Here is a 72089-nt window from a genome sequence, read left to right as displayed (position 1 = left end):
TTAGTTGGGGTGAGTCGGTCGATTTAGTTCGATTATTACATATAGTTCAGTTTGGTTCGGTTCATAATTTTTGATTAGTTCAATTCAATTATAACCGATTGCACACTCCTAATTTTAACTCTTTCGTATAGTTGTCTCTAACTCAACATGGAGCATATTACTCTTACTTTGCTTCTAAAAAATAAATAATAAAACCATTTTCTTAAACTTTATAATATCATTTGTTAATTATATTTTTTTTTAAACTTATTTTACATATCAATTGTTATAGAAAGGAAATTTACATTATTAATTAATTAGCAAATAATATTGATATTGCATTATTCTATTTTATCACTTTGAATTTATTTTTAGATATCTATTTGTATATAAATGAAAAATAATATATTAACTAATGAAGATCAATTCTGCAAAAATTAGAAGGGAAATGGGTATATATGTTAAATTCCAAAGAATAAAGAAAATAATGTTCCAAAGATGGCTCACTAGAAGTTAAAACTAAAAAAATCTTTCAGGAAATCTGTTTTATAGTGAACTACGACTTACAGTTGAGCTTTTCTTCTTGGGGCAAACAAAATCTGGAAGATTTTCCTTTTGTGGAGAAAAATAGTCAACTAAAAGTGTTGATTTAGTCGATCATCTAATGAAATAAAGTAGTGTGTCATGGTTGACAAAATTCATTTGTTTTGGTCAACTAGTATTTTAGACAAATCATCTACATCCTAGTCAACTAAAAGTGTTGAAAAATAGTTCCTTCAAATTAGTTGATCAATCATAAAGCAATGATTCAATGATGTTACTTATGGTTGACCAATGCTGATAGCTTTATCCACTAACCTGATGTCTCAAATAATAAGGCAACCGAAGAGGGGGTGAATTGTGTTTCTTGAAAATATTTTATTTTGTTTAAATGGTAAGTGTAAATTATGTATGTATTGAGTAGAATATAAAAAGGAAACTGTCAAGTATAAACAATTAAGAATTCAGCTTGAGGAAATAGAGAAATGAGCTTTCACAAAATATTGCGAGATTAAAATGTATAATAAAGATGAATAATTAAAAATGAAACAGTCAAATAAAGAGGATACGGTATTTATAGTGATTCATCTTTGTCTACGTTCACTATCTTAACTCCTCATCAATGATTTTTAAATTTGCTATTAGAGTGATTTTTTGAAAAGACAAACACTATCCTCTATATAATCATTTTTTAGTGATTTTATACGTTTTACATAGAGTCAAACACTAAAATTACGTTTTTTTTGCTATTTTCAAGTCATTTTTAGTTTTCAATTTTCTAAAATAATGAAAACATTTTCTCTTTGTTGTTTTTAAAAATGTATTTTTGAAAATAAAAAAAAATATAAAGAAAACTCAAAACAACAAAAAATTGTTTTGAGTGTTTTCATTCAAAACAAACTCTAAACTCAAAACACATTTATTTATTCTTATTTTATTATTGTAATAGAAAAAAATATTACAAAATTCATTAACTTTAAAATGTATATTTTTTTAATAATATATTAACATTAAATATTTCTAATTTACTAAATAATCAAATTTATTGAATAAAATATCATTGAAAAATTATTTTCAAAATTTCAAAGAGAACGCGTTTTCTAATTTTCTATTTTGAAAAATAATTTTTCAAAATGACAAAAAGAACGCATTTTCAATTTTCTAAAAATAGTTTATTAAAACAGAAAATTGAAAATGAATTTAAAACTCAAAACTTAAAATTGAAATGCAAAGAAAACGCAGCCTAACCTTCTTTGTGCTTTTTCATAGGCTCAAGCACTATCCTTTACAATTCTTTTTAAAAGAATGAATCAATAACCCACATACAACACTTTTTAATGCTCAACTAATAACCTTACAAGATAGGAAATAAAATACAAAATGGATAGAAAACTCTCAATACTAGGGTTCAATAAAAATAAGAGAACACACTAGGTTTTCTCACTTAAACTAAAAATAAATAAGATTGAAGACTTTCTCTGTAAATGAGAATGAATGATGAGAATCACTAATTTGGTATACTCTTTGTATTTCAATTTTGAGTTTTGAATTCATTTTCAATTTTGTATTTTGAGTGTCTGTTTTGATATTTTTAAAAACACGTTCTTTTTATCATTCTGAAAAACTGTTTCTCAAAACAGAAAACTAAAAAACGCGTTTGCTTTGAAATTTTGAAAAATTGTTTCTTTTTTGTTATTATGATATTTTATTCAATGAATTTAATTATTAAATAATAAAATTAACTCTTTTTAATGAAATTCTACTATTAAAATAAAATAATAAATTTAATTAATAAATTACTAACATACATCTTAACAATAATTTATATTAAATTATACACTTAATAATATAATATATGTTATCTTATATTTTTAATTATAATATAGATATACTACATTTTTTAAATTTTAAATAAATATATAATTTTATTTTCAAAATTTAATAATAAATTTTTTAATTCTTTTTTTTTCTCCTCTTTTATTTTTTTCCTTTTCTTTTTTTTCTTCCTTTTCATTTTCTTTTTTTCTCTTTTCTTCTTCTCCGGCACCAGCTCTATCACCGGCAATCACCGCCAGCCAGAGATTCACACGATTAGAGCCTACTATTAGAATCTTCAAGTCAATGGGGTTAACATACACAAAAATGGGTCAAACTTAACGATTAGATTTACGTAGATCTAATATTTAATTTTCAGCCACAAACTCAAAACAGCACTGCCAGTTGCCACCGGCCACTGTGGCCGGTGTTTTCTGGCAATGAAAGGCAACCACCAGACACCCAAGGACTTATCGACCAACATACCCAAAAACCATCAAGATCCAACAGCCAAATCTCCTTAAATCTAATGAGAAGGGGTAGTCAGAGAAAAGATGAGAAAGAATAGAACCAACAAGATCGAATGGTGGGGGGTGGTCGACGACGACTTTCAATAGTAGCGGGTGAGGTCAACAGTGGCTCGTGGCGGTGACAAAGATGGCAAAGGAGGTCAATGGCTACTCGTGGCTGTGACAGAGATGGCGAGGGGCAGTCGAGAGAAGAGATGAGGCATGAAAAAAGATCGATGGACGAGGGGAATGGACGATCGACAGCGACTTTCGACAGTGGCGGGAGAGGTTGATGGGGCTCATGGTAGTGACGAAGATGGCGAGTGCGATGTTTGATCGAGGCTTGAGAGATAGGGGGGAGATATGCGAGATTGGAGGGGTAGGGGTGGGGGGGAGAGGTTGCGTGCATTTTTCGTATTTTTGTGTTTTGAGTGTATTTTCAATGAAAACACCCAAAACAACAAATGTTGTTTTGGGTTTCCTTTACAAATTTTTTTTCTTATTTTTGAAAATGAATTTTTGAAAACAAAAAAGAGAATGCGCTTTCAGTGTTTTGAAAAAACTGAAAACTCAAAACGGGTTGAAAACAATAAAGAAAACATGCCCTAATCCTTTTGTTCTTTTTCAACTCTTTTCTTGCTCTTATTCTTCCTCTCATCCACCTTTTCATGCAATTGATGTGGATATATATATATATATAAGCTTTTAGCACTTTAAGCTACAGACACAACTTACTTTCCTGTGGATGATCATAGAGAAAACATTCTATTTTTGCAAATAAAACATATTAGAACATGTAATCTCCAAGAAATCAAATATATATTTGTTAGTTCTATATAATGGAAAATATATCCCAACAGGGGTGAATTGGGATTTAGGTAAATTTTCGATAATTTAAAGACTTATAGCATGCAAGACACTATGTTTCGAAACATGAGGAAGTATGTTTCGAAATAAACCTTTCTGTTAAGTATGTTTCGAAACATAAGTAAGCATGTTTCAAAACCAAACTTTCTGTCAAGTATGTTTTGAAACCTACTATGATACGTTCCGAAACTTTCTTCTCTGTTTTGTTTATTTTGAAACTTTTAGCTTTTGAAAACAATTCTTTTGAAAGCATGAACAATGAGAATAAGCAAGTAAAATAGTAAAGCAAATTGCACACGAGATTTATAGTGGTTCGGCACCTGCCTACTCCACTGCCTTCAAACTTACCCACTTGAAGGATTTTCAAACACAGTCACTTTCACTAGCGATCAATGACACCAAGGGTTTTACCACGGTTCACCCTAAAACTTTACACAATGAGTTTTTACGGGTTCAACTCAAACCTTACAACAAGATAAATGAAACACTTATCTTTTACAACCCAAAAATTTGAATGTAATGAATTACCTTACCAAATAGTTGCTACAAACCTATTGGTATGGAGTGATGAGAGCTTGAAAGGATGAGAGCTTTGGTTTCAGTTTGCTTCTCATTTTTCCACCACAATACACACCAAGGATTAATTGAAAAGATCTTCTTTGAGAGCTTGTTAAAAGAGTTTCATTTGCTTATGCTTGTGTATGTATCAATATCTCTTGTAGATGAGTATAATTGTGTATGCTTGTAAGAGGTTCTTCTTATCTTCAAAGAACTGATATATATACCAAGAAATAGAATTTTGGCTAATTATATCCGTTAGAGACAAGATGATAAAGTAGGTTTTGAAACACACATTGTAGGTTTCGAAACAACACATTTTTACACTGAGGTTTTGAAACATACATATTTGTTTTGAAACATCCAGCCTTTACAGGTGGTTATGCACCAAGAGACAGAATGAGTGGGAGACAAATGCTTTTAAAACAAAATGAGTTTATTTTATTCTCTACTTACAACATATTTGAAATTAAAACATTGGGGTCTGGAGATTAAGTCAAAATGTGACTTTTAAAATAGCTTTTGAATTAAAGTGCAAAAGCATGTCAATTTTTTCAAATATCCTGCTGATAGAATTTGATGTTTCGAAACATGCTATGAAGGTTTCGAAACATACTTCAAAAACATATTTCAAAATATGTTAAACAAAGTTTTTAAATGCTCTGCTGACAGAGGCTAACAAAGATGATAGAGGTTTAGAAACATATGCTTAGTTTTCAAACAGGTTTTGAAATACAGCATATAAACTTAGCTAACATTTAAACCTTATCAAAAGACATTTCGAAACATGTATAGAAACATGGCAGAATGATGTTTTGAAACATGGAAAGTTAGTTTCAAAACATGATGCATGAATTTTGGATTTTTCAAACATTTGAACATTTGCGCCAAAACACTAATCATGCTTGTTTTGAAATATGAAAAACTTATTTCAAAATATGAGATTTTCATAAAGATTTTTCATTCTAAGATTGGTTTTTCATCAAACACATTTTCTCATATATCAAAAAATATGATACAACAATATTAAAAGGAAAATGTATCAAAAATTTAGTCTGAAAGCATTAAATGCTATTTCAAACTGCATTAAATGTGACCCAATAGCTATAAACGACTATAAATTTCAAATCTAAAGTTTGTGAGCCATTGTATTCGAGTATTGTTCAATATTAGTAGAGTAATATTTACTATTAATTGAATACAAAGTATAATGCTCAAGTACAGACTTAAGACCTCTTTTAAATCAAACCACATTAGTCAAGTCTGACTCTTTATTAATCAATTTCATTTTGAATGGATCTCTATTGATATACAAAGAGTCAACTCTTTTAATAGTTTAAATAAGAGTCTGAACTTAAGAGTCGAGTAATAATTTATATAAATGGAGTACAAAATGAAAAGTTTTATGCTTCTTGACAAGAAGTCAACTACTTTTAGTAATTAGTCGAGTAATGTTTTGAGAAAACAAACTAGAAGTCGACTAATATATTACATTAATCAAGTACACTTTGCCTATCTCTTAATTCTTTACATATTACTCAAGTAATGTAAAGCATTACTCAACTAACTTTTTCTTGATGCTTTGAAACCTTAATTTTTTAATGTAATTACTCAACTAAGAAGCTTTGATACTCAAATAAGTTTTCAACCTTTATGATTTCTTGATAAAATATTTTAAGTACACCTCAATACATGATTAAGAATTTGCTTGAGTTACTCAAATGACATTTTTGCTTAGACAAATACTTGTGTAAGATTTTAAGATATATTTTAAACCTTTTTCAAGTTACTCGAGTAATAGAAGAGCATTACTCAATTAACACTTTCTTCAAGCTTTTAAACCTAAAGATTTAATGAAATTACTCGAGTAATAATATCTAATAATTGAGTAATGAGTTAAGATCAAGTTTAACTTATGTTTTACTCAATTGAGACATGTTTGAACACTTAGGATTTTATTTCAAATCATTCAACATCTGTCCTAAAACATGTTCTAACACTGTCTAAGTCAATTTTACTTTCAAGCTTATGGATACTTGGAATAAATCTAGAGTAACCTTTGAGATTTTATTTAAACACTTAAACAATATTTTGTTAAGTATCAAGATCAATCTAATGAGGGGTTGGTTAAGTATCAAGATCAATCCAATGAGGGGTTGTGCTACATATTCAACATAACTCTAACAAGAAAAACCTTACAATGCTTTTAGACAAAAATGGTTAACCAATTCTTGTGAAATGTTTAACCACTCCTAGAAACAAAAAATTCCATAAGGCGTCTACATTGATTTAGTCGACTAGTTCAAGAAAACTGGTCAACCAAATCCTCCCAATCTTAAACTAAACACCCATTTTCTTTTAATCCATATCCTTTCAAGATCTGACCCATATCTAAGCCTAACACCAAATTTCTTCTTCCCTTAAACATATGTTTTTCCATCGTTCACATCAAAACCCCTAGTCAACTAGTTTGCATCCTTTCATCCATATTCTCTCCATTATCTCTATCATGGCCTTCCCTCATCCATCCATCCTCTTTACTATTTTACATCATGTTTTCATTCCATTTCTCTATCTCATTACATTATCAAATAATTGCACTTAATTGATGTGGTGAAACCTATTTAAATGTTGAATTATGTGAAATAGCCAAGAATCTTAGTATATGAGCACAAATTGAAGGTGTGTGAATGTTATTTGTTATAACATTGCTTATGGTTGTGTTGCATTGCATTGTGTTACTATATTTGTAATACCCAGTATTTAATATCAAGAGTATTTTCGAAAATTACAGGGTCAAAATGGAATTTATAATAGTTTCGGGCCAAGTTGCAATATCCAAAACATAAACGAAAGGCAAGGGTCAATGTCAAAGCAAGTCAATGAAAGAAAGATTGCCCAAATAAGCGATATTTGACAAAACCAATAGATTCGCGAAGGTTTGAGGTTAAAAAACACGCGATTTGGGGCATTCAGGCAAAAATACAGATTCTGTAAACTACTCGAGGGAGGTCGAAATGATGAATTTTCTAGAAATTCTTGAGGGAGATGAATAAATTGGAACTTGAGAGTAGTAAATAAATTAACAGAAGGTCTAGGGGTATCAAGGATTGGGAGAAAATGTAATTGGAAATTTCTAGGAGGCTAAAGTGCAAAATTCAAAAATGCCAAGGTGTGAACCCGACCGGCTGCACATGGCCACCGGCAGCCACCTCTGAGGCGTTGAGAAGGTCACTTGGAGGCTCAAGGATAGCCTCCAGGTGATGATGAAGCAAGTGGAACTTGCTATTGGCCGAAAAAAGCAATGAGGTGACTGATTTTAATGGCAGAGGTGACACCGATTTGGCCGAGATTTTTGAAGGCTATATCACATGATTTAGGGCTGTTTGATTGCTTTGGAGGCTAGATTTGGGGCTTAAGGGATAAGAGCAACCGAGATTTTGTGGGAATTTGAGTCGAGAACGAGTATGAAAGGAGGTTGATGGCCGAGGGTTTTGAAGCACAATCGGATGAAATTTCTCTTATTTTGGCAAGAATCGAGCAAAGAGGTTAGAGGGATTTTGTTCTTTGAGTTGTAAGGAACGTTTCTAGAGAATTTCGAGGGGTTTCATATACGTTTGATAAGCTTTCAGTGAGTTGGCCAAAAAATTAAGGGCCGCCGGACCAAGACCTGCAACTGGGTTTTAAACCCTCATCTGCTGACTTTTTTCGATGTGTGAAGGGTCCATTGAGGTCACCTCAACAAGCTTTTCAAGACCTCATAGTTGTTTTGATCAAAGGAGGTCACCGGGAACCTACCATCGTCGAAGAAGACAACCAGCACCAGCTGCACGTGGGCTTCACTCACCGAGGACTTGGGTGGGGCGTGAGGTAGGGTTTTCTTTTGAAATTAATTTTGTAATTTTGTTAAAATTATTTTAGGAATTTTCATGGAAAAATATTTGGTGAAATTTGATGTTAGGTATTTTTTATGAATTTTCGAAGGAAAGAAAGGTTTAGAAATGGAGAAAAATAGAGAAAATTGAGAAAAAAAAATAGAAATATTGATTTCTAAGGTCTTAATGGTAAATAGGAGACGATTGGGTTCTTGGTATGAAGGATTATACATTTTTCGAGACACAACATGTTTTTCGAGGCAAAAATTGGTCTTTTCCAAACAAAGGTGAGTGATTTGATTCTAGTCTTACCTTTGTTTGAAAGTATCTTGGTGTGCGTTTAGTGGGTTCAAGTGAGCAGTTTTACCCTCCGAGCTTAGGTTGCATGTGACTGAACCAGTTCAAGCGAACGATTATTCCCTCTAGAACTTGGAATGCTATGCATAGGAGTTTTACTTATATACTTTTGACATCTTATGCATATTGAACATGTAGTATATTGCATCAACTATTTTTACTTATAAATGAGTCGGTGCATGGCGTGTGATTTCCATATCATCGGGGTATTGATTTTCGTGTCGTTGTTACGTCCATAGGGGGCGGGATGGGGTCTTCTTGAGAATGGGGCAAGGTTAATCCAGGTGAACGAGTGACACGGTAGGGCACTCGAGGATTAAGTATGTCGCAGTAAGGTCAACCCCAGAAGTGTGTGGAATGGATTTTCCACGGGAGGTTGAGTATACCAAGGAGATTTCTTAAGTTAGAAGTGTTACATGTCGTTGTTGTTTGTATATGCCATGCTCGTATGTCTTTCATGCATTCAGTAAATTGTTTCATGCCATCACTTAGATGTTTTATCATCTAACCTGGCTTATGCCCCTAGAACATTCAACTTTCCAGTCAAGGACTGTTGTGAGGGCGAGGACATGGCCAACTGAGGGCCTATGTTGTTTAGTATGATAGTTGTTGTATCATCTTGAGGTGATAGTAACTATTTTGGTATATGTATGAACGGTTATATGATGGTGATGTTATCATTTGGTAGACTGTATTACGTATTTTGTTGTGGAAATATTATGTAAGAACCACGGTGTTTTGATGTTAATGTATCCGCTGCATTATAATATGTCTCGTTTAGTTTTTAAGATTATTGGTCTTGATTAGTTAAACGGGCAAGGCTGGGGTTCTCAGGATTCTATCTGCTTGTGAAGACTGTTCTTGAAATCACCGCGGGTGCCGGCCATTGTATGTGTCAGGTGTTTTATCTATATGTGAAGATTGTTCTTATGGCACCACGCGTGATGGACTTGATAAAAAAAAAAGATTCCCGGAGATTCTCTTATAGTGACGTGCTCGTGTAAGGCGAGGTGTTAAAATATTGTTTCGCATTATGATGTTGGGTCATGGGTTGCATTCATTGGGGGGTCATGCTTTGTATGTGTTGAGAGCATAAGCATTGGCATGACACAATCGACCTGTTGAGTGCTGACTTGTGTATGTTAGGCGAGCATATGCATTAAAGCATTCGTGCATGTAAATTCTTACGTGGGCGTAGCATGGCCTGATGCTTGGCTTATGGGGGCCTTACCATCACGTTAATATTTCAAAAGCCATTGCATTCCTTATGTGTTACATTGCATGGCGGTGTGTCGTGTAATTATACCGCATGGTGGTAGTGGTGGTGGAAATTGGTTTGTGATTGTGCAGTGTAAGACTATAGGTTAGAGTCCTACTGCATCTGTATCCCGTGACGTGTAAGATTGTGGGTTAAAGTCCCATTGCATTTGTACCCCGTGACGTGTAAGATTGGGTTAGAGTCTCACTGCATCTGTACCCCGTGACGTGTAAAACTGAGTTAGAGTTCCCCAACGTCTGTTATTGTGTAGTGTAAGACTATAGGTTAGAGTCCCACTACATTTGTACCCCATGACATGTAAGACTATGGGTTGGAATCCCACTGCATTTATACCCCATGACGTGTAAGACTGTGGGTTAGAGTCCCCCTAGCATTTGTCATTATGATGTGTAAGATTGTGGGTTTGAATCCTATAGCAGTTTGTGATCTTAATGTGATTGTGAGTGCTTCAGCACGTGATGATGATAGATGTGGATATAATACTGATGGATGTGATATGAGAGCCTTGGGCTCATGTTATTGATTTGGTAACCTATCCTTGGCTGCTTGTAAGTTTGTATTCAGGGTCTTTGGTTCCAATGTATGCATTTTATATAGGCCCTAATGACCATATGTGTGCATCTATACATTTATGTTATGGCTGGGTAATTGTTATATAACCATATGGAATGGATTGTGTGTCATTTATGTATATATGATGCATGTGATTAAAGGGGCCTTGGGTGCCAATATGTTACGCATGCACACGAATCCAATTGATGTCTTAGGGGATTGAAAATGTGTTTTGATAAAATGTAAGAAATTGTATTTATTTGAGGATGTTGTTATCAAGTGTAGAAGGCATGAATCCAATTGATGTCTAAATGTCGAGCAGTGATTTTTCCTTGGTTCTGAGTTATTCATACATTCATATATCGATCTATTGACGTTTTCCTTTGTTATATACTTGTTGAGCCTTGTGGTCACCCTTGCTTCTTTTATCATTCTAGGAAAGGGAAAAATAGTTATTTGGGACAAGTCTCAGTTAGATATGTATAGAGATGTTTCGACCAAAAGATCCATGGGTATAGTGTTGAGGGCATGAGTAGAGTACTTCAGTATGTACTTAAAGTCTTGGTGCCCTTTTTTTTTTTTAAATATATGGGTGGTAAGTCCGAGATGATGATATAAAGAATGTTACAATATTTATTTTGGCTCCTATTGATAGTGAACAAATATGGAAATAAAAATATTTTTTTTAAAAAAATAAGTGATTTTTTGTATCTGTATCCATTTTGAATAGATTTTCTCTCAAACTTTCTATGCTAGCGAAAAAATTTGAGAGCGAGTTTTGATAGGATGCACCTCCATTTCTTGGGAAAGAGCACTACCCCTTGCACATGTGTCCTTGTCCCCTTGATGCAAATAGCCAATATCTCTTCAATTTCAAGAAAGATAAAAAATTGGGAAAGGGAAGGCGTCGAGGGGTGGGGGGGAATAAGACAAGCCTAGTGGAATAAACCAAGAGAAACACAAACACAAGCAAGACAATACCTAGCAATAGTGAACGCTCCCTTCATTCATCATTTTCTCGCATGACATATTTACTACTGCTACATTTTGCGTTCCATGAAAGCCTCATATAATTTAAACATCAAAGGGTATGCATGAAAAAATTCTCGCGTGCATCTGATTGCTTTCTGTCTTGCAGACCTGCTTTCGAGGTGAAAAATCTCTCGTTGCATTAGAATATCCCTCATCTCTCTGGTTCCTCCACAACTCTCCTAACCAACAGATCAAAACCCTTTTCGAGCCAGTGGACAAATTTGTCTCGGACGACTTTCTTTCCCCTCAAGTTTGGTGGACAAGGTAAGAAGACCGAGAAACACCTCTTTTTCTTCCAACTATTCGCTAGCTTTCTCCCAAAACAAATAAATATTAATTATTGTATTTTAACAATATTTTTAAATTACAAAATAATATATCTATAAAGGGATGGATGGATAACTATTGAGAGACCCATCCCTGCTACTCTATTTTAACCTAATAAATATTTTAAATACCTCATTTATACTCTTTTTATTAATATTTTTTAAAACCCAAATTCTTTTCGTCAGGAAAAATTTTAAGCGAATGCCCATAAGTCAGGGTGTATATAGCAGCGGCTTCGGCAGCGGCTTTCGATCACTCTGACAACCTGGTCTGTCTTTCAGGCCCAACATTAAGGGCCATCTCCTGTCCTCTTGAGCTCTTTGCAATCTGCAAAAGCAAAGATGACATGTGCTGTCGACCTACTTGAAGTAACTTGATCAAGAAGAGGGATTGAAAAGATCTAGCATTAGCATTTCGTCTCCCTAAATGATGTAATAGAAACAATTTTATTTTTAGATATTGATAATTGATGGGCCCTACTGGGCTTGGCCAGTTCCCAGCTTTTTGTTCCCTACTTTAAAATCTAATATTCTTTCAATTTTTATTAAATAAATAATTATTAGAGGTGAGAAAAAAAAAATCAAACTGTTCAAATCAATCTTATCAAATTGTTTTAAACCATCAAACGCAATTTTACATAATTAATAATTGGTTATGGTTTGACAATTTTAAAAATTAAGTAATTTGGTTTAGGTTCTATGGTTTTGTAAATGAGGAAACCAACCTACCCCAATAAAATAAAGTTTTTATGGTTTTGATTTTCTATTTAATTATAAAACTATAAATTTTGATTGATTCTCAAATAAAATGACAAAATCACAATATAAAATTATGGCTATATGTGATTTTTTCAAATACTAACTATTAGAAATAAATTTCAAACTTTTAAAAATTGGAAAGCTTTTGTATATTAGCATATTTCTTACAATGATTATTTTTTTTATTTCTTCATGTACATTAATAGTTAATTATTTTATTTCTCCATATTTATCCATGACATATGATGATGATCTTTAAGACTGACCACCATGCGTCGCCTCACTAAATGGACATTAGGAGTAAAAGCTTTAGACTTGGCTATGACTAATCTCGGGAACGTAGCTTGCAAGGGAACAAAGTGATAGGCTTAAAATCTCCCAAGGTAGATTCTAACACTCAAGTCAGTAGAGTAAATGCATGTAGCAAAAAATGCAAGAGTTAGAGACTCATCGTAACTAGTGAGGGCCCATGCTTTTTATAAGTAAGATTGTTATAAGGTACTCGGGATAAAGCCCAAGGTGGTCAGGCATGGCTCCTAGAGACCTCGATCAAGTTGGAATGAGTCGCATGGTCCGGTCCGAATTTTTCGAACTCTATTCCTAATTGCTCTGCAAGTATTGCCACGTGTCCTTTAACTATTCGTAAAAGATTGTTCCTGATTACACATTGTGGGTTTGCCGCGTGCTAGTCTCTTGGGCAATCTACGTGGCGAGCGAGATGACTAGCATGCATGGGGTATTTTAGTAATTTGGATAATATCACATCCCTTACCTCCCACTCCTTGAGCTGAGTTGAGAATCATATTGAGTCAATGAGTAGCCTAATTTTTTAGATCATTTGAATGTGGACTTCTCTAAAATGTAAATGAGTATGTTAAATGTAAATTTTATACTTAAAGAGCACCATTTATTATATTAGAATTATAAGGAGTATTTGGTTGGAGGGCTTGGGCCCCTCTATATAAGCCCAAGACCTCACCCCCTCAATTATCGCTTCACTTAGTAATCAAATTTTCAACTTTTGAAATTAATCTTTCTTTCTCTTCTTTCTTTTTCCTTTCCTCTTCCTATATTTTTTTTCTTTTTCTCATACATCTTCCTGGCCGAGCTTGACCATGACTGAGATCATCAACATACATACATATATATTAATTACCGTTATGTTATGTTATGTTTCTAACCATTCAAATCATCTAAATTGCTAGAATCATGCTTTGGAGAATAGTTAAATGATATACAAAGAAAGATGTTTTTATAAATCCTTTAGAAATGAATGCTATTAGTTTTGAAACATAAAATGCTACGACACGTTTGGTTATAAAATTAGAATTAAAAAATAAAAAATTTATTTATGCAACTCAACAAACCCTAAAGTTATTATTCATAAGAATGTTGATATATTCTCTAAAAATTAAGGCCAAAATAAGGGTGAGTGAGTGAGATGACCACTCTATGGGACTATTTGGTATTCTTTATTCATAAGAATATTAATATTATGTCCGAAAATTTGAGAAAAAAGAAGGGCGAGCGAGCGAGTGAAAATTTTATTTTGCAAAACTATTTAGTATTATTACGAAAAGTTGTGTTTTTATAGCACATATGATTTTTCTAAAATAGTAAATTAAGTTATTTTTAAGCAAAAACAAGGGACCTTTGATTTTACAAAAGAACACAATAATTTTTAATAGTTCTTGCAATTATTAATAACCTATTTACTTTTATAATCACGATCTCCCTTCATAATTATAGACTTTCTAAAATAACTATTTAATATTTTATTTATTTTACAAATCTATAATATAATAATAATAAAAAAATATTGACCAAATATTTTTTATTTTTTTAATATTAATAATCACATTCCACACTTAATTATCAAATATTACTTTATCAACATTATTTTCACAACATAATAACCCCCAAACAAGCCCTACCTCTAATGAAATGAACGATTTGACTTGAAAAAAACTACCCCTTTCCCAGTCAATGAAATAGTACCATATCACCCCACCAAAATAAAATGGTCTTCCCCAAACTCAACTCCATTGGAACCCAAATTGATAGAAAACATCATTCTATCCATAATTATTCATTCCCCATCAATTGCCTGTGGGACTCACACATCTCCATGCAAAGGGGACAAAATCTGATTAACTAGGGTTGCACCTTGCAAAGGGCCCCTCCTGTTCTTATGTGGGTCTCTAATTTAAGTACTTGTTTGGATGCGGTAAAACCAAAAATCAAAACCAATCCCGGAACTTTGCCCAGCTTAAGTAATAATTGTGGTAATCTCAATGTCTGTTGCTTAATTCACTCATCAAACTTGTGCGCGCACCTGTATGTCTGTATGTCTCTATATATTATGTATATATATATATATAAATACTATTTAACGTAGAATTTGTATATGTAGTTTATCGTATTGTACGTATATTTTATAACTTTCATTATTACAAATATTTTTGTAATCTTGTCTTGGTTAAATGAATGTACAATATATTAAAATTGAGTGATTATTGGTGAAAATATTATATATATAAATAAGGCGTTTTTAGAAAAACATTGCCGATCATTGTTCATGACTAATATAGATGATCAAAATTGACTATCGAAGTCTCACTCGCCACTGACCCACGTGTCTAAAAAAAATGGATTTTATGATTGAATCTTAATAAATCTTTTGATTTAAAAAAATTAATATTCTTGCAAACTATATATATTTGCTAGACAAGTAAGGCATGTACATATCAAAAAATAAAAACTTTTAAATGAAAATTCATTTTGTGTGCTTAATAGTTATAGTATGGTTTTTACTTTTTTAAACAAAATGTTAAAATAAAATAAGATTGATTGTAATGATAAATAAGGAGTTAATAAGTTAATTATAATTAAATATAATGAATTTAAATCTTGTTAATATAATATATTTTATAAGACAAAAATTACATAAAATATTTTAAAAAAAACTATACTTATAAGTAATGCCAAATTATTTATTTACTTAAAAATAATATTATAGATATCAAATCCCTACTCTCTCCGCAATGCAATGGCATTAAGCATCGTGAAAGCAATTGGACGGACACTGGACAGGGCCCTACAAGAAGGTCGTGGCTTGCTTCTTGTGGGTATTTTGGCACATGAGAAGGGTGGAATAATGAAGGTCAACGAGACTTAAGGGCATGCTCGGTTTTGCGGTGCCCTAAAGTACATTTACTTTTTATTAAAATGTTTTTAAAAAGTGGTATTTGGTTAAACTTTTTATTAATTAGTACAATAACTTATTATGAAACGTATTATATATATATTTTTAAAAAGACAACTACTTTGAGTTTATAAATAATTTAGCATAAACTAACATGCTATTGTCTTATCATCCCCCAAAAAAGAACTAAAGTAATATTGTATTATTTAGTCAATTTTCAAATTTATAACCTATTGTTAAAAATTCTTAATCAAACATTCATTACCTACTTTAATATTAATAAACACAATATCACACTTAATTATTATATATTACTCTTTACAATATCGCGATTGGACTCAGACCCACCCTCTCACAGTTGTTCTCTTCGGATAATTGTTATGTTACTCACGTTGAATAATATAACATCTCTACGGACAATTATTATGTTACTCATGTTAAGTAAGATAATATCTCTGCTCTTTACACAATATAACAAAGAACGACAATAAAATTAAAAGAATTAACCATTAGTTGGGGTCAGTCTCTAAAATGAAACATGAATGGCTCTATGCTTAATTAGATAGTCGGACTCTTCTGTTATTGGCTATGGGAGTAGCCTTATGATTTCATATTTTTACCATAAAATGCCAATTTAGGCTTAATTCTAAAATACTAAAGCTTTGACAACGTTAGCCGGAGCAAGTGTCCCAGCTTGTCCCGCCATGAATTTATTACACTCGACATGGTTCGGCGCCTAAAGCCCATTTATAACACAAAAACTCATGAATTGAGGGCTACCAAACAAACACACAAATAATTAATCTTTACGAACCTAATCCCATACATTGGCTTGGCTTGGCCTGGCCTGGCCTGGCCTGTCAAATAACTTTATTAATTGGTCAAATCCAACCTTTTGATTTGTCTTAATCTCTGTTAACTTCTCTAATATTTGAGGTGTGTGGGTTCGTAAAGCCTCACATCCGATAATGATTGATGCTAATCAATTTCTACTCCAAATGCAAGCAACATGGAAAGAGAGACAGTGAGAAAGATGGCTTTAGAGAGAGGGGTGTGAAATGAGAGACCCACTTAAGAGTTAAAACATAAAGAAACATGAGAAAAGGGAGACAGACAACATGACTGGTTCGATATCAAATGTTTGCAAGCAAAAGAGACAACATGTGGCATCTTCCCTTCTTATTTCTCTCTTTAAAGCTTCTTTCTATGTTCGGACCTCTTTTGCTGCTTGGGTTCCTACGCTTTTGACTGCTTGCTCTCTGCTTCTTCTTAGTTTTGTCTTTTTTTTTTTTCCTATGAATAATGATATTTAGCCCTTTAATAATATTCCATAAATCAAATTCCACTTGTAATAATACTTATCATAAAAGAGTTGTTTGGACCCCAAAAAAATTTAATAATGACTATGATTTCTCATTATGGGGACCAAAAGAACAGAAGAAATATTAAAGAATGACATGTTTAGGCCTATTTTGTTATAATTTCTTTTTTATGTTTAGGCTTATATTTTTTTGTATTTAATTTTTATTTTGAAAAATAAAAACTTAACATGTTAAACTCTTCATTTTTATTTTTCTTGCTCTATCCCTACTATTAATGGCGACTTAATTACTGAAAAATCTATCAGACACTCAATAACTAGTTATAAGGATGCATGATACTAATAAATAGTTTGATTAAGTAGTTTTGTCGATGACTGAGAGTTGGTTTGGATCATAGTTGTAGATAACTCCCACCTGAATCTTTACTATTTTATTTTTTCTTAAGGGTAAGAGAGAAGAAGAATATGAAGATATTTTTTTTTAAAATTAAAAATGAGTAATAAACAATATTAGCATTATTTATTTAAAAATAGGTAAAATAAAAAAAACAAAAGTCTAATCAATTTGATTTTGTCAGGTTTAAAGTGTTTATTTTTATTTTTATAAAATAGAAACCAAATATTGTATTTGATAATGTTATTATTTTTTTCCAAAATTTTGAAAATAAAAAATGAAAATGATATTTGATAAAAAAATGTTGTGTAGTTTATTAAATAATTAAATATATACAAAATTATTTTATATTAACAAAAATATCCATCTCAACCAAAAATAGTTGAGGAGTAGTTGGGAGTTTAAGTTAAGGAAGTTGTTAGAATTAAGATTGATGAATTGAAAAATTAATTTTTAAATAAAATAAAAAAATATGATTATAAAAATGTCATTTATCTTTTTTAAAAAATAAAAAATATGCATTTTTTTTATAAAAAATGAGTTCCAAAAAAGTGGAGACAACACTGATATTAATGAATCGACCAATTGAGGTTGAGCAAGTAAAATATTCACTCTACCTTTCTTATAAAAATAAATAAGTATTTATCTTTCTCTTATTATTTTTAATAGACATGATATAGTGATAAAGTGCTTGAAACTTTACATGGAGTATTGGAATTCGAATCGTGCGACGACTTAAAAAGTATAATTATCACCGAAAGATAACATTTAACTGGAAGACAATAGTAAAATTCAAAGACTAGTCCCACATAGACTACGTCAAATATGCAATTTTGATTATATATAAATTGTGATCACATCTGAATTTACTCGACATGTGCATAAGAGGGAAGGTCACCTGCATTTGAAAATTAATTGAGCAAAACTCGAACACTTCATATGAATCTAAAAAAAATAATAATTAATATACCTTATTCATCGCGACATATAAGAAAAGTGATATTTATTACTAATTTTTGAATTATTTGTAACTCGATTTATAGATTGAGTAATTCTGTTAACATTTCTAGTATTAATGTGTTTTTTTTTTCTAACACTATAACGAGTGGTCTCTACCTTAGATTAAGGAGAAATGTAATGTTAGGTAATTGAGAACTAATGTGAGAATAACAGTATATTTTCAATAAATCAAATGAGATATAATAGTTTTTATAATATATGATTATAAACAAAAAATCATCGCTTTGTCTTTGTGCTCGTCTTGAAATTAATAATTAATTAAATAAATAAAATATAATTATATAAAAATAATGACTTTTACTAAAATATAGTATGCCTAGAAAGGCCTTAACTGTTTTCTTCTATAGGATTTTCATTCGTGTCTCTAACCGATTTTCTTTCCAAGTAAGTCATTCATTGCTCGAAGGAGTCATCTATCCCTCAAGTGAATCACCCATCGCTCAGATAAACCAAACGTGAATCATTTATTGATGATTTCTCATCTATAAAACCATTGTTGTAATTGAACAATAATAAATAAATTTTATAATATATGATTATAAACAAAAAATCATCCCTTCCTGTTTGTACTCGTCTCAAAATTAATAATTAATTAATTAAATAAAATATAATTATATAAAAATAAAGACTTTTACTAAAAGGTAACATGCCTAAAAAAGTCTTAACTGATTTTCTTTTATGAGAATTTGATTTAAGTATCGGAAGGTTCGCGAGAAAATTCTCATCTGTGCTCTAATCTAATTTCTTTTCAAGCAAGTCACTCATCGCTCAAATGAGTCATCCATTTCCTGAGTGAGTCACCCATCTCTCGAATAAGCCACACGCGAATCATCCATCAACGATTTCTTATCTATAAAATCATTATTATAACTGAACAACAAAATTAAATAATTAAATAATTAAAATCACCCTTTAGTGTTTATACCCAGTCTTAAAATCAATAATTAAATAATTAAATAAAATATAATTAGATAAAAATAAAGACCTTTACTAAAAGTAGCATGCCTAGAAAGGCCTTTATTAAAAAATTACTCCAACAAGATGTGTAGGAGCCTAATGGCGTCTTACGAATTGAGATCACAAAAACAAGGGAAGATAATGATATTTAATTTTACAAAATAATCTGAATTAATAATTTTACAAACAAATTTGAATTATTTTATAAAATTAAATATTATTAGTTTGTTCATTATTATACATAAATAAATAAAAAAGTGGATCCAAAGCACAAGCGCAAGCAAGGCCCGCCCCAGGGGCTGAATCTCCGTCCCGTTCCGAGAGTTGGTTCGAATTACATTCCCAGACAGCCGACAGAGAGCTCACAGCGGCCGAAAAGAAAGAAGAATATCCATACTACTCATCTCTCTCTCTCCCTCGCAGATATATGTACATATATATTTCAATTTTTCACTATAAAATATTTAAAAGCACTCTGCAAAAGCATCTGTGCCGTTACCGTACTCCTCACTTATTGCTTACCCCCCCCCCCCCCCCCTCTCTACAAATCCCATTCCTGTTTGGCGTTTGATCCCAAAGCAAGGAAAAGCAAAGCTTAGCTCCTTACTACCGCACTTCACTCTCTCTCTCTCTAGGATTGGGGCATTACTGAAAGAGTTCTATTCATTATATCATGTGAAACCCTAGCTAGGCCTACGTTAGGGTTTTGCGAGATTCGGTTTTGACTCGAATCGATGGGCAACTGCTGCAGATCTCCTGCGGCCGTCGCCAGGGAGGATGTGAAGTCGTCCAACTTCTCCGGCCACGGCGACGGCCGGAAGGACCGCTCTGGCACTGGTGCTGGCGCTGGGAAGAAGGCGATCACTGTGCTGGCGGACGTCTCCAAGGAGAACATTGAGGAGAAGTATATGGTGGATAGGGAGCTAGGTCGGGGGGAGTTCGGGGTTACTTACTTGTGTATTGACCGGGGAACCAGGGAGTTGCTGGCCTGCAAGTCGATTTCGAAGCGGAAGCTCCGGACGGCGGTGGATGTGGAGGATGTGCGCAGGGAGGTGGCGATCATGAAGCACTTGCCGAAGAACTCGAGCATCGTGAGCTTGAAGGAGGCCTGCGAGGACGATAATGCGGTGCATTTGGTGATGGAGCTGTGCGAGGGCGGCGAGCTGTTCGATCGGATTGTTGCGCGTGGGCATTACACGGAGAGGGCCGCGGCGGCAGTTACGAGGACGATTGTGGAGGTTGTGCAGCTCTGTCACAAACATGGAGTCATCCACAGGGATTTGAAGCCGGAGAACTTTTTGTTTGCTAATAAGAAGGAGAATTCGCCATTAAAGGCCATTGATTTTGGCTTGTCAATCTTCTTTAAGCCCGGTAAGTGTTAAACTGTTCCCTTTTATCTTTAGATAATTACTAGGGGGCTATTCTTTATTTGGCTAGAAGTTAAGATTGCTCCTATTTAACTTCTTTAATCAGGTCCTAAGGATGAGGTAAGTTACAGCTATTATATTGGCGTTCAGCATTTTGAATTTTATGCATCCTACATCTCTAGTTGGCTTTTCTTTGCAATTAAGGTTTGTCAGTGAAGGCCTCAGCTAGTTTGATTATCAGTAGTGATTTTTTTGGCATAGATCATGTAGAGGAAGCTACCATTGTGATTATCTATTACTGTATGAAGTGATTTTTTTTAGTGCATAATTAAAAGAGAGAAACCTCCTGAGAGTATTTGGCTATTGCAAACCTGCATGAGGATCACACTTAATTATTGAGGGAAAAATTGAGCATGCTAACACTTTCTGTATGATTCTCTCTTTAGGCCTTATAATAGGTGTAAGTTAGTCCATGAAAAGAAAGGGCCCATTATTTTACCGTGGTTAAGTAAATGATGGATGAATTAAGTCATGGTCTCTTTAAACTATTCATAGCTGGATCTGTGATTGTATGTCAAAGTATTTCGGACGCTGCCCAAATTATCCATTGTTTCTGGAGCAGAAGCTGCTGCCAAGCAAAATAAGTACCATAATTAGAATTCTGAGCATTCTAAGAAGTTTAAGTTGACTTTGATGAGATAACTCCTATTGATTTTTTATGATCTGACTTAATTTTCATTGTTTAGTTTAAACCACCTAGTAGTGGGATTAAGGCTTATGTTTGTCGTCGTTTGACTCTTAAAAGATTCCATGTATGTTCCTCTTTATATGCTCCTATGAGGGTTGACTTTTCAGAACATTGGTGAGTAGAGCTTCAAGTGAGTACATGAGCTTGGTAGTACCTTGGTTCTTGTGTGGTTTGGGCTCAACTTGAGATTGTGTAGCTTGAAAAGGTTCTCTTAGTTCCTTAGCAAAGGTTTCAAGCTGTTCATAAAGTCGACATATAAGCTTCATTTGACATTCGAAAAAGCTTGAGGAAGAGGTGGTTTTGATTTGGTGAAGTTCAGACTCTGTGGCAGTAAAAACTTTTATGCCACCTTACTCTTGTGAAACATGAAGCCAATAAAACTTGCAAGAGTAATAATAAGGATAAAACATGGTTTACACAATCAAATGGCTAACATATAATTTTCCAACTCACCAAGTTATTGCTTTGACCAAATTTTTTTTTTCATGCCCTGCCCCAATGGGACTCGTTCCTGTGATCCTTCTATGTGAAATTGCAAGGGAGCCTGACCTCTAGCCCATTAGTCTCCCAATTTTTCTTTAAATTTTATGACATCTCATATAAGTCAGACCCATATTAATTCCTCTGAGGACCCATTTTATTTAATGTGTTTGGTTAATTAATCTGCTTTGCTTACTTTTAGGACAATAATGCTTATCTTCCATTCACCAGACTAGACTGTTGATAATTCAAACACCTGGTTGATAGTTTACTCACAAACCCCTAGCACCCTCACTTCTGACTGTTTATGCTTTTTAACCTGATGTGTGCTGACAATAGCACATGACTTGTTGAAAGTTTACCTGCTATATTCTACAGTTTGTTGTCTGCTTACTGTCATTTGCTGACAGTTCTAGAATCTCTAGTTTTCTAGCACTTTTTGTTTCCTTTTCTTGTTTCTGTAGGTTTTTACTGTATGTGCAGGCCATTGATTCCTATCCGTTGCTCTAGGACTGTTTCCATATATCTTACGACCACCGTATGTTTTCCATATCATCTGGCACAAGCACACATATAACCCCAAGTGTATATAAATTAAACCCATAGCTTCTCAAATACAGTATGACATGATCTATCAACACAATATTTATCATGCTCAAATAGACACACCATGACGGGCCCAAGCTACAATATATGTGCACTAGTCAAGTATAATCAATGTGTCACTAGGGATACAAAGGTGTATGCTCATACATCCCAGAACATACATGTGGATTACAGTGGATGTAGGCTATCATGAGGCACATGACCACCAGTCTTCTAGTCAATCCCACCAGCTGCTCCATCTGTGTGGTTATCAGTAACACGAGTTGCAAAGCCTAGTAAAGAGAACCATACCAATGACACACAATACATGCTACATGCAACCATGCACACATGCGATGATGCAACAATTACTGCCCTGTGGGAGTACAAATCAGTGAAAATATACCTAGGTCTAACAAGCACCTCACTACCCACTTCTCAATCCATCCAAACATTGGTGGCGTATCGTGCGTACTCCTCATACCCGGAGATTGGTGGCTATGGTGTATATTTCCAGCTCACCTCTCAATAGTGATGGGAACTGGAATCATGCATCACTAAAAAAGCAATGCTATGCATGTGGCATGCATTCTAATAGCAATGTCAAGGAAATTGGCTTTATTTCCTTCAATTTGAAATTCCACATAAACCTTCTTTCTGGTACTTGCAACCTGTTTTGAAATTTGTCATTGACTGGTCTAATCTTCAAAGTTAAGTATATTTAACACGCCAACTTAGCAAAGTTCAATGAAAACTATAAGGAATCCTTACCTCAGTTCCTAGTCCCAAGTTCTTGCACTGAGCTGAATAGACATTTCAAGCAATGACCAGACCCCTGAATGCTTCATTTGAAAACCTTCCCTCTCTCCCCTGTGTTCTCAATTTGCAAGAATATACTCTCTCTCTCTCTCTCTCTCTTCCACACACACACACACACACACACACATCTTGCGTGTACTCTAGTTGTATTTCTAACAATTGCACTATGCTGAAAATCTTTTCCATCGTTCTGTTGTAAGGATGCTTTCTTCATCACCATGAGATTCTGCACAGCTAACCACCATCTGTGCACCATTTAATTAAATATACAGATACAGGTAAATATCTGTATCATTCTATATTCTCGCACAGATGGTAGCTCCCCTTGGTGTGTGACTCTCTGGAGGAGCTACTTACCAATTCTTGCCTGGTTTCCGACTGAACTCCTGCACTTCAGCTACCCCTTCAGCATTTCAGTATCATGCCCCCCATGCAGTTTCTCCTTGCTCATGACGTTCAGAAGCCAACCCAGAAATTCCTGAAGCTAAGGTTTGATCAGCATTTTCTGGGACTTTCTGCTCTTGCAACTAATATTCTCCTCTCAGTTTCCATTTAATTTCCTGTAGCTCTCTGCAGTTTCTGCTCAGTCCAGAAACTCCTTTCAGTCTTTCTCTATGTTACACATCCATCTCCTGCTTTCACGCTGCACGCATGTGCGCACACTAACGCACATAAACTACAAGTTTCTCCTATTCGCCAAGCTTTCTGCTACTAGCAATCCTTTCTCTTCCCTGCATCTTATATGGGTATATATGGTATATATACCTTATTGCCCTTTGAAATTCTTGGTTGAACTTCAAAAGTTCCAGCAAAACCTTCATCGCACTGCAGCGAGCTCCTCTTCCATCACCCTTTGTTTGGCTGCTATATACATATATGTACAGTGCCAAACCCAAAAAAAGGAAATTATAACTTAACTTGAGCTCCTGCTGCATCTCTCATGCAAAGCCGAGATTCACTTACCTGAGCTATTGGAGATCCTTGCTTTCTCCCTTGATCAACAGTTAGCTGAGACAAAGGATTTCCATGATTTCTGTATTCACATGCTGCTTCAATGAAGCAGTATATATCTCATGCAAGATAGCACTTTGCCAGCTAAAGCCTTCTCCGTCCTATACATGTATATGACATATATATGCAAGATTTGCATAGAACAGAGCATCTCCCAGCTATAAGCCCCCCCTGCATGTCTATCTCATGCATAATGGAAGCTTCCCCCAGCCAAGGAAATGTCAGGTCCTTAGGACCTGACAAGGAAAAATTCTCTCATGACTTATGAGGAAGAGAATGAGGGCAGAAATGAATGGGAAATGAGAGAAGAATGCTGAGAGGGAGAGAAAAAACAGAGAATTAAGGAAGACAGATTGAGAGAGAGAGAAGCTAGTGTGATCTTCTGCTGCTCTGGTACTTGATACAAGGAGAAAAGCTTTTCACAGCGCCTGATCCACCACCGTGGATTCTGGCCTTCGAACAATGGAATATCCAGCTTAGGCATAGGGAAATACGGCTGGTTTTGATTAGCCTGTATCCCCTGCCTTCGTCCTGGAGCTCTCTCCTAAAAAATCTCTCCACTTACAGCAGGCTCCACTTCAAAATCCAAGGAGTCTTCTGCCTTAGGGGCTGGTCCAAGTCCAGGAAGGATTGGATCAATCCTTTCCCTAGGACGAAATTCAGGTGATTACCGTACCGGATTCTGCCTAGCGACCATCACCATAAAATTCTGTATCTGCTCGTGTATCTGACTGCCTACTTCTCACGCATCTGACTGACTGCATTGTCCAACTTCTTTTCCATCGCCACTTCCACAGATCCTAGACGAATCTGTATGTCCAACACCGATGCAATCACCTGCTGTAACTGTGATTCCATCTGCTTCATTCTGGTTCCGTCCGCCATTGCTACTTGCTGTTTGAGGTTAGGTCAAAGGCCAAGGAGTAGCTCTGATACCAAATTGTCAGGTTCTAAGGACTTGACAAGGAAAAATTCTCTTATGAGGAAGAGAATTAGGGCAGTAATGAGGGGGAAATGAGAGAAGAAGGCGAGAAAGAACAGAGAATTAAGGAAGAGAGATTGAGAGAGAGAGAATTAGATTCTATGAATGTTCATTGATGCTTCTCATTCAACTGGCTAGTCCAAGCAACAATGGCACCAAAATAAACTGTTGGTTATTCAAAGTATAACTCAAGCAGCTGCTTGAGTACAACAGCTACTAACTGCCTTACAGCAAATTACAAAGTTACCCTCAGTACAACCCTAGGGTCCTGACAGGAAATTATTTGGCTTACATTCCTAAAACATGAAGAATCACTAGAAGGGTTGCCATGTATTTAGTCTTTCCTTCTTGGTGACGTAATGGCCCTTGTGTGGGTGCATCACTGGAATGAGCAACTGGGTCCTCTTTTCCCACAAGTTTACTTCCTACTCCACATACACACATTTATAGGATGTGTTGGACAAATATGCCTCTTAGTTCTCCCTTGCTTATAATATATATGACATCAACCTTATCCCATTTTGATTTTTCTGTTGATTTTTCACTCGAGCTGTCGACAATTTGAAAGAAACTTTTCTTCCTTCTTTGAACCATTCCAAAATTTTCTCAACACCTCTTACATCTAGCTACTAGCCAACATACTTACTGTTGATTGTTGTTCCACATCTGTCAACAGTCTTAAATCAACATTGGCTATTTTTAATGGAGTATAGTAAAATGGACTCGTAGAACCAAAATTGGGAAATGATATGAATGACTACTGCTCTGCTCCATTGCTAACAAATTTAAGTCTACTAAGATAACTGATTTAACTTAAGTTTTTTCTGATGCTTTACCCTTTTAAGGATAGTGGAGACATGACCTCCAATAACAGTTACTGCAAATAAATTCCAGTAGACAAACTTCAGCTTTAAGATCACTTTAGAGGAAAGCAGAATTCACTTCACTTGAGTGGATTTAGAATCTAGATGGGTACTTTCTGCTATTGCATTCATAATAGATTCAAAGTCTGTTTTCTAGAAGAACAACACAAAAAATGAAGGGAAGTTTGTGCTGGCAGTGATGGGGTTGTCAATGCATGGTTGGTGGTGGGAAGAGAGGGGTGTGTGGCTGGGCTGGAAAGAGAGGTGAGGTTAAAGGTCAATGGTCACATTGCTGTGGGATTTGGTTTATTGATGGGGTGGTTTAGTGTTGGGAGTGGGGTTTTCTTGGCTGGAAAAGAGAGCACTGGCAGTGTTGGTTTATTGATGGGGTGGTTTAGTGTTGGGGAGTAGGGTTTGCTTGGCTGGAAAAGAGAGCACTGGCAGTGATGGGGTTGCCAATGCATGGTTTGGTGGTGGGAAGAGAGGATGTGTGGCTGGCTGGATAGAGAGGTGAGCTAAAAGGTCAATGATCATGATGATGTTACCGTGACTTGGTGCTGTGATGGTAGGAAGGGGTGGTGGTGACTGTTGGTGGTCATGAAGGGAAAGATGGTGGTTTATTTGCATGGGAATTATAAATGTGGGGCTGGGGAAGGCTAGGGTGATACCGAGTTGCAACTAGTCTGCTAGGAATCTTGTGAAGATGTTCTGAAAAGCTGCACACTTTTTTTCTAAGTTTTAGATGTCTGCTTTCATATTTTTGAATATATGAAGAGTTAGAAACAGTGTTTTGTGCCGTAAGTGTACCATGTAAGTTGTAAAACATGTCTTCTAAAACTAGAATTGATTGGAAACCTTTTTTTTTTTTTTTGTTTTTTGAAAAAGGTTGACCATGTTGCAACAGAAAGGTACTATTTGCTGACTTGCCACCATTTATTTGTGTTCATCTTTGGCTGTTTCACCTTGAGATGAGGAATGTGTATACTTTTATTTTCTTTAAAAACTCTCTTCATATTTGAATATTGTATTTATTCTGTGCCAAATGTATTCTAAAACATCTTACTCTTGTTTTTCTTTTTTCTTCATTTTCTTAATTTCCAAAAAATAAAAAGGTTTGATCTCACAAACAGGTTGACATTCTTATTCTTCTGCAACAATTAACAAATTACTTATGGAAGCATAATATAGCATATTTTTCTAATCTAGGATATAACTTTCTTAGTGCCCATCTTACCATAATTGCTGAACAATCAATTGTGGTGGATTCTATTGTGCTTGTACTGTCCAGCGGTTCTGCTACTGCATGTAATTCTGCTGCATGGTTTATATGAGTTAAGAAATCCTAGCATGGTAAAATCAAATCATTCTCACATTCCTATATTCATGCGTGGAGACCATGTACGCGTTCTTGTGAACACATTCCTATTGTATCAAAAGAATAGCATAACTAGCTTATCAACTATCTTCATTGGCATAGTGATTTACTGTCTCCTTCAAATATGGCTTTTTTCTCAATTCATGGTTATTGAGATGCTTATAGCAGAATACTTATGATGTCTGTCCAGTCTAGTAATTCTTTTGTTTTTAAGTATACAATTCAAAATAGAAGCCCAAAACTGGTGGTTTTTGCATTTCTGGGGAGTTGCTCTTATGCTATTTGTTACTAATACCTTTTTTTCCCCAAACCTTCGTAGGTGAAAGATTCTCTGAAATTGTTGGAAGCCCATATTACATGGCTCCAGAGGTGCTCAAGAGGAGTTATGGACCAGAAATAGATATATGGAGCGCAGGAGTAATACTATATATTTTATTGTGTGGGGTTCCTCCATTTTGGGCTGGTAAATATACTCCCATAGAATCTCTTTGTGTTTTTGCATGTAAATTCATGTCTATTGGTGCATGTATGATTGTGTGTTGCATATTTACGCTGTTATGTTACTATATAATGGGAGCATGCTCGATCTTTCGTTGTCCTATTATCTTCCTAATTGTGATACTTGATTCTCTTACTTTGAATAAAATTTCTCCTGTCTGGCTAAAACAAGTTTTCCTGTGCAGAGTCTGAACAAGGGGTTGCACAGGCCATTCTTCGTGGGGTAATAGATTTCAAAAGAGAACCATGGCCGAATATTTCAGAAAGTGCTAAAAATCTGGTCCGTCAAATGTTGGAGCCTGATCCAAAACTTCGCCTGACTGCAAAGCAAGTCCTTGGTATGCTAGCTGTTGTTTTTACTTGCAAAATGTTCTTCTCCACTAAAATTTTGCAATCAATTAAAATTTGACATCTCTTGCTTCATTTTCTCACTTTCTAATCACATGCCTCGTTCTCCCAGCAGTTGCGGGTAGGGTTTCACGTATCTCTTGACTAACTTGCATAAAAATGCATGGCATCTGGGGCATTACATAATTTATTTCACCTGTTTTGTGTTATTTAGTTTTTAGTTTTTTTTTGTTTGTTATTGTTTTTGTAATTAGTTTTTCAGGATAACAGAACAAATATATTGGAATAATTCATAGCCCCCTCCCTTCTTTTCTTAGGAAGAATTACTATCTTCGAAGAATCCATGCACTTAATGCTGTGGTTTCAATCATATGGCCCATTCTATACTCAAAGCAAGTCCTGTTGATATCAACTAGGTGCGACTCAGCTGCCACAATAACAGAACCATCCAATATTTCTCCTTTTGGTTTCTATAATGGAAGGGTGCTACCAGTTACTAGTATAGCTTTTGGTGTGATCCCTTTTCTATCTGAAACAAATCATGCTAGTATCAAATGGATGCCTTTTGATTGCCACAAATCATCTTGCCTTATTGACTGTGGCATAGGCAAATACTGTTCTAGAAATTGTTTAACCAAGCTTGTTGCACTACAATTCTTTTATGAAAGCATGTCATTCCAAAATGAGCCTGTATCTATGTCCATTGTGTTTTTGACCCAAAGATAAGTTAGAAACATCAAAATACTTCTTCAGATATGTTAGATGTAATGTTCAACAACAGTATCTCATCAAACACAGCAAAATACATGGTGCCATGTGGTCTCCATTGATGTTTGATTAGATTGACATTTGGTTTGGTTGACTGACGAAGTGGGAGGAAGAGACAACAATAAAAGTTCAGAAATTGGGCTAAGAAACAGTGTAAGATCAAAGTTGAAATGATAATATTGAACTTAGGTTTTAGGAAAACCTAAAACAACGTTGGATTAGAATAAAAATATTTGAATATAAAGTGCCTTAAAAGACTATTTATATTAGGGTTACAACAATAATAAATTTAACTCTTGGTCACGAAGGAATCTTTCTAATCTTAGGCATCCATCTATTTTAAAAAGTCACATGCTAGTTACATGACTACTTATTAAAGCTAATAATTTAAATACTAATTAAAAGCTTGTTAAGGATAAATCAAAATAGAGATAAATTCTGTAGCACTCACACAAGATTGAAATTAGAGATAGATTTAACATGTTTTGACATTGTGCCTACGTTCACAGGCAAAGGAGTAGACATTCAGTATATGAATAATGGAATTCAAAAGAGATAAACACAGTCAAGCCCGAAACCCCAATACACTCAATTTCACTATCTCATTGAGTTTTCTTTAATGCTCATTAGTGTTCTAAAAGGCGCTAGGCGCTAGTCGGGCGGCAGACTAGCGCCTAGCACTTAGGTGGGGACTAGGTGGCGCCTAAAAAATTAAGGTGGTGTTCTCTTTGTGTTTTAGTTTTGTATTTTGAGTTTTGAATTCATTTTGAGTTTTGTGTTTTGAGTGTCTGTTTTGAGATTTTTGAAAATGCATTCTTTTTGTCATTTTGAAAAACTATTTCTCAAAACAAAAAACTAGAAAATGCGTTTACTTTGAAATTTTAAAAACGATTTCTTTTTTATTATTATGATATTTTATTTAATGAATTTAATTTAAAATAAATTATAAACACTTATTAGTAAATTATAAATTTAATTCAAATATTTTAAATTATAAAATAAAATTTAAATAAAATAAAATAAAAAAATTAACAATCTTAAAAATATCATTACAAAAATTAATACAAACAAAACATATCACATATTCAATTTAATATTTAAATAAAAAAGAATAAATAACAGAAAATAAAAAAAAAAACCAGAGCGCAACCCATCTTCTTTCTTCTTCCATCTAGGGTTATGCGTAGCCCATCTTTCGCCGCCGCCGCCTCTTTCTTTCATCGCCGGCCACCCCTGTTTCTCCTCATCATCATCGTCGATCGCACCATCTCCTTCCTCACCCATCATCGCAGCGACCGACTTTCTCATCATCGTTGATTGCCCCATCTCCTTCCTCAACCAGTCTGCCATGGTAGTCAGTGGCGGGCGAGGAGGAGTTGACGACAGTGGTGGCAAGCGAGGAGGAGTCGACGACAGTGATGGCGGGCGAGGAGAAGTCGGCGACAGTGGTGGCGAGCGAGGAGCAATCGGCGACAATAGTGGAAGATGAAGGGGAGAGAGAGAGAGAGAGAGAGAGAGAGAGAGAGAGAGAGAGTTGCCTTGCGAGTGTGAGAATGGGTTTGGGGTCGGTCGGGGGTGGGGGGGGAGGTTCCGTGTTTTGGGATTGTTTTCTATTTTCAGTGAGTTTTCACTGAAAACACCCAAAACAACAAATGTTGTTTTGGGTTTCCTTTGTAAAAATTTTAGTTGTTTTTGAAAACGCGTTTTTGAAAATAACAAAGAGAACACGTTTTCAGTGTTTTGAAAAATTGAAAACAGAAAACGGCCTGAAAACGCCAAAGAGAACAGGCCCTAATATTTTTTATTTTTTTCTTAATATTCTCCTTGCTGCAACAAGCAGCAAGTTGGTGCTACTTGCTGTAGCAAGCAGCGAGCAGCTGCAACAAGTAGCAACACAAGCTTGTTGCTGCAGCTTCTTCAATGTTTTTTCCTAAATAACTGGAGGCGGAGGAAGATGGATACAAACCAGAGGAAGACGAGATCGGCGACGAGAGATGACAGCCAACAGATGAGATTGGCGGCGACGAGAGAGAACGACCAACAGGTGAGGTCGGCGATGAACGACCAAGAGGAGATCGAAGGCGAGAGAGAGAGAGAGAGAGGAACTGCGATGAACGACCAGAGAGAAAGGGAAGGGGGAAATAAGGTCGACCTAGGGACGCGCATGACCTAGGCGGCCTAGGCCGCGCGCGACCCAGGCGGCCGCTGTGGCCCGAGAGTCAGGCCAGCACCTAGGGGTGCTGACTAGCCCTAAATCGTTGCGGCCAGTGGCCGCCCAACGCCTAGGCCGAATTTTCGAACACTGATGCTCATAATAAACCATGCTCTAAACGGAACACACTGAATAATCAGATATGGGGAGCTATTTTATAGAGAGAATATCGGACAGAAATCCAAAGCTCACCAAGGATTAGATTGAGAATTGAAATCCTATCTCTGCCATACGTAAGATTGAGTTAATTTAAATTTGAATTCAAGGCAATTTAAAAAATTCTCCACCTTGGCTTCAATTTCATAAACATAGTGAGATAAACAAAATGTCCACCTTCTCCAATATCTCTAAGGAGCATGTTAAGTTCTACTTATACCAATTAAATTCAAGCAACCTGAAGTGAGAGACTTGATCTACATATTCCTTTGTACCAACTTTCCTAAAAATGAGGCCACCTTGTGCTATAAATCTCTAATAGAGTGGTATATGATATCAATGTACTTTATCTTTTCATTATACATTTGATCCTTAGTCAAATGAATAGTACTTTGACTATAACAAAATGCCTTAGTGACTTAACTATCCAAGTTGAATTCATTATACAAACCTCTCAACCACATAGCTTACTTGATTTTTTGTACAATTGTATACTTTGTCCTTGTAGTACATAATGTAACTATAGGGTGCATGGGCATGGGAATGGGAGATTTTCAACTAACAATACTTTCACCATGGGTAAACACATTCCCTATGATAGATCTTCTCTTGTCAAGATCTGGGCCATAATTTGAATCCACATAACTAGTAAGAGAGGAAGAGTGTTATTGCTATGTCCAAACTCCAATTGAGCATCTGAAGTACCTTGTACGTATTGTAGGATGCATTTAACTACTTGCCAATGAGCATATTTTGGATTGGATGATACCTACTAACTACACTTACAACATGTACCGTCAACTGCACTGGAATATGAAATCTTATACATATATGCCTCTTCATTTGATTGTGGTGATAACAAAGTGGAAAGTGTTTTTTAAGTTAACCAAAATTTTTCTACTTTACTGTCTTGGTGGATTTCCACACCAAGGATTTTCTTAATTGCTCTCAATCAAATCGTTCATCTCAAACTCATATTCCAATTTTGCCTTTCCAAGTAATAAGTATGTCTTAAATATATAATGTGTAAATGAAGTTTCCATTGACAACCTTCTTGAAATAAACACAATTGTCATACTTACTCCTAGAATACTAATGGGCTACCGTAATTAGTCAAACCTTATATACCAACATCTAGGAGGTTGCTTGAGGCCATGAAGAGACTTTTTTAGTAAGCATACATCATCTTCCTTACCTTCAATCATAAAACCTTTAGATTGGTGCATATAAATTTGATCCTTAAAATTACCATGCAAAAAATCATTCTTGATATTTTTTTGGGAGAAAGGAAAAAGGATGATTATTTTATTCATAGTTAGTAATCTATACACACACACTTCTACAAGGTACAACTAAGAGAAACATCACACCATGTACAACACTATAAAGCTATGTTCTTCTAACACTCACCCATAAGTAGGCATATATATGTGCCTAGCTTGACACAGATGTAGTCAAGTTGTGGACTTTGTAAGAAGATCAATCAGCTGGTCATTAGAAATGAGGTACTAATCTCTCCAGAAATCAACTTCTATCTCACAAAGTGGTAGTCTATCTCTATGTGTTTAGTCTGCTTATTAAAAATTGGATTAGAGACATTGTGAAGGGCTACTTGATTATCACAAATAAATTGCATAGGCCTTGAATCTTAGTATCTCAATTCCTTAAGAAGTTATTTGAGCCAAACCAACTCACATGTGCCTAAAGCCGTGGCTTGATACTTAGCTTTTGCGCTAAATCTAGCCACAACATTATGTTTCTTACTTTTCCAAGACACCAAATTACCTCCAATCAAGACACAATAGCTTGAGGTACAACGCCTATTTGTAGGACAATCAACCCAATTTGTATTGGTATATCCCACTTCCAACAACCTATTTGTGTCCTTTGTTCTCAAACAACAATCCTCTACTAGGAGTACTTTTATTGTACCTCAAGATATGCGTTAAAACATGCTGGTGACTATCATAAAGGGTGTCCAAGAATTGACTCACGACACGAACAACAAAAATGATGTTTGGCTCTGTAATGGTGGGGTAATTAAGATTCCTAACCTATCTCCTATATTGCCAAGGATCATCCAATGACTCCCCTTGTCCTAGTACAAGTTGGACCTTATAATCCATAGGAGTATTTATAGGTTGGGAATCAAGCATGCCAATCTCCTCCAAAATATCCACAACGCCAAGGAAATACTTTCAACTTGCCAAATCCTAGGTTTGAAAATGAGAGTGCAAATGAGCCTTTAATTGTCCAATGCCAACCTCATCATCGTTTGTAATAACAATATCATCCGCATACACCACCAACAATATTACTGCACCAATAGAATGATGATAGAAAGCAAAATGATTAACTTTAGTTCTAGTCATTCCAAAAGGCTAGATGACAGAACTGTGCTACCAAACCAACATCGGGGATATTGCCTTAGGCCATATAAGGATTTTTAGGTAACATACTAGGCTAGACTCCCTTTGAGTAACAAACCCAGCTGTTGCCCAATGTACACCTCTTTTTAGAGGCCACCATGGAGAAAAGCATTTGTATTATCCAATTGATAAAGAGGCCACTGCTGAATAGTTGCTATAGCAAGAAAGACATGAACATATGCAGTCTTAACCATTAGAGAGAAGGTATCACCATAATCCAATCCAATCCAATCCAAAAATCTAAGTATAGCCCTTTACAACTAATTGGGCTTTCAGACTATCAACAATGCCATCTAGACCAACCTTGACACTAAACACCCAATTGACAACCAACAATAGACTTCCTTGGAGGGAGAGGAGCAAGATCCCATGTCTCATTAGCTAGCAAGGTAGACATCTTGACATCCATAGCCCGTCACCACCTAGGATGAGAAAAAGTCTTTGCATTTGTCTTAGGAATAGAAATATAAGAAAGTGTGGATACAACATTGAAATAAGCTTAATTCTTGAAAGTTTACATGGAAATTTATTGAATCTGAAAGAAGCTATTCATACAAGACAAAATGCTACTTTATCTCCTAGAAAATAGGAGGAAATTCAAACTTAAAACAAAGTAATTAATATTCAAATTTAGGCTGCCCGTTATCTTCTAGTTTCAAACTTTAAACTTAAATTCCTCTATTGAATCTTGGAGCTTTATCCCATCTACCAAACTTCCTTTTAAATCCTCATCTTATCCAACCAACTTATCTTTTTTTAAACTTTGAATGCCTAATCTCGTCCAACACTCCCCCCAAGCTGGAGAATAGATACTTGTCATTCCCAGTTTGCCAATTAGTCTTCAAAACCTAGTCTTTCCATGGCTTTTGTAAATACATCAGCCACTTGACTTGTTGTGGGAATATAGGATAGGTTAATTCCTCCTTCCTCAATCTCCCTCTTTATAAAACTTCGATCTATTCTCACATGCTTCATGTGATCATGCTGAACTAGATTTTTCATATTGCTGATTGCTGATTTACTATCGCTATATACCTTTGTTTGCTGTGACAAAGGAATCTGTAAGTCTTCCATCAGCCTTTCTAATCAAATCACTTCATAAATTCCTTGAGGTATAGCTCAAAATTTTGCCTCAACACTCCTGTGAGCAACCACTGATTGCTTCTTACTTCTCCATGTAATCACATTTCCTCATAATTTGGTACAACAATCTGAAGTTGACCGGCTATCCTCAATAGATCCTGCCCAATCTGCATCAACAAAGCCTTCAATTCCCCTCTCCTCAGTTATCCGAAACAATAATCCTTTTCTAGGTGTCTCTTTTAGATATCTTAGGACATGAAACACATCATTCATATGCCTTTGAGTGGGAGAATGCATGTGTTGACTGATTACACTTATTGCATAGGCTATGTTCAGCCTTGTAAGTGATAAGTAGATTAACCTTTCGACCAACCGTTGGTATTTTTCCTTTTCTACTGGGGTATCATCGTTGATTTCTCCATACTTCTAGCCTTTGTCTAAGGGGTTTCTAGCTGGTTTGCACCCTAGCATTCTTGTCAATAGATCTATTGTATATTTTCTTTGTGAGATGAACATACCTTCTTTGCTCCAAGCCACCTCCATTCCTAGGAAATATCTCATTGTTCCCAGGTCTTTGACTTCAAATTCAGCTCTCAATTGCTTCTTCAAGCTTTTGATTTCTTGCATATCATCTCTTGTCACTATAATATCATTCATATAGACAATTTGTATGGCTTTCTTTCCATTTGTTGTGTGTTTTATAAACAAGGTATGGTCTGCCTGTCCTTGTTATACCCTAACCTATTTTGGGTCATGTTGAACTTTTTGAACCAAACCGTTGGTGATTGCTTTAACTTATGTAGAGACCTCTTAAATTTGCAGACTTTTCCATTGTCAACTTCATGTTCAAACACTGGGGGAACCCTCATATATATCTCTTTATCCAAATCACTATTAAGGAAGGCATTTTTAATATCAAATTGAAATAAAAGCCATTCTAAATTAACAACAATAGAGAGTGATACCCTGATAGAATTAAGCTTAGCCATAGGAGCAAAGATCTCTTCATAGTCGACCCCATAGGTTTGTGTAAACCCTTGGGCCACCAAACGAGCTTTAAATCTGTCAACACTCCCATTTGTATGATGTTTCATTGTGAATACCCACTTACATCTGACTATCTTCTTGTTTGAAGGCAGTTCTACAATATCCCATGTATTATTTCCAACCAAGGCATTCATTTCTTCCAAAACAACAACCTTCCACTTAGGATCCTTCATAGCACTTTGAATATTTTTGGGAATTTCAATGTTGTCAATGCTTGCAACAAAGACCTTGAACTGATGAGACAATTTTGTATAGGTCAAATGATTAGAAATAGGGTACTTGACACATGATCTTACCCCTTTTTGTAGTGCCATAGGAATAGCCCAATCCAAATTATCCATCCTTATAGCAAATTTGTCCTACCTCTAGAAGTGATGGCTAACTATGTTGAGGTTCCTAATGACCTATAGGTCGTCTAGAATAAACTAACAAAGGACTATCAGCTGATGGAATTAGAGGATGAGTTGTAGGGACTGGAATCTCGGGCTTAGAGGTAATAGGAGAAGTATTAGGAGGGTGAGGATCAAGGGAATCAGGGGAGGTAGGATCTGCTAGTATGTTGTCAGGAGTTGATGCTGATGATGCTTCCCTTTGAGAACGTATTAGTAGTGTAGAATCAAGCGGAGGAAGAGAGATGAGAGGATCCCACTTTGGACTATTAGTCTCCTCTAGGGAAGATGTTGGAAGATAGAATGGATGATCTTCATAGAATGTGACATCTGAGGACACAAATAATTTTCGGGTGGAGGGATAATAGCACTTGTATCCTTTTTGGGATGGAGAGTACCCAACAAAGATACACTTAAGTGCTTTTGGTTCTAATTTGGTCCAAGATGGATTAGTGTTGTGAACGTACATAGTACACCCAAAAACCTTAGGAGAAATGGAAGATAGGAGATGAGCATTTGGATGTAGATCACATTGAGAGGAGTTCTAAAGTGATGGGTTTTAGAGGGAAGTCAATTGATTAAATAAGCAGCTGTAAGAACAGCTTTCCCCCAATAGGTATGATGAACAGAGGTAGTAAATATCATAGCTCGGGCCACCTCAAGTAGGCGTTTATTTTTTCTTTCAACTACACTATTTTGTTGAAGTGTGTATGGACATGAGCTTTGATGAAATATACTATGTTCAGATAGATAGATAGTGAAATTATGAGAAAAATATTCTTGGCCATTATTAGTTCGAAGGACATGAAACACATTCAAAATGAGTTTTTGAAACCTTTTGAAAATGTTGTTGGCCTTTGATTTTTCCCTCATAAGATAAACCCAACAAGCTTTAGTGTGTGTGATCATCAATGAAGGTTATGAATCATCTAGACCCATAGATATTGGGATGTTTAGAAGGACCCCAAATATCACTATAGATCAAATGAAACTGTTTAGATGATTTATAGGATTGAATAAGGTGATGAGAATGAGGTTGTTTTGCAAGAGTACACTGCTCACATGTATAAGATTGTTCTTTATTGGTGAAAATGTGAGGATACAAGGATTTTAGGTATGGGAAACCAAGGTGTCCTAAATGCTTATGCTATAACAGAGTGTGTCATTAGTTGTTACATCAAGGACAACTTTATTTGTCGAAGGACTTGGAACATCCTCTGCCATATAGTAAAGGCCATCTCTAGCCTTAGCACTGCCAATCATCATCCCCGAAGCTTGGTCTTGAAATAGACAATAAGATGGGAAAAAAGTTACACTACAATTCATATCTCTTGTAATTGTACTGACTGATAGTAAATTGCACTACAATCCTAGTACATGTAGGACAGTTTTCAATTTTATTTTTGAAAAACACATTGTTCCAAACCATGTTCCAAACCCCAAGGCAGGAGAGGTTGTGCCATCAGCCATAGAAATATCAATAGATGTGTTTCAATGTGTATAATCTATCATCGAGTTTGCGGAACTCGACAAATGGTCTGATGCGCCTGTATCCACTATCCACACATTTTTAAGAAGCTTTCTTGAAATCAGGGAGTAACGAGGAATACCTTGTAAGGCTATGGAAGCTGTTGGCTGAGGATTAGGAGGACTTGAGGGATTTATACCTTGATTTAGCAGCCTGTACAAGGTTTGGATCTGCTCTTCTAATAGATTTAGATTTGAGCTATTCTCTTCCCTTGATTTCTTGACAAAGTTTCCCCCTGTTTGACAGTGGCGAGGGTAGAGTTCTGATGGTTTAAGATAGGGTTGGTCTGTTGATTAAGCATTACCTTTTGCCTACTTTTTTCTCTCCTTACCTCAGCAAACACTTATCTAAGTGTAAGTAAGGGTTTTGTACCCAAAATTCTTTGGCGGACTTCATCCAAATCAAAGTTAAGACCATGGAGAAAATCAAAAACATGATCTTTTCTACCATTTTATTGTATTTGGTACTATCAGCTGAACACTCCCAATTAATAGTGTAGAATAAGTCCATTTCATGCCATAACTCAACCAAAATGTTAAAGTATTATGTAACCTTCAAATTTCCTTGTTTGGTTGTCCGAATGACTGACCTGATTTCAGAGCATTGTGAGGAATTCTCCAAGTCTGAGTACATTTCTTGGACTGAATCCCAGATCTCCTTCGATGTCTTGTAGAAAAGGTAGGTTCTTCCAATTCTTGGCTCCATAGAGTTGATTAACCAAGCCATAATAGTCGAGTTTTCTGCTTCCCATGTGCCATAATTGGCTGCTGTGGTTGGTGGAGTGGAAATGGAGCCTGTCAAATATCCAGCTTTGCCTTTCCCATTGATTACAAGCAATATTGATTGAAACCATTATTTGAAATTACTCCCATTCAACTTATGATGAGTAATCTGTAGAGGATGGTCATCAATGAGATTTGTAGAGAAATTTGGTGGAGAAGGGGAGCTAGGAGAACTTGTGGCTGAGGCTTCAGTTATGGTTGGGTTTGGTAGAGCTTTAGCCATGATTTTGTAAATAGCCTAGACCTCAAGATCTGGATGACCGAAACCAGGCTCTGATAATATGAAATAAGCTTAATTCTTGAAAGTTTATTTGAAAATTTATTGAATCCGAGAGAAGCTATTTATACAAGACAAAATGCTACTTTATCTCCTAGAAAATAGGAGCAAATTCAAACGTAAACATAGTAACTAATATTCAAAATTAGGCTGTCCGTTATCTCTTGGTTTCAAACATTAAACTTGAATTCCTCCCTTGAATCTTGGAGCTTTATCCCATCTACCAAACTTCCTTTTAAATCCTCATCTTATCCAACCAACTTATTTTTTTTTAAACTTTGAATGCCTAATCTCTTCCAACAAAATTCAGAATAAATAGATGACAAACAATGATAGCTCACAAAAGTATAAATGGGATGAGGATTCCAAGTGGAATATCTACCTTGATGAGCAAGAGCATGGGTGGACCTAGAGTGAGATTGAAGAATGGCATCATTTGGAGGAAGATGTGGGCCTGAAAGAACATCATCACTTGTAATAGGTTGTGTTGGAGTTACTAGAGGAGGCGCAGATGGTTGCTTAGAACAATGTTGATAAGTCCAAAAAAAGGAGCAAAAACAGTAGGAATAGGAACATGGACGGGGACTAGAGAAGGAAAAGATGGGACAAGAAGAACCTTGTGAAGAGATGAAGAAAAAGCTTTCGATGGTGAAGAGAAAAAGGGAAGAGACTCAAGGAATGTGACAATAGAAGAGAGAGTATCTACCAAGATCAGGTGAGTAGCACTTGTATCCCTTTTGATGATGAGAGTAGCCTAGAAACACACATTTGATTGCGTGAGGAGACAATTTATCACAACTTAGGGAAAAAAGATGAACAAAACAAATCAATCCAAAGACATAAGAGGGGATAGGATAGATGGGATCACGAGAAAAAAGTAAAGTATGTGGAATGTCCCCATTCAAAATAGAGGATGGCATACGATTGATTAGATAACTAGAGGCAGTAATAGCTGCATCTTAAAAAAAAATAGGAACATGCTTGTGAATGAGAAGCATCCGAGTAGTCTCAATGAGATAATAGTTTTTATGTCCAACCACCTTATTTATTTGTGGAGTATAACGGCAAGAGAATTGATGAACAATAACCCGAGATGTGGGGAAATATTGAAATGCAGTAGTACGATATGACCAAATTGAGTAGAAATTTCATTACAAAAAAAAAAAGTGAACAGATATTGCAATTTAGTATGATCTTACATTAAGTAGAGCCAAGTATGATGAGAACGATCTTCAATGAAAGTAACAAAATAGGAAAAACCTTGTTTAGACTTAACTCTATTGGGATCCCAAATGTCGGTGTCTACAAGATCAAAAGGAGCATCAATTTGTTTATTAAGATGACTAGAATAGGAAGAATAGACATGTTTGCCTAAGTGACAAGACTTGCATTCTAAAATAGTTAATGAGGACAATGTTGGAACCATCTGTCAGAGAGTGGATAAGTGAGGGTGACCAAGCTGGGATAATCTAGAGAGGAGAGGCCTTTGTAGTAGCACAAGTAGACGCCATAGAGGATGACAAGGCAAGATTGTAAAGTCCCTAAAGCTCACGTCTGGTGCCAATCATTTGTCTCGTACCTTAGTATTGCATAAGAACAAAATTAGAATCAAAGATGACATGTCAATTAAAAGATTGAGTGAGATGACTAATAGAAATGAGACTATATGGATATCTAGGAACATGTAAAACAAAATTAAGAGAAATAGTTAGAAGTGGATCTACCCTATCTATGCATATGGGAACGGTTTTAAAACTATCAACCATAGTGATAGGAGGAAGGGAAGTAGATGAATCAAAATGAGAAATAAAGTTTTATTACCAAAAATATGTTTTGAATCAGCTGAATTAAGAATCCAAGGACTTAGAGGAGCATGAGTAAGGCACTTGAGGATTACCAATGGATGACAAAGTAGATGAAAAAGATGCTTGGGCAATAGACGCTCTAGGAGAGGATGCTTGTTGAACCACCTGCAATTGATGAAACTCTATCAACTCCTCAATAGAGATCGTGTATATAGGAGCTAGTTGCTCAGTATGAGAAGAGGTATTAGGGACCACTAATTGTGCTTCTACACCCTTAGGAATTGCAACATTAGCCATGGGGGATTGACCATGGTGTGTATAACAAGTCTCCTTATGACAGGGTGGTGATAGTAATTACAATAAGGTCACTTACAACCTTGGCTACTATCAACACCTCTACCATGATCACCTCTAGATCCAATCTAGAGGCAAGTATAATTATCTTTTCAACTGAAACATCAGAAAATGCTTGTGTGCTATGAAGGATTTGGGCAAACACCTCTTCCATAGTAGGTATAGTTGGACTACTCAAAATTTCAGTACGAACGCACTCTATATCAGACCCTAGACCTGCTAGGGTAAGCACCATGAATAGTTTCTCTCTCTGTTTCTTCTACTTAGTAAAATCTGAACATTGCATTAAAATTTGCCTCAATTGATTGAATATGACCCAAGTAAGTAATCACATCTGAATCTCCCTTTTGAATATAGATAGATTGCAATGATATTGTATAAGTGCACAGTATCATTAGCACACAGTTGCCAAGCATGAGACCAAATGTCAAAACAATTCTCGTATACATGAAACAAGGGGATCAAATCAACGATGTAACCAATTGTGCATCCACACGATCAGGTTCAGCGATGTTTGAGAGTTTATAATCAAATGGGACCACTGACACCATGTACTAGGAACCTCATTCGAAGAAAGGCTAACCATGATGGATAATTCTTGCCATTCAATTTGTCAATTGTGATGGCAAGAATACCAGAAAAAGATGATACCGTCACAGTAGAAGACGATCGCTTGACTCCAAGGTTTGACAATGCCATAGCTCAAAAACCAATCATGAATGAAATTTGAAGCAACAACAATAGCAAACCAAACCAACAACAGCAATGAGGTGGTGCAAACCAGATGAACTAGATTCAAAGATGTTGCAAGGACGCTTCACTGGATCTGGAGGAGATGTTGCGAACTAGATTCAAAGATGTTGCAAGGACGATTCAAAGATGTTGCTGGACCTGGAGATGTTGTGAACTGAAACTGTGAACTAAGGTGTCATGATTGTCGTCACCAGTCTTTAAATGTTGGATTTGAAATGTTGTGAATTGAAATTGCTGGATCTGGAGATCTCACTTGACTACGACGAACGTGGTGGCGACAATGACAGAAGCGGTGGTGATTGCTACGACAGCAGATGGCAGCGGTGGCTGTTTAGGATTAGGGTTAGGGTTTGGTTACTGTTTAGGGCTATGGCTTTGATCCTTGGGAGAAAGGAAAAAGGATTATTATTTTATTTATAGTTAGTCATCTATATATACACAATTCTACAAGGTACAACTAAGGGAAACATCGCGCTATATACTACACTACAAAGCTATATTCTTCTAACAAATATTAAACTACTCCAACTCAAAATTATGCATAACTAATGATGCAAGCAAAACACCTAACAATGTTTAACAACATGTGAAAAATATCATAAAAGTCAATACCCTCAACTTGACTTTTTGCCTGGCATCATCAATGCCTGAGATTCCTCAATTTTTCTTGAAGATCCACTTTTTGCCAATGATCTTTTTATCCGTATGTGCTTCACCAAATCCAAAGTGCTATTCTTGTGAAATGATTCTATCTGCCCCAGCATGGCCACTAGCCACTTTGATAGAATCATCACATGAGATAATCTCTAACTAACATGAAAGTTTTAGCATTATGTCCTATTGTCAATGCAAAAGAAACCAAATCTGCACAAGATGCACATTTTTGTGGTGGTTCGATTATTCTCCTCTATATGCCCTTAGCAATTGAATAAGGCTTTTCTAAAGTATCATTTGTCTGAGCAATTGAATTTGTCAGATATGGACTAGACTAAGAAAATTATTGTTGATGGCAAAGGGTCTGAACTCTTTAGATTCTGCTTCTCTGTGGCAGTTTCCTTCCTATTTGCATCAATAGGACTAAAACATTTTTCTTCAAGTGAAAGTATGACAGATTACTAAAAAATTATCTCTACTAATAATGCATTTAGGTGATTTACCATCCATCCATCAAATTCTATATCCCTGTCAGGTCCCTAGACCTGACCTAGGGTTTCTTAGGTTTTTAGGAAGAAATCGAGAGAAAGTGAGAAAGAGAGAGATTAGAAAGAACAGAGAGAGAAAGAGAGAGGACAGAAAGAAAGAAATAAGTTTTGAAGGGAATGAATTCTGTTATTTTCATATCATAATCTCCCATCCTCCAAGTAGTAGCCTATTTATAGGCCTTCTAGCTTTCAGTTGTAACAACTAACTGAAAAATACAAGTTGCTTCCAGTCAGTTGTAACTGTTTTCTAAAAGGTACAACTTGTACAGCAGCAAACAAGGACAATACAGTAATTGCTAGAAGCTGTAATTACTATTATACCCTAGGACCATGACAATCTCCCCTCCTTGAAAGATTTCTTGTCCCCAAGAAATCACAGTAGCTGGGCCACTATTTCTTCTTTCCTAATATTCCTTTGAATTAATCAATGGCATGTCAACTTCTTTAACATCCATTCTACAAACTGGAACTCTTGAATCATCTGTAGACCTACATTCCTGTCCTGTCAACAACAATTTATCTGCAGATATCTTGTATTTGTTCATTGTGTTCTCAGCACTAACAGCTTTCACAATGTCAGCATTACTTTGAGTAACATCTCTGAGATGCGGAGGTGTACCATTGTCTTCTGTATCTGCTGATAATGCTGGGACTATTTTTGAAGGATCTGCATCATATTGAGCATTCTCTTTGACTGAATCTGCCCCTGTAGAAGATACATGAGAAGTTTGATTCCTTTTCTTTTTCAAGGCTATTTTCTTTTTCCTACGACTAACAGTACTTCTCCATCTGTGAGACTTAACTTTCTTTACCTAGTCACAATTACCATCTGCCTGCACTCCAGCTTTCTTCTCTGTCATACAAGTATGTGCTTTATGGATCCATTCACCTTCTCCATCTTTTCTTGCACTTGTCTCATAATTCACATCATCAGAAAAAGACAATTCTCCAGCGCTCAGTTTCTCTGCAAATGCACGAATTCCCTGAGTGCAATTATTTATAGACTGAGAAGTATCCAATCTCTTCTCAATTGATGTTTGTTCCTCACTAGCAACATGATGTTCATCCATATGCTATAGCTTGCCGTTTCTCTCCCTTTCTGCTACAACTCGCTCTTCTCTGAGGTTGCTAACAATATCCTCAGCTTCTTGAAGTTGTGCTTCAAGCCCTTTGATCTTTCTCTGTTGACCCAAGGATACTGTCTTAGCTTCACTGATCTGGTCCAATTCAGGTCGTTCCTTGGCTTCCTGTAAGTCAGAAGTATGAGGAAGGATTCCAGCTCCTGTAAAAATTGGTTCTGCAGTGGATCTTGGAGGAAAATCCAATGGTGGGCTGGCCTGAGGCATCTTTGAAAACATTTTTCAGGAATCTATCCAGCCTTTGGCCCAAACTAGAAATTTTTTCCTGAACTCCTCTCTCCAGCGTCTGCACAATCTCACAACGTTTCATCCGAATGCCTTCTGCCATCTCCATACTTCAATTCTTCAAAATTTCGCCTCTGAAACAGCTTCCAAGAATAACCTGGATCTGAATTCTGCAACCGAGGATCGGCTGCTCTAATACCAGCAACCAAGGATCAGCTGCTCTGATATCAAATGTCGGGTTCCTAGACCTGACCTAGGGTTTCTTAAGTTTTTAGGAAGAAATTGAGAGAGAGAGAAAGCAAGAAAGAGAGAGATCAGAAAGAACAGAGAGAGAGAGAGAGAGAGGTTTTGGAGGGAATAAATTCTGTTTTTTTCATATCATAATTTCCCATCCTCCAACTAGTAGCCTATTTATGGGCCTTCTAGCTTTCAGTTGTAACAACTAACCGAAAAATACAAGTTGCTTTCAGTCAGTTGTAACTGTTAACTAAAAGGTACAACTTGCACAGCAGCAAACAAGGTACAATACAATAATTGCTACAAGCTGTAGTTACTATTATACCCTAGGACCGTCCCAAAAATATGCACCTTTTAGATCTAGAATAATAGGATCTTATTTTTCATCTTTAACATGTCAAACTCTCATAGGGTGTATGTACTATTGTGAGGGAACATTGTAGCAGATTATTTTTGGTGGTTAAGCAGTTTGTTACAGTGAGCCACAACTTGAGCGCCAACTTACTTTCAGTTACATCCTGTAACTGCCTGTTGATTAGCTGTATAAAAAGCTAATCCAACTTGTATTGAGGATAACACTAATTCAATACATTTTCTCTAATTCTTTCTCCCTCCTATCTCTGTTTTCTCTCTATTTCTCTGTTTCTATCTCTGCTTCTCTCTCCCTACATTCTTCTTGCTCATTCTACGTTCCTTTCATTCTGAATACCTAAATTCAAGACCTAGGTCTTGACACGTGCTGGAGACCAAAAAATTCTGAAATTAGAATTATTACCAAGTTTACCAGATCATATCTCAGTTGGTGTCTTGAACCTAATGAATGTTCATGGTGAGTGATTAACCAAATAGCAAGCTACAGAGATAGGTTATACCCATTTGACATTAGATAACATACATCAGGCTTTCTCTAAGAGTGTCTTGTTCATCCTTTCTGTTACTCTATTTTGCTGAGGTGTGCTTGAAAATATCCAGTGACTGCAAAATTTCTTAAACTCACCTTCATAGAATTCTAAGCACTATTTATCCCCAAATACTTAATATATCTACCTGTTTGCTTCTCAAACATGACCTATTGCTTAAAAGTCATCAACACATCATTTTTCTGCTTCAGGAAGTAGACCCAACTCCAACTGTTATTTGTGTGGTCATCAATAAATGTGAGAAGTCATTGCTTGCTTGATATAATCATGCTCTTTCGCTCGTATAGCCTAGCTTCATATGCCTTCACTGTCTTACCTCTACATCCTGATAATGATAATCATGCTTCCCTTATTGTGTGTCATGGTAGATCTCTGTAAAACATAAATTCTGAACCTTTTTGTCCTATATCACACTATGGCAGCCATGGTGATTTGACTCTCTATATTGCACCTCTACCTGCATACTTATACCATTGAATCCAATGTACCAAAGGAATGAGATTCTTGTTCTAGTTTGGAACATGCCTGCATCTTCCATTGTTATTACTATATCATCATGCATTCTGACTTGTACTATTCCTATATTGACAACCTCACCCAATGCATTGTTATGCATCAAGACAACTCCACTATCAACTGGTAAGGGGAGAACCAAGTCCTATTAGGGCTCATGACGCAGCGTGTAGCGCATGTGTGAAAAAAACACACCAAAATAAACCCTTGAAAGAGCAAATTTCAATGGCCAAAGCTTGGCTTTCAAGAAGAAGCAAAAACAAGGCTGCTTTGTTAAGAAAACCCAAATAGGTTGCTAAAATTTGATTGAGAAAAACTTGATTACAAACTCTAGATTCTAGGCATATTTATAGTATTTGGCTAATCCAAATCCATCTAATATTTTTAAATAAAATCTAATTAGAATCCTAATAGAAATAAATCATAAATAAAAATTAACTGGAATCCTAATAAAAATAAAACCCTAATAAAACATGAAGTAGAATCTTAAATCAAGTAGAAAGATGAAATAGAATCCTAAGTCAAGTGGAATCATGAATTAGAATCCTAAATCAAGTAGAAACATGAAGTAGAATCCTAAATCAAGTAGAATTCTAAAACTTAAGAAGTATTAAAATATTGTTCTGCCGCTATTATTCCAGTGATATTGTTCCGATGTGGTCGGGTCTTGATTGGTGACCGCATCATTCACCTCCATTTGAGAAAAAATTCGACCTCGAATTTTTATCCGAGTAGGACAAATTCACGTTCGACAAGTATAAAGAGAGATTAGCCACATTGAATGTTTAGAAATACCCATATGATTAGGCAAATCCACAACATAAGCATTATCATTGGTCTTCTTTGTAATCTTGTAAGGACCATACTTCTTTGACTTGAACTTGTTTTGCTTTCCTGCTGGAATCCGTTCATTCTTCAAGAATATCATGACTTCATCTTCAATCTCAAATACTTTGTGCTTTCTATGCTTGTCAGCTGTCGCCTTGTACTTCTTATTTGTGCAACCTTTGCTTGACATCTTCCTAAACCGCTTGAACTTTTTTGCTAAGGGAACATGAGTAAAGACATTCCTCCCCTTCTTAGCCATATCTGCGTTGGCATGGGTCCAACCATCACCATGTTTGTTGCCTTCTGCCTCCATTGCATTATTACTGTTAGATTGAGGACGTTGAACATTCTATCTTGGGTGCTTCTCTAATTTGGTAAATCTTATCACAGGTCTTTCTCTTCTCATTTGCTTTCTTGATTTTGACTCCTCAACGGCTTCTGAATTCATTCGTAGATTTTTCTTGCTAGGATAAGCATTCTTTTGCAACTGTTTTGAATAAAGGCTTATTCCATGACTACCAGCAGTCTCTCCATCACTTAAAAATATTGATGCTTGAATCCTCTTCTAGTCTAAGCACTTGATCAGCTATAGCAGCAGCTGCTACAATATTCTTAGTTTTAGAATCTAATTTCAAATTAATACTGAAAGTAGTTGCACTACCCGAGTTAACTAGCCTGGGAGATCCAACACCTCTATCCACAAAGAGATTCGTGTGACCTTCTTGCTTTTGCAATCGCGAAGGTGAATATGTTCCTATTGCCTTCGATTCGACCATGCTAGAGCTTGAATAAACTGTAGAAGGATTTGTTACCATGACCTCCATCTCCTTTACAGTCACAAGCCGATCAGAAGAAACGTCACCATCATTGGGTTGCGAAGTAATGCTAGAGCCCTCGGGACTAGAAAATACCCTAGTATGAGTCAATAACCTTGGAGTTTCTATTATGTTAGCAGCATAAATTAGACCCGAGTTTGCAAACGTTGAGGTTGCTGGGACAACATAATCTTCAAAATCAAGCTCCAAACTCATCGAAAAGCCATTCTTTAGTTTATACTCATCGTTTCCCCAATGCTTGGGTTGCTGCGCATTCCTCCTAACCCCTTTACCACTAGGGTTGGCTATCATACGACCAAGATCATCCTCATCGTCGCTATCATCCATCATTGGTCTTCTAGGATTAATGGCTGGTCTTCCCGGTTTAACATAGCCGGCTTGATTCATGCTATTAGTTCGGTTCCGATTATCCTTAACTCGTTGTAAAATGCCCAATTAGTTGCGGATTGGCTCCAATTGCTGCTCCATTGTACGAGTTATTTCCCGTTGTTCTTCGATTGCTCTCCAAACCGCGAGCAACCCCCGATCACTGTCACGAGGCTAGTTGCTACCGTCACCTTCAAGATTGGCCATCTGATTGATTGATGAACCGCTCTGATACCACCTGATGCAGCGTGTAGCGCGCGTGTGAAAAAAATATACCAAAATAAACCCTTGTAAGAGCAAACTTCAATGGCCGAAGCTTGGCTTTCAAGAAGACATAAAAACAAGACTGTTTTGCTAAGAAAACCCAAATAGGTTGCTAAAATTTGATTGAGAAAAACTTGATTACAAAGTTTAGGTTCTAGGCATATTTATAGTATTTGACTAATCCAAATTATAGGTGTCAAAAGGGTCGGCCCGGTCCGGCCCGAGTAGGCCCACGGGCTTTTTAAACGGGCCGGGCCGGCCCGGGCCCGGGCCCTTTTGTCATTGATAGGGCCCGGCCCGGCCCACGGCCCCCCTACAAAGGGGCCGGGCCGGGCCGTGGGCTAGAGGGCCGGGCCGGGCCGGGCCCTTAGCCCACAGGGCCTAGAGGGCCGGGCCTGGTGGGCCCGGCCCTTTTTTTTTTTCTTTTTTTAAAATAATTTTTTTAAAAATAATACATATAATATATACATATATAAATATCAAAATAATACATATATAAAAATTAATTTGTTTCTTTTTAAAATATTTTCTATCTTAATTCTTAAGTTTTAAATATTATTTCATTATTTTATATTTCAAAATTCTATATGCCTTATAATTTTTCTTGTGAATTGATATGAAAAATAATGTACATATAAAAAGGAGAATGTTTATTTATAATTTAAATATATAAAAAATTTAACTTAAAAATTTTAAATAGATTAATTGATGGTTATTATTTATATATATTGCGAAATTAAATTTTTTAGTATCCAATATCAATAATTACTAAAAAATAACAAAATTTAAAAAAAAAAATGAGTAAGGGCCTTATTGGCCCATAAGGGCCTCATGGGCCCGGCCCATAAGGGCCCAACGGGCCACGGGCCGGGCCGGGCCGTGGGCCCAATTTCTTTGGCCCAGCCCGGCCCCCTAATGGGGGTCGGGCTCGGCCCGGCCAGTATGAACAGTAACGGGCCGGGCCAAAGCCCGGCTCGTCACGGGCTGGGCCAGGTGGCCCGCGGGCCGCCCGGCCCTTTTGACACCTCTAATCCAAATCCATCTAATATTTGTAAACAAAATCTAACTAGAATCCTAATAGAAATAAATCATAAATAAAAGTTAACTGGAATCCTAATAAAAATAAAACCCTAATCAAACATGAAGTAGAATCCTAAATCAAGTAGAAACATGAAGTAGAATACTAAATCAAGTAGAATCATAAATTAGAATCCTAAATCAAGTAGAAACATGAAGTAGAATCCTAAATCAAGTAGAATTCTAAAACTTAAGAAGTATTAAAATATTGTTCTGCCGCTACTATTCCAGTGATATTGTTCCGATGTGATCGGGTTGGCCTTGGGTCGAGTTTTGATTGGTGACCGCATCTTCACATGTGGAAGAAATTAGCTGAATCCAAAAACCAATTTTGCAAACATCTTGGATTGCTTAAATCAGTAACTGCAATAACATCTTTGCAATCTCTTTCTTAGCAACATCGGCTTCAGCAAATTTATCCTTTTGTGAGTTTCTTTTTTGCTATTTATTCTGAAATTTCAAACAGTCTACCTTAATATGCCCTTTCTCCTTATAGTTATTGCATGCCAAGTTCTGGTGCTTGAACTTTGAGCTGCTTTTCTGTTCTGCTACGTTAGCCATTTTCTTTAGTCCATTATCTAGCAATTATACCTTGAGCTTGGTTTGTAGCCAATCAACTCTTCAACAATCAAATTATTTGAAAACAAAGCAATCTTAACATCTGTAAGGGTAAAAATTGTCATTCCATACAGAATTGTTTCTCTAATATTTTTATAAGTAGGAGGCAAGGAGCATAACAATACCATGACTCTATCTTCACCATCTAAATTAATGCCAACGTTCTCAAGATATATCATAAGGGTATTAAAATCATCACCAAGAGTTTTAAGAGTTTACTTTCTACCAACTTATGAGTTCAGGTCTTTGTCATGTACAGTTCCTCCAATTTTGTCTAATGCAGGTACAAGCAAGACTTCATTTGAAAGGCACTCTTTTCATCCAAATGTTCAAGTTGTTCTACTATCATAAAAGTTGGCTTCTTCTCATCCTTTTTCAATATAGTTTTCTTAAGCCTGTTTTGTACTATAATAACATCCATCTTAATTCGCCATAAGGTGAAGCCACTTGTGCAATCAAAATTTTCAATATTGAATTGCGTGGTTGCAATAAATAAAAATCAAGTCAGGGAGAGAAAAGGCCTATCAAAATTGGATTCCTTCTTGCTAGATCCAGATCAAGGTCAAAAAAGGTCTGGGGACATTTTGGATACCAAAAAAACAAGAGTTTGTCTTGCACCTAAAATTGAAGCCCTCTTCAATTATTGAGAAGAAAAAGGCTTGCTCGTTGTCTGTGACAGTGCTGGTTGCCTCTGTCTTCCTTAATGGCTCACCAAAACCAAAGGTTACTGCTGAGGAACTGATGGGTTATTTTAGATAGGTTGCTGATGAAGAGGAATGCCAACATTTGGTGTATCAATGCAAAGGTTTTATCATTTTCAAAACTTTTTTGAAAACATACAATATACGCAATGGAAATAAAAACTAAATCGCCTTGCAAGACTCGATATTATAGACCATATGCAATACGAAATGAATCCATTTTGTATGGCGTTAGAAATATACATCATTGGAGAGTTTCGTTCCGATGTAGAGTATGAATATCCTCTTGTGGTAGCAACGGTTGCTCGTTGGACAGCTCCCAAACGGCTCCTCGAATGACTAGTCTGACCCTCGAAAGCACGAGGGCCCTAGTTAGTCCACACTTTGAATAGGGGCTGAGTCCTGCAAACTAGCCTATGTGCTAGCTAAGCTACTTGCAGAATGATAAGGCTGAAAATAGGTTCAAGGGAATGATCTCCACAACCAATATAAACCTTCTATATGGTTGGATTGCTACTCTACCAATGGAGGAATCAATGGAGCAAACAAGAAGGGTTTATAAGGCTTTGGAAGAAGAGAGAATATACTGGTTGAGAGAGAAAACACAACCAATAGCAAGCCAAAAGCCTTGGTCGTTCTCCTTTTTGTTCCCTTATATATCAAGCCCTAAAACCCTAAAAGCTCCCAAATTCGGACAAACGACTAGGAGAGAGAGAGGAGCAAGGCTGGAGGGGAAGAGGCGTGCCCTAGGCATGCCTTCCTTCCGTCATCCTTCTCTTCCACTCATCCCACGGAATCTGTTGCAGAAACAACAAAAAAATCGTGTCGAATCGCGACTCTCGCTGTTGGAAATGGTTGACAGTTTGCAAGCAACCGGTTGATCAATTCGCAATGAATCAACAAGGATTGGTCAACAGTTTTCTCAACCTATTAACTAGTTCGGGATGATCCAATCGACTGCCTCCAAGGCCGGTCGACCAGTTCTGTTCCTTCGTTCCCTATTTTCACAAATTGCATCGAGGCTCGCCATTAACTCTTAATGGCTGTTAACTCTTAACGACATGCTTGACAATTGCTCCGGCTAATTTAAATCCAATTCGTTAACGTTTAACGATGTCATCATTAACTCTTAATGATGATTATTAATTAATTATAGCTTTTATCACTTAGTCAATCACTACACTCGGATATGCGTGTGGCCTTCTAGGTTCACCACTAAGCAGCAATCAAGACACGTCAAACACTTTCCAACCGAACACTTTGGTCTACAATGAGGATCTCTCCATCTCCCTGATGTACCTCGAAGGACCTCGAGTGACAATTAGCATTATGTCAGGGCGATCTTACCAGTAATAAAGTCATACTTTGAAGAGAACATATTTGGGTTTTCGATTCCCGTGTACTATAATCTCTCCATCGACTAACATCCGGATCGAGTGAGAGTTATGGATTGATCAAACTCACTAACTCGATAGTTATGCCAAGATCTAGCATAGTGTGATCGAGATGACACATTGAAACTCATTCCGATATTGGAAACACCTTTCCAATCATGTGCACCTTGGCCAAGGGTTTATACAATCACAACCACCACTGATTACATAGGATGTTCACCTCTCACCTGGTAATTGGACGGTTTTTAGCAAAGACAAATCTTAGTCACTATCATACAAGACAATTGTGTTGCCTTCGGTCTAAAAACTATTTACATAATCGAAGTCAGTGACAGATCATCGATCATCTCAGCCATATGATCTATCACTTGCGTTACATTCAGTAGATGTTCAACTTACATCTATCCACATGTCTACTATATCCATCTCATGGATTATGCCATGCGACTCACTATCATTTATTGTTAGTATTTCATACTAATCAAAGATAGTAGCCTATGTGACAGTCTGTAATGGATTAATTATAGCCATCTTCTGAGAAATTTAAGGACTGTGAATACCTTTAAGAAATCCTTAATCCAAAAGTCTTTGTCACATATTCTTAACACTTAAGAATAAGACTTTCATCAGAAAATCTAAGGGTTCATTTATATATAGATTGGAGAGGTATGAATGAAGGTATGACCTTAAAATATGAAAACATATTTTATTATATTTGCAAAATTTACCTCATTAGTCCTAAAATACAATTGCTAAATGTCATCTAAATCTAGCATTAAGCGCACTAACACTAACAACTGATGCCTTTGTTAGAATGGTTCTTGATCAATGAGGCTTCTCTGGAGGTTTAACTGCAGCACAATTGTTTGCTTGTGCCTGTTGCTGGGATGCCAATGAACCAGTGTGGTAGAATGACGATTGAGGGCTCTGGTGAGCAAATGGGTTTTCTTGGTTGGTTAGGCTTCTGATTCACCAGTTCTGGTTGTCAGAATTCTTCAATCTATTTGGGACTGGATTGTTGTTGTGAGTGTTGGTTGTGCTGATCCAGCTAGGTTTGATTGAATCTCCTTGCTTAATGGGTTGATCTATTATTAGTTTGGTAGACTAAGAGATTACTTGGCCGTCTTGACAAATGGGTTGATTTGAACAAAATAAAATAGAACTCTATTGTATGAAATTCTCCTTCTCTAAATTCTGTGTTTGAATCAAAACCTTTGATTGTTGGACTCTGTTACCACTTGTTAGGGAATCAAAATAGAAATAGATTCTGTAGTCCCCACACAAGATTAAAATCAGTTACCAGATTTAACGTGGTTTGACATTAGGCCTATGTTCATAAGTGGAGGAGTAGAAATTCACTTTGTGAACAGTGTTTTCAAAAGCACTAAACACACTTGAGTGCAGAAGGCTTATGGAGCTTAAGCACAAAGTGTAAAGTGCAGATCCCAAGTGCATGCTTAAGCGAAGTGCAGCACACATAAATGAAATAAGGGTATAAACTTTTATACACATAAAAAATATAAACAATCAGAAGGCAATCATTAAAAGGAAAAGATGAAAGGTCTGAACTCTTCATTGAATATGTTGGACTCTTCATTGAAAAGACATTGAACATTGAGATGACAAAAAGTTTGAACTCTTCATCTTCCATTAGAAGTCCTGGCATTTTTAGGAATCTGGGGTCTTTTTTTTTTTTCCTTTCTAAGATATGCATATGATTCTATTCAGATCCTTTTAAGGTCTATTGACAGTCCTTTCTAGGTAAGGAAGCCACACCATCACACAAACTTAAACAAATTGAACAGTCCAGGTTAAAAAGCGTGGTTTTTATCGTTAATTGCTCAACTCAACTGTGCTTTGATTGTGGTCACGTAAAATTGCTAAGCTTAGCCCACAAAAAGCCTCAAAGGAGTTGTGCTTTGCACTTAAAGTACGCTTTTTAAGTGGGTTTACGAAAGGGAGAAACTCTTCTCAACTCCAAATCCCCAATATACCCAACCTCACAATGTCACTGAGATTTGGAATGCTCACAACTTACCACACTCCAAACAACAAAACTTTCAATGGAGGTGGAGTCATCCTCTTTGGAAGTTTCTTTTCTAGCCTTCCCACACATAAATTACTTCTTGTGACCACCTATCTTGATTATTAGTTGGCTAGAGAAGCTTCAAAGAGACATTATTTGGAATGAGTTAAATGATGAGTTTAAATACTATTTTCTTAGTTGGGATGAGCTTTGTCTACCTCACAAGGTTGGGGGCTTGGGTTGTCATAAAGTTGAGTATTCTCAACAAACCTTTGCATGTAAATTTGGGTGGCATTTTGGTAAGGAGAATGGTTGCTTGTAGAGAAAGGTGGTGGCTAAAAGTATGGGTGCACTTGGGAGGATTGGTATATAAAATCAATTCCTCCTAAGATGTTGGTATTTGCAGAGCTATATCATGTCTAAGACCATTATATTCCTATTCATAGCCTTTTCTTCTTTAAGTTCATTATATCTCATGCATGTGTGGGGGTTCACCACCACATTTTTTTTGGTCTTCCTTTATATCTTTTGTTACAAATTTTCATTTTTTCATCCACTTACCTCACAGGTTGCCATTAGGTGGGGTCACCTTCCTTAATTCTAGTTTTCCCATTATCTCTGTCCATGACCTTTTCTTCTTTAGGGCCATCATATCCCATGTCATGTCTAAGGGTTCCACCAATGTTTCTTTGGTTTTCCTCTATTTCTTTTTGGTGCAAAATTTTTCTATTTCATCCGCCTGCCTCACAAATGTGTCTATGAGGCTTCTTTTCATATGATCTGACCATTTTAATCACGTCTTGCATCTTATTTTCAATGTGCACTATAACTTTATTGTGGGCAATCTCATTCTTAATTCTATCTTGTCTTGTATGAATGCACATTCATCATAACATCTATATTGGAGTTATGCTTATATTTTGCATGTTAATACTTGACTACCCAACATTTTCAGCCACACAGGAACGATAGTTATATAAAATCACATAGAATGTTGGACACACTTTAGCACATAAAATCACATGCTGCCTTGATTTTTGTCTCTGCCATTATTAATTTTGTTTTGATTGTGTAATGTTCCAAAAATCAGAACAAGCAAAACAAAATTAATGACTAGTTGAAAAATAAGATGCCACCAAAAGTGATATATCGTGCCTACTCCCTTGGTGGTATATCTTGCTGTACAACATAAGGAATATTTATGTACAAAATGTCTAGTGCATATAGGCCTTAAAATATGTTTCAAGTCTAATTGAAAAACAGTAAGATGCCACCAGAAGTGATGCAAACCCATTGAAGTGTGCCCATAGGTTTTAGTGTTAACCCTTGGAAGAGTGTCCATAGGTTTCAAACAAGAAGGTTGTTCTGCATATAGATTTTTCAGGCAACAGTGCTAATTGCTTGTCCTAATTACCAAATGGTAGAATGCTTCTAGTGCCTGCTCTCAGACATTGTGGATATTTTGGATTACACTGAGAGTAGGTTACATCTGATTTTATTATAAATATATACAAGGTTTAATGTCAATCTTCCATGTGATCTAAAATTGCATGTTTTGATGTTAGTTTCATCTGGTTTTAATGTGTTTTTTGTGTTAACAGAGCATCCTTGGCTTCAAAATGCCAAAAAAGCTCCAAATATTCCTCTTGGTGATGTTGTGAAATCAAGATTAAAGCAGTTCTCAATGATGAATAGGTTCAAGAGAAAGGCCCTTAGGGTTGGTTGATTATCTACATGGTATTATTTTCGTTTCTACTACAATTGCAGAAACATTGTGAAAAAGCTTCCATTTGTAGGTCATTGCTGATTTTTTATCCGTGGAAGAAGTAGAGGACATAAAGGAAATGTTCAGAAAGATGGACACTGATAATGATGGTATTGTTTCTATTGAAGAATTGAAGGGTGGTCTTCAAAAGTTTGGTTCACAACTTACAGAGTCTGAAGTACAAATGCTTATTGAGGCTGTAAGTCTACTCACTTGATAATTCATTTTTTGTTTTATTTTCATCAACTTCACAGCTACACTGATGTCAAGAAGTATGTCCACAAGCAACTTAACTTTGTTCCTGTCATACTTCTGTCTTTATATATATATATATATGTTGAGAGTAAAAATAATAATATAAAAGGTGAAGTTAGCCCTCCTCTATCTAACAACTTAGCTTTTAAATGAGATGGTGGTTAGCAATTCAAGATGGTATTAGAACAAGCCAAGGCCACGAGTTCAAACTTCACTACTAACTCAATATTTAAATTATTGCATGTGTTTGGAAGTGTTACATAGTGAAGCCTGGCCGCATGTGAAGTGAGGGGGTGTGTTGAGAGTAAAAATGATAATATAAAAGATAAAGTTAGCTCTTCATCTAGTAACTTAAGCTTTTAGATGAGATGTTAAAAATTCAACATATATATATATATATTAAGCTTTGTTACAAGTGTGATTTTTTGTTCTAGTTCGAGAATATTGAGTTGTTTTGAAACTTGTAATTTTATAATCTGGGAAGCATGTTTTGTGTGTCAATGAGGACGCCATAGCATGATAATTAGATTTTGACCATATAATGGATCCCTTGGAGGAGTTATTTAACCAATTGGATCAGTTGAAACCTCCTAAAGGTTTGACTAGCTATCTAACAATTAGTCCTTCAGCTTTATGACTATTCATTAGGTCTTATTATTTCCCCCTATCCTGCTGATATTAAGAAGTGGTTTCTTCTCTCACACCCCTGATAATGTATCAGGAAGCTTGGATATGGATAAGGACATACTCACAGACAAGGGATATTGTGGTTTGCAGAAGATAAGGATAAAGCTAAGAGGATCAGAAAAGAAGTGACATATTTATTTATTGTTAGCTGCAGTTATAAACATAATATTCACAAACCATCTAAATACTGAAAACTAATGTTAAAAATCTGCAAGCACTCATAAAAAATAAGCAAAAACAAGTCAAGAAAGATCACCATCATCAACAAGAAGTACAATATTTTAATAAGGGTGCCCCAGATACGTATGGGTCTTGGGAGGGTCATAATTGTTTTCAAATTTACTCTTGTTTTTTTGCAAGGAGGCTATTTCCAAAACTTGAATCTGTAACCATCTAGTCACAAATGAGTAATCTTACTGTTGCTACTAAGGCTCGCCCTAAAAAATAATATTTTAGTATTGTAAAAAATCAAAATTTGAAGTTAATAATAAAATCAAAAGGAGAAGAAACTAGAGTAGGCATTACTAGATATGATTAGGACATGACATGGACCAGACATGACACATCAAGATGCATGAATAGATAAATGACAACTTTTAACAAATAGGACACAATACAAAATAGTCACATGAATAGAAAAATGTGTGTCTCACATATCCAAGAAGATAACAACTATTTCTTTTTTCTATTACAAATACATTTGTAAATCTAGTTTGTTGAAATCAGAAGAATATATCATGTGAAAGGTCAAATTTTCAGTAAACTAGAAAGTTTTAAGATTCAGAATTCTTCACCAAAAAGTCTAGACTTTAAAGGTAGACAAACAAATATCAGTTTGTGTTATTCTTTGTTATAATTGATGTTCAACTTATTCTGTTAAACTTGTACTGCAAGTATAGTTTGCTTAAGCAACACATGTATATTCTTACCATAGATATTGGATGTCTCTAAAGTGTCTAAGATGTGTGTTTTCATGCTATAGTTGATTTTGAACTTATCCTATTAAACTAGTAATAATGTGACACCAAGGCAGTTAGGGGCGAAAGGTGCCCTTAAGTGACACAGCATGTAGCGCGTGTGTGAAAAACACATACCAAAATAAACCCTTAAAAGAGCAAACTTCAATGGCCGAAGCTTGACTTTCAAGAAGATTCAAAAATAAGACTATTTTGCTAAGAAAACCCAAATAGGTTGCTGAAATTTGATTGAGAAAAACTTGATTACAAACTCTAGGTTCTAGGCATATTTCTAGTATTTGGCTAATCCAAATCCATCTAATATTTGTAAACAAAATCCAACTAAAATCTTAATAGAAATAAATCATAAATAAAAGTTAATTGGAATCCTAATAAAAATAAAACCCTAATCAAACATGAAGTAGAATTCTAAATCAAGTAAAATCTTAAATCAAGTAGAAACATGAAGTAGAATCCAAAATCAAGTAGAATTCTAAAACTTAAGAAGTATTAAAATATTGTTCCGGCGTTACTATTCTAGTGATATTGTTCCGGTTTGGTTGGGTCGAACTTGGGCCGAGTCTTGATTGGTGACTGCATCATTCACCTCCACTTGAGAAAAAATTTCACCTCGAATTTTGATTCGAGTAAGACAAATCCATGTTTAGGCAAATCCACAACATAAGCATTGTCATTGGTCTTCTTTGGAATCTTGTAAGGACCATACTTCTTTGGTTTGAACTTGATTGGTGACCGCATCATTAAGGCACTATGAACCTTATATCGCTCGAGGCTGTAGGTGCTACTTTTAGCACTAGCCTGACCAAGGCAAGGTGTTATATTTAAAAAAATTAATAAAAAATATATTTAATATGAAAAAGATAATCAAACAATATGATATATAACATTAATACACAAAATATAAGTTATATAACAAATGTTTAATGTTTATATAAACTATGAACAATGCTAAATACTTGTAAGAAAGCAAGCAAACATACAATATAATATACATATTCACACAAAAAATACAAGGTACATAATTTTTATAAAGTTATATGATATATAATATTGTGGAAAAGTACTTCTTTGCATAATTAATCAACGGATGTACACGGCCCTCTTTTATGGAGGGAGAATGAATACAAGTAAGGAAACAAGGAAGATACAAAGAAAGGAAAACTACATATTTATAAAGGGAAACAATATACACAATCATTAGGAAACTTTCCTAAGACCAGATTAGGAAGTTATCCTATTCTGGTTATAGAAACTTCCAAAGAGGCATGATCTCTTCTTCAAGACTTCCCATAACTAGGCTGCCATATCCGACCTTACCATAACTAGGCTGTCATATCTGCCAACAAATATTATCATACAAACAATATTATATATGAAGTTATAAGTTACACTGTTATAGGCTTATAGTTGTAGCACACATATATAACTCTTTTATTGTAAATATTAACCAAGTATTGACTAAAATTCTAGAACAAAATATATATATCATAGAACAAAACATTGACTATGGAGCAACAATTAGCAGACTGAAAAATTAAAACACTAATTGAGAAACAGTGCAACAGTACTAAAAAGCAACATCAACAGCATACAACACAAAGAGGAGCCAGGTGCATTTGCTTTTCTTCTTTGTTTTTTTATTTTTCTCTTCCTATTACACTGAGAGACCTTTCACATTCCTTTTGCTGATGACCCTTCTCTTTTCTTCAATTTTTCTTTTGATTTTGATTCATCATAGCCTAGGTGAGCACTTGCAGTGCTTGACACCTCAGCAGAGGTGCTCCCTTAGGTGGCTCCTAGTGAAGGAGCCTAGCCAAGTAGTAGGTGAGGTGCTTCCCCGACACCTTGCGTCGCCTGAGCGCCTAGGCGAGCCAGGATCTCTCTTTTGACTACACTGTACGACACATTTCAATGGACATTTAGAAATTCCTGCCAAGGTGTTCCACATGGTGTCAAAAGTGTTTGTGCTTTGAGGGTCTCTCAAGATATTGTAATATGGGAATGAGCATAATAAAGAAAATGAATATAGAATTTAAAGAACAAATAAGAGAAGACTTATAAGAAAAGTTTGAGATAACGAAGAAAGAGGGGTAGCAAGTAAATAAGAATAAGACAAAGGAAAATAGATGTCAATTGCACTCATGCAGAGAGATCATTTCTGATCTTTTATAATCTTTGACATTCAATTCATTGAACCATGAAGTCCATTGATGAACAGATTTAAACAAGCTGAATACCGAGAAGATGTATTCAAGTACCTTAGATGAATTACTCGAGAAGGACTAGAACAAGTAGGAAGAATACTCAATTGAAAAGAAGACTACTTTTCCTGCCTTTCATTGATCTCTAATATGTATATATACACAAATACATTTAAAATATCTTCCCAAAATACAAGAATACATTTGAATTTTGATATGATAAAGGATAATCAAAACTTAAACTTAATTTTCTGTTGGAATTATCATCTAAGGACTATTTAATCCCCATCTTTCTTGGAGCCTTATCCTCTTATCTTGTAGCCTTCTCTTGTCTCTTATCTCCTATCACTTTAACTTGAAAATATCCCAACAACCTTATCACCTGGTTTTCAGCTATCAAGATTTCAACTTTTTAGTATTTTCAACAGTCCCCCTCTAATTGGTGAATAGATATCAATCATTCCTATCTTGCCAACTAAGTAGTGTTCTAAAACTCGGCCTGGGCGGCCGCCTAGGTGGCGCTGAGGTGCTAGGCGAACACTGGCTGTCGCGAATATGGCCTAATCGGCCCCCTTAGGCGCAGGCCTAGCTAATCGGTACTGGGCGGCGCTTAGTCGGCCAAGGCGGCCGCCTAGTTGCGTGAACCGCCTGGCCGATTAGGGTTTTTGTTTCCCCTTACCTCTTATCTCTCTCGTTGATTTCCCCTTCTCTCTCTCGTGCACCACCGCCGACTGTCTTTTGCCGAGTCGCCGTCGCTGCTTGCCCTTTCTGTCTCAGCCTCTCCCATTGCACGCCGCTGCCGTCTCTTGTGGAGTCGCCGTCACCGCTTTCCATTTCTGTTGGCCTTCTTGGCTCACCCCGCCATTGACCGTCGTGAATGGTGGACTCAGCGCCAACCTTCATTCCACTCTGCTTTCCAGCTCTCTCTCTCATCTTCCTCACTCCTCACCTTGCGGTAAGCAATAAGCAAACAGCAAGCGTTGCTGTTGCTTCTTTTTTTTTTGTTATTTATGTTAATATTTGTTAATGTGTGAATTTGTTGTTTGAATATTTATTAATGTTTTAAATATTTTAATATTTGTAACTTGCAAGCAAACAAGTTAAATATTATTTATATTTTAATATTTGTTAATGTTATTTAATATTTATAACAACTTCTTGTTGCTGCTTTTTGTTGTTGTTGGCTCTTGGCAAACAACAATTTATTTTCTCAAGCTTAATTTCATTATTTCACTTGTTGTTTCAACTTTAATTTACTTAAAAATAACATCAAAATGTTAAAAAAAAAATAGTTTTTCTAGTCCCCGCCTAGGCCTCACCTAGGCGCTAGGCCCCAGTCGGGCGCCCGACTAGCGTCTAGCGCATTTAGAACACTGCAACTAAGAACTCGAATGTTAGTTTGGATAAGGCTTTGGTAATAATATTAACTTCTTGATCTTTTGTAGAGACATAGGATAGGTTGAACACCCTTGAGTCAATCTTATGTTGATGAAGTGTCTATCAATATGCACATGCTTCATCCGATCATGTTGTATAGGGTTGTGGACTATGTTTATTATTGATTTACTGTCACTATACAACTTCATAGAATTTGTTCTAGGTATATTCAGGTCCCTTAGAAGTCTCTCGATCCAAATGCATTCACACACGCCTTTTGCAATTGCTCGGTATTCTTCTTCAGCACTATTTTTAGTCACAATAGATTGTTTCTTGCTCCTCCATGTTACAAGATTACCCCACAATTTAGTGCAATATTCGATTGTAGATTTGCTGTCCTCCATTGACCCGACCCAATCTGCATTTGCAGACCTTTCTATATCTCGGTTTTTACTTTTCTTAAACAAAATTCCCTTGCCTAGAGTTCCTTTGAAATACTTTAGAACACGATTAGCTGCCTCTAAAGGTTGCTTTGTAGGAGAATGCATAAACTGACTAATCACACCAACACTAAAAACAATATCAGGCCTAGTGAGTGATAGATATATTAATTTATTTACTAGCTATTGGTTCTATTCACAATCTACTGGTGGATCATTCTCAGTGGCATTTTGCTTCCAATTTCTTTCCAAAGGAGTGCTAACAGGTTTGCGTCCAAGATTCCCTATTTCCTTTAGCAAATCTAGAACATATTTCCTTTGAATAACAAATATTTTGTGTTTGCTCCGAGCTATTTGCATACCAAGTGTTTAAAGTGTTTGCCTAAGATTAGTCTTATGGCTTTGAAGATAGAAAGAATACGAGAAAGGAAGCGATCAAAGGCCGGTTTCTAGAAGCGGTTAGGCATTGTGTAACGGTAACTGCCACATAAGTCAACTATCGGTTAGTTAGTTTTTATTTGTTTCCTTGTATCCCTCGCCCCTATGTTCTATAAATAGAGGGCCGGGGTGGTTCTTTCTTCTCTCGAATCCATTGTATCTTGAGTTGTGCGTTGTGTGAGAGAAAAGACTAGCTGTTAGCCTTTGCAATCTTAGTGAGAATAGCTCGGTCCGTAGAACTATGAGTGCATGGCATTGTAACGATTTTGATTTCAAGATGGTGGAAGCCTGAAACCCCTGACAGTCTAGACGTAAGATCTACCTATTCAAGTGATCCGAATCGGGATAAAATCCGATGTCCCTTGGTGTATGTTTGTGTTGTTTTTGTTCTATCCTATTCTATCCATTTTGTGAGAAGTCTTGTGTCTTTCTTGAGGGTTGAGTGTGAGTGTGTGAAGCGGGAATTGAATCAACACCAAGAAAATATTTAAAAGTTCCAAGGCTTTTAACTTGAAATTCATTTTCCAAGTGAGTTTCCAATGCTGTAATTTCCTGATAATCATCACCCGTAATCACAATGTCATCCACATATACAATTAGGATAGCTCTTTTCCCACTTGCTGATTTTTTTGTGAACAATGTGTGATTAGCTTGTCCCTAAATATATCCAAAGCCTTTTAATGCAGTGCTGAATCTAGTAAACGATGCTTTAGGAGATTGTTTTAATCCATAGAGTGATTTCTTAAGTTTGCATACCTTGTCTCCTTTTTCAAAACCAGTGGGCATAAATACTTCTTCCTCTAGATTTCCATCTAGAAATGCATTCTTGATGTCCATTTGGTAAAGTCTCCAGCCCTGGTTAACTGCAAGAGATAAAAGAACCTTGATTGAATTCATCTTGGCCACTGGTGCAAGTGTTTCTTCTTAATCAATCCCATATGTTTGGGTGTATCATTGAGCCACCAATCTTACTTTGTATCTCTTAATCTCCACATCAAGCTTGAACTTTATACGGAGAATATCCATTTGTAGCTCACAATTTTCTCCCCCTGGGGAGAATCAACCAGTTCCCATGTTTTATTTTCCAAAAGTGCTCTCATTTCTTCATCGACAATAGCTTTCCACTTAGGATCTTGTAGAGCTTTCTAAATATCCTTTGGAATTTCCACACTATCTGCCCTTGCAACAAATGCCCTGTATTGATTAGACAATTTAGTGTAGGTTTAGTGATTTGATATAGGGTATTGAGTGCATGACTGTACTCCTTTCTTGAGAGCAATTGGGAGGTTTAAGTTCTCAACCATCATATCCTTGTTTGTGGGTTCTAGACTTGGCCTCGGTTCAAACGACTATATAGCTTGGCGATCCTTCGGTTTCCTTGAATAAACCATGGTTGGTTTAATGATACTAGGTTCTCTCCCTCTAGTCAATACCTGATCATGTGCTGAAACTTCTGAATTTGGGCTATGAGAGGGAAGAGAATCTTAGCAGGGAGAGGAATGAGATGGAAGTGATATGGGTAGAGAGATGGAGGGATCCTGATGGTTATCTTCACTTACTTTCTCCCCCTAAAGAGAACCATGGGGAAAAAAGGTTTGGTTCTCAAAAAAGGTAACATCATATGAAACATAGAATTTGTTTAAGGGTTATAGCACTTGTACTCCCTTTTGAGGTTGGTGAATATCCCACAAACACTCATTTAATGACTATGGAATCTAATTTACCCTTTTGATGCTGCTGATTATGGACATAGACAGTGCAGCCAAAAATTCTTAGAGATAGAGAGTTGAGTAATTGGACTTGAGGGAATGTATCAAGTAAGCAGCTGAGAGGAGTACAAAGGTTAATAGTTTTTGAGGGTCATCGGTTGATGAGATAGGCTGTTGTTAGAACAACTTAACATGGCTAGCAAACATAAGGGATCGGGCTACTTCTAGTAGGTGTTTATTTTTATGTTCTGCCACTCCGTTTTGTTGGGGTGTGTAGGTGCAAGAACTCTGATGAAATATACCTTGATCAATAAGGTATTGTTTTAGGTCATTTGTAAAGTATTTCCTCCCATTGTTAGTTCGCAAAATTTGGATGTTGGCTTGAAGGACATTGGCAACATGTTCATGAAATTGTTTGACAATGGAGTTTGCCTCAGATTTATCTTTCATAAGGTACACCCAACTGTCAAGCCTCTGATCTGAGGCTTAGGCTAGTTTTGGAATTATAAAGGATTGAGAGAAAGAATAGAAAGGGAGGGAGAATTTGAAAGGAGGGAGAATTCATAGATTGAAAAGAGATGGAAAGAGAAATCATGAGGGAAAGAATTTGTATTATCTCAACATAATTCCCATCCTCTACACATAGCCTTTTTATAGGCTCGTCCTTTCGGATGTAGTGTCTTAACCGAAAGAGCACAAGTAGCTAAAGCAGTAACTGATTGGTACAACTAGCTTATTCAATGGCAGCCTAATTACAAGTATACCCCTAGGGTCGTGACAATCCCCACCCCTTAAAAACTTTCTTGCCCCCAAGAAATGATAACAAGTGGGCTGCCTATGGGAACTGCTTCAGCAAGTCTGGTTCCCATGTGTGGTCTGGGTGCAGGTGTGCCCATTGCACAAGGCCTTGAGTAAGGGGTAGTGTATCCTGGTAAATTACCCTCTTGTCCACAATGGCCCGGGGTTAAGACTTCCACTTCTGTGTCTTCATCTACTAGTGGAAGGTTTGGACTAATGGCTGCATCTGGCTCCACTGATTTTTTTAGCGTCGAAACATGAAACACTGGGTGAATTTATACCCCTGCTGGCAACTGCAGTCTGTAAGCCACCTTCCCCACCTTGGCAGGGAATGATCCAAAGTATTTAGGACTCATCTTGGAGGTAGGGGTGGTAGAAAACGAATGCTAAAAACACCATGTCTCCTACGTTGAAAGCCCTATCACTCCTCCTGTCAGTGATTTGCTTCATTTGATCTGTCAGCGATTTGTGTCATTTGATTTTGGGCTGTGGATAGTTCCTTCTTGAGCAGTTTTAGGACCTCCTGCCAATGCTGCAAATACTCCTCCACTGCTGCCATGGAATTTAGAGAGTCTATCACTGCAGGTAACAGGGGGGTTTAGTATCCAAACAGTGCCTCAAATGGGGCCCTTTTATAGCACTAGGTAGTTGTAGTTGTACCACCATTGTGCTAAAGACAGCCATCTATTTCAGCTCTTTGGTTTACAAAGCACATACATCTTAGGTAGGCCTCTAAACACAGGTTCACCCTTTCTGTTTGCTCATCAGTTTCAGGGTGGTATGCTATGGACATGTGAGCCCGACCCCCAAACTCTTAAACAACTTGTCAGGACCCTACAGCGGTTTATGGTGGTTAAGGTAGTGGGAGGTTGTAACAATAAGCTGTTAAGGTTGTAACAAGAAGCTGTTGATATAGTTGGAAGGTTGTAACAAATAACAATAGGAGCCGAGGGAGTTAAATGGTTGTAACGGTTGAGGATGAGCTTATATAAGGGCTTTACCCTCTCAATAAGAGGTATGGATGAATTTTGTGAACAATTTCCAGTTTATCACCCTCAATTTCCCTCTGTTTTCTCTCTTCCCAATTCTCCTTCTCTTGTTCTCTTTTCTCTCTCAAAAACCAACCCTCCCCTCTTGTCAGGTTGAGACCCTAACACAACTCCTGCCAGAGAAGTGGATGATGAGGACTTGGTAGAAGGATTGGTCCCGGCCATTGCTGGCTCTGATACCATGAACACATTTAAACAAGCTGAATACCAAGAAGATGTATTCGAGCACCTTAGATGAATTACTCGAGAAGGATTAGAACAAGTAGGAAGAATACTCAATTGAAAAAAGGACTACTTCTCCTTTCTTTCATTGATCTCTAGTATGTTATATACACAAGAATACATCTGAAATATCTTCCTAAAATACAGGAATACATTTGAATTCTGATATGATAAAGATAATCAAAATTTAAACTTAATTTTCTGCTGGAATTATCTTCTAAGGACTGTTTAATCCCCTTCTTTCTTGGAGCCTCATCCTCTTTATCTTGTAGCCTTCTCTTGTCTCTTATCTCCTATCACTTTAACTTGAAAATATCCCAACAACCTTATCACCTGATGTTTGGCTATCAAGATTTCAACTTTTAAATTTTTCCAACAATTGATATTCTCTGAAACTCTTTAACCTAACATGGTAACTTAATGGGACATATATTTTAGTACTTAAGCTCTTAAAGTCATAAAAACATGAAAATACAGCAAGATTATATCAGTTGCTCTTGAAAAGTAGTTGATTAATAATAAGTGGTAATCAACTTACATGTCCTTGTGGGTCTCACATGATCTTGTCTGCATCCTGTATCATAACCTATGCATCTGAACTACTTCTTGGTAAAAGATTTACTTTACATACCTGACAGTATTACAGTAACTTTTTTTTTTTTTAATCTCAACTTTTGCAACAATTACATGTCTTGTTATCTCTTATTAAATATACATTGCTCATATTTTGTTCTTTCTTACTGTTGCTTTTGAGATAAAAAAAGGGTAAAAAATTTGTTGCAGATTTTTGGTTGGGGTGATATGGAGTGGTTGGCAAAAGAAATCTGATAGGGATTAGTTTATATTGTTTTGATCTATCATTATTCTTTAGATGATGAGAGTTATATTTGATTTGTTAGAATCATATTTTGATAGTGTTTCTTATTTTTGATTTCAAAGATTAGATTTAGATTTAAATTAGGATTTATCTTGTTACTTGGATTTGTTTCTATTAGATGATTATAAATATTCTAGGATTTGGATTGAAATCATATTAGAATTAAGATTCCTAATCATGTTATAATTAGGTTTGGTTTTGGCCTATAAATAAGGTTCATGATGTAACTTCTTGATATTGAATTTCTCTATTGGCTATTTTTTCTCTTCTTGTCTTCTCCCTTGTTCTTTTCAAGCAGCTTCTTCTTCATCTTTTCTCTTTCCTCCTCCCTACTTCCTGCACTTCACCATTGATGTCCCCATCAAGATTAAAGTTCTTTTCAGGAGTGTTATTTTTATTATTATTGAGGCGGGGGGTGATGGTGGTGTTGAGGTATTCACTATCTGTCCAAATTAAAGTTCCAATGTAGATGGCACCTTATAAAGTTGTATTAGTTAAGGTGCTAACTGCTAAATGTTTATGAAACTTTTCACAAGAATACTTCTCTTTTAGATTTGAAGTATCTGAAGAAATGATATTGACAACAGGTAGAGACAAATGGAAAAGGGACCCTGGACTCTGGAGAATTTATTGCTATTTCTCTCCATCTTCAAAGAATGGCTAATGATGAACATCTTCGCAAGGCTTTCTCGTACTTTGATAAGGATGGTAATGGTTACATTGAGCCAGATGAGCTTCAGGATGCCTTGATGGAAGATGGAGCAGATGATTGTACAGATGTAGCAAATGACATCTTCCACGAGGTTGACACAGACAAGGTGAAGACCCAACCTTTTCTGCTAAAGCTGTTTCCAAACAATAGATTTGAATCTCACTCTAGTTTGGTGTCTATGCAGGATGGAAAAATCAGCTACGAGGAGTTTGCAGCTATGATGAAAACGGGAACAGATTGGAGAAAGGCTTCTAGACATTACTCGAGAGGGAGATTCAACAGTCTAAGTGTGAAGTTGATGAAGGATGGTTCTCTAAATCTCGGGAATGAATAGAACTGTGCTCGGTCAGTTTTCATACATACAACAAAGTACCAAAATGATTCCCCTATATATTGGACTTCTTCTTTTTGTGATTATTTGTGGGATTTTATTGATTTGATGGGGCCCCATTGATTACTGGCTTGCAAGGACCATGGAGGGGTAAGTACATATAATCTACCTCTTCAAAATGTTAAACAAGTAAAATACCCTTCCTTGTAGCCATAATGCGTCTTGTATGATTCTATTCTCTTTAGTGCTTCAACCTTCAGCTCTAATTGTTGGTTGACGATCTGATATTGAACACCATAATGCTGTAGCATATTCTTCTTGGAGAAATATGAAAGTCTTGTATTAGATTTGTGTAAATATATGATGCATGCACTTGACCTGCACACACATTCACACACACACAAGGGATTGTATGCTTTCTCCTATGAGATGGTAACTGGTATTCGGCATGTTGCTTGTGCAAAAAAGGGGAAAGAGCTCAGTGGCATTCGCTACATGTTTGTTTGGCTTTTAACAACTAGTAGTCAAATCATTTACTGTTAGCGAACCCATATGTAGTTCCTTGAAGGGATTCTTCGTTGTATTTCAGTATAGAGTCTAATTGAGTGAGGGATGATTTCTTATAGTTCACTGGTTGCAAAATCAAGAGAAAAATATCCAACTGAGTGTGCATATGGATGATTACAGTATCACGTGTTTGAGCAAGGTTGCTAAATACAATGTGTTTGCAGTTGGAAGTATTTTTGGTTAGCCTTTGTACCTGAAACTTCTATTTTGTTATTTTCTTAATTTCTGCAGTCTCTATATCTGGTTCCGATCATGGATTTGGCAAAGGGAAAAGGAAAGAAAATGCAACAAAATCATCTTTCCTTGGTCTACCACCACTGAAAACCCTGATGCAAGGATAACATGATGGGAGCGTGTGATTTTTTTTTGGGTCTGTTCAATTAGAAGGAATAATGTGCAGGGAAACAATTTCCCTTTCCTACTTTCCTTTGTAGGATGACTCCACAATATAGCTGGGTGAAAGGACCTAGGCTTTGGGCCTATTTAGAAAAGCCTGGAAATGGTCTCAAATAACATTATGATGGTTCCAGGCCATGCCTCTTTTATTATTAACAAATCCTCTTTCAATCTTCCAAGGTGCACAGGCGTACCCCTTCTTACCTAGGATTTTCTTTGTCGGCAAAACGTTCTGCTTTATCCCTGTCCCTGTCCCTGTCCCTGATTAATCGTCCATGTCTCTCTGTTCACATATTTCGTTTGTCTTGTCACTGTTGTTAGAGTTGGAGATGGTCCTCTGGTTCTCAAATAATTTCTTGTAAGTCATGCTGCGGGCGTCCTATTAGGCACAGCTGCAATTTCCATCAATTTTCCCTTCTTCAATTCCCACTAGACATGCGCATGTTAACATATGCTCCAATTTGCCAGTCTGCTCCCACTATATGGTAGGCGGACAACTAGATAACAAGTTCCACTTTCTTTGATTGTGAGATAATTGATTATGACATTCGTCTGTTTCTCATGGGACCAACTTTGGGACATACTCTGCTGCCAAAGAGTTCAATTTCAATGCAGTTTTTAACAACAATCATCATATGACACTCGGTGGTGCAACCAACCCCAGATATGGAAGAGCCAAGTTTTCATGAGCATATCAAAGAAAACTTTGGCTTTGGTCATCTAAAGTTCATTGTGGTGCAACCAATCCCAAGATACTCACCAGCACAATACACTCGGGGGCCAAAAACCATCAATACATAAGACGTCTCTTAGCAATAGAAAGGAACATTCGATTGAGGAATTGATGTAAGAGCAAATTGTCAACCCTCGGTTACATCCCAAACCATGACTAAGGGTACATAAGCATACTCGTGAATTGTCTACTATTTTACTATGAAAGCATGCACAGGCTTTGTTAGCTCCAAGTTATTAAGTAGAATGACTCATTGGAGCAAGGTGGACTAGTCGATTGGGAGTTGCTAGAAATGTCACAAAGTGGAGCTTTGAAGAGAATGGGGGAAAGGGTATAGTGACTAATCATGCCCAAGCAACACACTAATTGGTGTGCCAAGTGGGACACAAACTGCTCCTTGAAACAACGATTGTCTTGTTGCCATATGAAATAAACCACTGCTTGCAAAACCAAATAGTTAGCTACCTGTCAAGGACTCTTACCTCGTCATCTCATTGCGGCCCACAACACCCCTATCTCCTACTGTCTCCATGGCCATCCAAATTTCATTGAGCGACAAAAAAGAAAAAGAAAGAAAGAAAACAATTGTTGGAGATAGGGACAGTCAAAGAAAAGGTGGTGGTGGTGCTACAAAGAAAGCACCTATTCGGTAAAAGCAAAAATAGGTTAACACGATTAAAAGTATATAAATGCTTCCTAATCACTAACTAAAAGACAAACATAAGAGTAGAAATACAAGTATTATGCCAAACTAAACGATGCCAAGACCTGTGCGGGCACTGCACCAAGAGACCCTGTAATGCAAATCAAACAGAAAACACCTTGTCAGAGGTTGGAAGCCACTGCTTCTCATCCTGGCGCCCAACCCGAGGAGGGCTAGGTATATTATTTTGAATCATAACTAATGAAGGCAAAGTGGTCGCCTTCGGCCACACCCAAACCCCATTGGTGATGATCTCAAAAATCCTAGCCGAAATAGAAATGCCTAACTATTGGGGCAGGGCTAGGTATAAGCTTCTGATTTATGGGAGGATGAGCATTGAGGGACACCTTGAATGGGTGTTAAATTGTGTTGCTTTAGAGTTGGCTAATGTATTAAAAGTACGACTCCTCATTTAGATTGTTAGCGCATCGAACTTGAACTCTTTTACTCTTTGTGTGTGATGCTTGTAGCTGTCAAAGCAAAGTGGAAGAAAAGGTTGTCAGAACGCAAAACGTATAGCACATAAGTGGGTCTAATAATGCGAAGCAAACCAGAAGTTGCTACTTACTTGTGAATGTTATTTGTGTTTCTATTTGCAATCATTAGGCTTCCAGTAATTCAGTGCCGCCTTCTGTTTCCACAGCTTTCTGACTCATTTCCTTAGCTTCTGAGTTGGGTGACTGTTTACAAAATGTGTGGCTAGTGACAAATAATTGATGGGAATAGCAATTGACTCACTGGCGAATGGATAAAAACATAGGAAATAAAAATTTTGTAATACTTCCAATATCAAATTCAAAGGCATAGATATTTAATAAGGTGTTGCAAAAATTAAAAGATGAACTATCTTATGCAACTCTAAAACTCAAGTACATCCAAACTCATAATCTCTTTGATACCTCTCACAATGTAAGAACTATAGTGGGGCTCTACTTATAGACCAAAAAAAAAAAAAGGAAGTTAGAAATCTTAAAACTCATTAAATTTTAGATCAAATATCTCTTATCATATTTTTGCTGAATCATCTGAATTTAACTTAAAAGACAATCTTAACATAGCATCCTAATTTTGATAAAAAAAGAAGAAGAAGAAGAGAGGTCTGATTCTCAAAAATCGGTTTAAATGAGAAGTGTAAAAACTTGTAAACAATAATCAGCAGCACTATTTATCATTGCCAATTCGAATGCCAACCATTCATGTGGGCAGAAGCTATGATGGGATGGCCTACCTCATGTTCCTGCGTCTTCTTTTTGTTTATCCAATCCATACCATTATACCATGTTTCAACCATTCTAAACGCACTACTTAATGGTGGTTGCTTAATGTGGGCAGAAGGGTTCGAAAAAATCACTCACTATATAAGTTCAATTTATAATTCTGTTAATATTTAGTTAGTCTTACGTTACTTGAGGGATTTACAAGTATAATTGAGAAACTCATGATAATTTTAACAAATTTCTAATAAAAGGTTCGAGACTAGTTAAGTGTACCAGACACGAGAA

The 72089-nt window shown here is 36.2% G+C and overlaps 1 protein-coding gene across 1 annotated transcript; it reads left to right on the top strand.

Moving 5' to 3' along the window:
- The first annotated feature begins 19704 nt into the window (after positions 1 to 19704).
- LOC127788460 (calcium-dependent protein kinase 13) lies at positions 19705 to 68545 on the top strand. Its single transcript, XM_052316746.1, has 7 exons — positions 19705 to 20716; positions 27895 to 28038; positions 28259 to 28411; positions 55952 to 56067; positions 56147 to 56314; positions 67733 to 67963; positions 68042 to 68545. The coding sequence occupies exons 1-7, from the start codon at positions 20080 to 20082 to the stop codon at positions 68189 to 68191; spliced, it is 1599 nt and encodes a 532-aa protein (XP_052172706.1). The 5' UTR covers positions 19705 to 20079; the 3' UTR covers positions 68192 to 68545.
- The last annotated feature ends 3544 nt before the right edge of the window (positions 68546 to 72089 follow it).

The sequence above is a fragment of the Diospyros lotus genome, chromosome 13 (genome assembly GCF_014633365.1).
Source record: "Diospyros lotus cultivar Yz01 chromosome 13, ASM1463336v1, whole genome shotgun sequence".
NCBI lineage: Eukaryota > Viridiplantae > Streptophyta > Magnoliopsida > Ericales > Ebenaceae > Diospyros > Diospyros lotus.
Note: the sequence above shows the minus strand (reverse complement) of the source record. Positions and strands in the feature narration are given on the sequence as shown.

Coding starts and splice junctions, on each gene's coding strand:
- LOC127788460 (XM_052316746.1), top strand. CDS start 20,080: ATGGGCAACTGCTGCAGATCTCCTGCGGCCGTCGCCAGGGAGGATGTG. Junction 28,412..55,951: donor GACTGCAAAGCAAGTCCTTG/GTATGCTAGCTG, acceptor TTGTGTTAACAG/AGCATCCTTGGCTTCAAAAT. Junction 67,964..68,041: donor ACGAGGTTGACACAGACAAG/GTGAAGACCCAA, acceptor GTGTCTATGCAG/GATGGAAAAATCAGCTACGA.